Consider the following 72089-nt stretch of genomic DNA (forward strand, 5'->3'; position numbering starts at 1 on the left):
AACAATATCCAGAGCCTTAAAGTACCCAGGGGGAATCTCATCCAGCCCTGGGGCCTTGCCACCAAGGAGCTTTTTAACCACCTCAGTGACCTCAGCACCAGAGATGGGGGAACCAGATCCAGAGCCCCCAGGCTCTTCTTCCTCACTGGAAGATATGTTTGTGGGATTAAAGGGGTCATAGAACGATTACATAGGGTATTTGGTGCTGGTCCTTAAGGTCTCTGAAAAGGTGTGTAACATTGGTTGGGCTGAAAATGGCACATTTGCTGTTTTATGAGCCCTAATCCTAGCCTGGTTAAAAGCCCTAGAATGAAACTACAGGTTTTCTTCCTTTTATGGTATGCTCCTAAATATTTAGATGAGCTGTGCGCTGATTGGTTTACAACGAGCAAAGTGCTGAGCAAAGAGGCACTATAGCAACAGGCACTCACTCACCAAAACATCAAATTGATATGGTAGGGTGACCAGACGTCCTCTTTTTCCTGGACATGTCCTATTTTTCATACCTAAAAAAATGTCTGGGAGGAATTTCAAAATTGTCCAGGACATAGCTGCTGGGCAGCTGAATGGAATGGACCGGGCACTCGAACTGAGCCGCAAGCTCTGGGGCTGGTAAGCATGGGGCTGCCGGTGTCCAGGCTACTGTCACTTCAGTTGCTCCGTCCCCGGCTGGCTCCCTGCCCCCGTCTGTGGGGGTTCCCCGACCAGACCCGGAGCTGACGGGTCAGCTCCAGGTCGGCCCCCCGCCACAAAAAATTGTCCTCCTTTTCAGAAACCCAAATCTGATCACCCTAGATATGCTAACAACAGCTTAGAGACAAAAAATTACTTTTTTCATTTTAAATAGAGAAACTGCCTGCTTTGTAATTCTTGTAGAAGTAAACCCAGCTGTAGGCAAACAGCTAAACTGGTGTCTTACATCTACGTCTATTCATGTTCTTGGGCCAGTGAACCAGTGGGCTGGTCTGTATGTAATTTTCGGGGCGTGACAAAAGTACAGGCCAGGACAAGATAAAGCAACATCCCCGAGTTTATATCAATTCGGGGCTTCGTTTGGATTCGCCTGTTTTATGGTGGAAGTTTAGAATTGTGAGATTTGCAGAGAAAGGAGGTGTCGATAGGGTATGAACTTCTCCGTACATCCATTTCAACCACTGAACTATCGTTATACATCTATGACAATTTAACTCGGTTTTGCGTTCTATGACCCCTTTAAGGAGGTCTTTGGAGTAATCTGCCAACTGACACGCGACATCCTGAGTCAAGTTCAGAAGTACACCAACCCCAAAATAAATAGTGTTGGTACTGCACTGCTTACCTCTCCTGAGATTGTTTGACCAGAATCTCTTCAAAGCTGTACAGAATTCTTTCTATATGACCTCCCCTAACTCTTCCCACGCCAGAGTTTTTGCCTCAGCAACCAGCCGAGCCACCTGCCGCTTTGACTGCGGTACGCATCAGCTGCTTCTGGAGTCCCACAGGTATATAAAGCCCGATAGGACTCGTTCTTTAGCTTCAGCTTCCCTCACCACTGGTGTCAATCAGTGTGTTTTAGGGTTGCCGATGCAATATTCACAGAAAACCTTGCAGCCACAGCTCTGACAAGCCAGCTCAACAATAGAGGCACTGAACATGGTCCACTCAGACTCAATGCCCCCCACCTCCCTTGGAACGTGGGAGCTTAAACTCCCACCTCTCCCTCAGGTGGGAGTTAAAGCTTCATCTCACGGCGGACGTTCCCAGTGTATATGAATATATAATTCCAAATGTTATTTAATATGAGTTATTTGGGATTTTCAAATTTTTTTCTTTTTCCTAAATGCCACAACAATGTTTAGGCTAAAAACTTGTATCTTGTGTCCTAAGTTGATTCTTTAGTTTTACTATATAAACTTCTATCTTCATGATGCCTTCTATTTTGTGAAGAACCCAACCCCCACCCCTCAGAATTAGCGTCCTATAACATAATGCTGTCACTCCTAAACCTCACTGCTGATAATGACACACTCTTATAGGCTTTAACCACCATCTGTATAAGGTCTTTAGCATTTGTAATGGTGCTGCACCTAATCATGTTAATCTCTGTGACACAGAACCCTGCCTTGATTCCTATCAGAAATAAACTTGTTGGTGGATGAATTTGGGGCACTCTGCAGGAGAAAATTGGGAGTTAATTTTATTAAAAGAGAACCAATTTATAAATACACTATTTAGTTCCCCCACTATAAATTTGCACAACAGCCAGTTTAAAGTTTACCAGTAAGAAATAACCTCTACACAAACAATCCTGTCCCTTGCAGCATATCCAGCCTTGTGTTTAACAGGGATAACAATCTGTCAACTAATTACAGAAAATTATCATCAGAACCTCTATGACAAACTACATAAGAATAATAATAGCATTTCATGCTAAAATTTCATTATCGATATTACATAAGATTTCATTCAAAATAATTTACTGTATGTATTACTTACTTTTTAGAATGCTTTTTTGATGGTAGGAATATCCTTTCAGTTCCGATTTTGGAGAATGTTTCTTCTGTTGCAGTAAAATCTAACAAAGTATACAGCAGTGGTTCCCAAAGATTTTCTTCTGGGCCCCCCTTTGCATTACAATAAAATTTCCACGCCCCCCCCAAACCCCCCCCCCCCCCCCCAACCAACCCCATCACCCCCCCCCCCCCCCCCCCCCCCCAAAAAAAAAAAAAAGAAGAAACTGGGCACACACATCGTTCAACCAGATATAATAAACCTATACACATATTTTGTTTTCAAACTCCACTGAAGTTTATTTCACACTTCAGGTTGCAACAAAACAAACTACACCATCTTTACAGTGGAACACTTTTGTGTAACTGTATTTTTTTCATAGTTCTATAATGTAGATTAGAAGAGGATTCTTTGTTGTCTGTGTTATTTTAAACATATTTCTTTTTTTTTTATTTGTAACAATATTTAACTTTGCTATAATCTATACATTAAAAAAGCCTCTGTGCAAAATGGAGTGAAAACATTTAACAGCTCCCTGAGAGTTTTTTCTTTGTACTTTAATCCTCACATCTTTTCAGTGGCTGTAGTGAGCCTGCTTTTTGCTGTAGATCTTCTCAAATCTGGGTTGCAGTGTCACAACTGTCCATTATGCTCAGTCAAGCAAGCGCTGTTTTTTTTTTTTTTTTTTTTTTTCTTCATTCCTGCGCCCCCCCTGCAATGGCATTGCGCCCCCCCTAGGGGCCGCGCCCCACACTTTGGGAACCACTGGTATACAGGAACATCTGCCATGAGTATGGGCTGGAAGTCCCAAGGTCAAAATGGAAGACACCTCCTAAGAAAGTTGAGAATGACCGAGCTAAGATCCTATGGGACTTCAAGATCCAGACTGACAAACAGGTGATGGCTAACCAACCAGACATTGTGTTGATCGACAAACAGCAGAAGAAGGCAGTAGTGATAGATGTGGCAATCCCAAGCGACAGCAACATCAAGAAGAAAGAACACGAGAAGCTTGAGAAATACCAAGGGCTGAAAGAGGAGCTAGAAAAGATGTGGAAAGTAAGAGCAGCAGTAGTGCCAGTAGTAATTGGAGCACTGGGGGCTGTGACCCACAAACTGGGAGAGTGGCTACAGCAGATTCCAGCTAAAACATCAGAGGTCTCTGTCCAGCAGAGCGCAGTCCTAGGAACAGCTAAGATACTGCGCAGAACCCTCAAACTCCCAGGCCTCTGGTAGAGGACCCGAGCTTGAGGGTGACACATACTGCCCAACGAGGGGTGACAGTTTTTTTTTTTTTTTTTTTATATATATTTTATCTTCTGCTATTATCTGTCATTATGTATCCAGTATTATAACCCCAGTTATAATACTGGACACACAATGACAGATAATAGCAGATAAAATATATACAGATAAGAGATTAAAAGGGAGTTTTTCCTCTCCACTGTCGCTACAAGCATGCTTAGTGTGGGGGATTGTATTTGAGTCAATGAGTCAATGCAATCAACTGGTTTTCCTTAGATAGAAAACTTTGTATCAATTTGACTGTATGATCTGGTTGAACTGTAAAGTGCCTTGAGATGACATGTGTTGTGAATTTGGCGCTATATAAATAAACTGAATTGAAAATTGAATTGAGATTATAAAACAAAAACAATTTCACTTAATCTTTTAACCTGAGCATTTAATTCTTAGGCCTTTTATTCTCTCCATCTAAAAAAAAACTAAACTAGGCATGTTGGCTGGAAGTTAGTAAATAACAAATAAAATCAAATTATAAACCTGTATTTATAAAACTGGAGCTCCTCTGAGTACTGTAACTCGCCTATAATAAAATTTAAACTTGATGAATTGGGAACAAATTACAATTATAGTCATACTGACTTAAATAAGTAATTAAGAAAGTAATATTTATTTATATAGGATCTTTAGCAGACATAGAAGTCATAAAGTGCTTCACAAAATTACATTATAAATAAAAGCACATTTACATTTACAGTCACAAAAGCCATGGTCATTACTCAACCCTTAATCTACTATAATTAAATGCTTTCTTAAACAAATAGGTTTTCAATTCACTGTAAAAAAAAACATCAACAGAATCAAGGAAGTGCAAGGAAAGGGGAAGATTGTTCCAGAGCGCCAGCAAGACCGCATGAAAGGAGCTTTCTCTCCTAGTCCTGTAACAAATATGAGGGACCATGAGCAGGTTCCTCCTAGAGGGGGGTATAAAGACACAACATGTCTCTAATGTAGGAGGGAGCCTTATCGTCAAAGGCTGTAAAGGTCAGCACCAGGATTTTAAACTGGAACCGAAAAGAGACTGGGCACCAATGAAGAGCTTTTAGAGTCAGCTTATTATGAGCCCTTCTAATTTGTTTTCATCAAGACATCTGATCTTGCTTTGCTGAACTCCAAAATAAAATAGTCACAAAGGCATGGTCATAAAAGAACCCTATATCTACTGGAATTAAGATGCTTTCCTAAACAACTCAGTGTGAAAAAAGCTAATACGGGATTGATCTTTACTTCCAGGATGTTCCTCTGCCTCGTTTTGGTGAACTCAAACATATACGAAAAACTTAAGAGATGCTAGCCCGATTTAATTTGACTAACTAAGGAGCTAAATATTAACATGTACCCCTTGGCATGTAATCGTAAAACACTAGGGGTAAGCATACCCCTAGTTGGGAATCACTGGACCAAGAGACCCTTTTCAATGCAAATCTACTGTAAACTGCCCATTTGTTATTTTAAAAATTTTATTAGACTTTCTCCTTTGCAAGTAAATTAAATTACAAAGAAGAATAAGAATAAAATAGACTGTTGCGCTTGAAAGGCTAAATTCAGGATATCTATCTTTAATCTAAATGGTTGATCTCTTTTTATTTGATAATTTCTCCCACATCTTTCGATGTGAATATTTTTCTTGTGAATTTATCACAACAAATTATCTTTGCCCTCAGACAGCCGTCATTTACTTTTAATCTTCTTAGAATAATCTGTCCAGGGGTCAGCCTGAGGAGCAGTTTATCCAGGGCCTTCCAATTTTCCAATTTGATTAAAGTTTCATTTATCCCTGCATTTTCCATCACACTTTATCCTAGCTGGGATCACCAGGGGTGCTGGTCTCCAGCTGTCTACGGGCGAGAAGCAGGGTACACCCTAGACATGTCGCCAGTCTATTGCAGGGCATCACAGAGACAAATAGCCATTCATGTACACATCTAACTCACATCTAAGAAGCCAATTAACCTAACACTCATGTTTTTGGACTGTTGGAGGACCGATTACTAAAACAGAAGACACTCCATGTAGAAAGACCCTAGCCTGGACCCTGGGAATCAAACCCAGAACTTCTTGCTGTAAGGCAGCAGTGCTACCCACTGCGACACTGAGCAGCCAAACGTTTCATTTATAATTTCACAAATCAATTTAGAACCTTTTGCTTTATTTAATTTTAATTCAATTCAGTTTTTTTCATATAGTGCCAATTCACAGCACGTCATCTCAAGGCACTTTGCAGTTCAACCAGATCATCCAGTCAAATTGATTCAAAGTATGGAAAACCAGTTGATTGCATCGAGTCATTGACTCAGATGCAATCCCTCACACTAAACATGCTTGTAGTGACAGTGGAGAGGAAAAACTCCCTTTTAACAGGAAGAAACCTCCAGCAGAACCCGGCTCAGTGTAAGCGGCAATCTGCCGAGGCCGACTGGGGTTCAAGGAGACAGAAGCAGAGACACAAAAAGCAGCCGTAAAAGGCACCCGGTCCAGGAAATACACAGCCAGGCAGATGAGCTCCTAGCCATTAGAGATTGAACTAAAAGATTCTCAAATCTCATTGTATCTGTCACAGAATATAATGACAATAAAGGCTTTTTGACTTTTGACTTTTTTTGACTGAGAGGAAGAACAGAGATAGATTGATGCAAAATGTTGAAGTAGGAGTCCCTATGTCCTCCAGAAGTCTACGCCTATAGTAGCATAACTATAGAGATAGCTCAGGATAACCTGATCCACTCTAACTATAAGTTTTAAGCCTAGCCTTAAAAGTAGACAGGGTGTCTGCCTTACAGACTAAAACTTGCTGTTGGTTCCACAGGAGAGGAGCCTGATAACTAAAAGATCTGCCTCCCATTCTACTTTTAGAAATTCTAGGAACCACTAGTAAACCTGCAGATTGAGAGCGAAATGCTCTGTTAGGGACATAAGGAACATTCATATCTCTATTTTAATTTTCACCAGAACTCTGGCTGCAGCAATTTTGGATCAGCTAAAAGCTTTAACTGCATTTTGTGGACTTCCGGATAGTAAACAAATATCAATAGTCCAGCCTTGAAGTAACAAATGAATGGAGTAGTTTCTCAGCATCACCCCTGGCAGATAAAAGGTTATTGTAGAAACCTCTTTGATATGGGATTTAAATGACAGGTCCTGATATGCTGGTGAAGTTTCTCAGTCATCCCATAAAAGTAAAAAAAAAAAAATCTACTGGACTTTGTTTCCAAGGTTTTAAGATGTTTCGCTTCCCCTCCAGCAAGCTTTCTCAATTCCAACTGTCTGGATCCGCATTGAGTTTGAGGCTTATATAATGGACCAAAAACAAGGCCTTGTATTGCTTGGAAACATGCAAATTGAAACTGACGAGCCGACGAACCAAACAACCTGCTCATGATTTTATTGTGAAATAGAAGCTAAATTAAATGCCATAAAATCCAAGGAGACTGTAGGTTTCCCCCGGTATTCATTGTGGTATTAGAGGGGAACTCAATAAAAACAAGTTAATATAAAATATTACTGTTAATTATTGTAGAAAGCTGGTAATTTCTAACAGTGAACATCTATACATGCCAACTGAGAATTTTCAGCTTGACTTTAAATTTTATGTTCATAAATGCTCTCCATCCTGAATTACTAAGCTTGAATTATTCAAAGGAATAAATGTCTCGATGAATAAAATCCCTTGCTAGATGTGCAAAGCTGAATGAGATATGATCTGGTGATTTTTAAAAAGATTTCTCCATATAGTGAAGAAAATTATGAACAACAGTGAGCATTCTCTTCAGAAAACTAATGAAAAAAAATTGTATCTTCAGTAAGAGGCTTCTCCAAATGTGGTGCAAGACAGACCGCTACAGAAGATCCTTCCTGCCTTCAGGTATCAACACCTACAACACCTCATAAACAAAACGACTTTGAAATACTGTCATTAAAGCCGAGGACAGATGGACCCAGTATTCAAGGAGAGACAGTCAATAGGAAAGTTCGAAAAGTTTATTAAATAAAACAAAAACTAAAGTGGAGCTGTGGCTCGCGGACACTGCAGAAGATGATTATATGAGTTGGTCACTTACGTGGTTTAACAGTTCCAGAGGTCTTACTGGAAGCCGATCCTGGTCAGGGATTCAGAACAGACAGGAACAGACAGAACAGGATCGAGATCAGGTTGGAACAGACAGGTGGCAGGATCCAGGCTTCCAGGCATCATAGAGCTCCCAGGAGGGTTCAGAGTCTGACTGGGACTGGAAGCATTACCAGGCGGTCACATAGGAGCAGACAGGAGCAGGTGCAGACAGGCAGGCTCAGTGGCAGAGGGTAGCAGAGACAGGACGTGGAACCAGAACTTGATGCAGGACCTTTAAACTGGTCTCCTCCTTGGAGCCAGGCTTACTGAGATAAAGACTGAACCTCCCCACATATAGAGCCAAAAACCCAGTGGACTCGGTGGGGGAGGAACAGTGGACAATCAGGAGACGAGACAGACAAAAAAAACCTCTTTCCACTGGCTGCCAGGATCCAGGACAAGAACCTTGAAATAAAACAGACTAAACAGAACGACTGAATGAAAACAAATAATGATCTGGCCCTGAATGCTCACACTGAACAGAATATAAAATCAAGGAAACAGGGGAGAGGAATAAATTATAATTGAGGCAGGGAGGGAAAAGGGCAGGTGAAAGAAATTAAGGAGCAAACAGGCCAGATCATGACAAATACTGCAATATTCAATTTTCCCTTTGGGATTAAAAAAGCTACAAATGCACACCCCACCTTGATGTTTTATAAAGTGAACTGTAAATGCTGTCTGCGGAACAGAAACTGACTCAACCAGAAAATACCAACAATAGTTAAACATTTTCAGAATAAGAGTCTTATAGTCAACAACTTTAGTTGAAATATTTCTCTAGAAAATAAAATGGACAAATATCTAGGCTCTTATGGATGTTACACATTATTATGTGACTCGAATCAAAACTTTCATAGAAAGTAACAATTACACTTGTTTGCAGTTTTTGCAAAAAACAACAAGATGGTGTTATTACTGATTGAGGCCACTCCTCTGTTTTAAAAGCTAATTTCTGTGTCATGTAAAACAAATACATGCAGAATAGTGATGGCTAAAATATACAAAAAGAAAAAGAAAAGAAATTATACTCAGTGATTCATAACATGGTGGGGAGCTTGAATTTGCTATGTCCTACATGTTTGAATCTTTAGAAACATTTCAGCCAAATAAAGCAAAGCTACTCTATAAGCAGAGTAAACTGGTGGACCTGCTGTGAACCTATGATTCATGATGCTTTCTAATGGATTGGAGTAAAGTTTTCCTCCTTAACTCATTGCTCTGTTGTTGTTGTTTTTTTCCCCCAGACTTTTTGCCAAGGGTTTAATTAAAACTTTTGGATCACTTGTGAATATGCTGTTTTTTTTTTTTTTTCACTGCACTGCACTTGTAAATGCAGCAGGTTGGAGATAAGCCCAACATGAGGCTGAGGAGCTGTTGGGGGTTTAGGATTTTTGGGGGGTAGTGAAGAGGGGGTGGGCTTAGGCATTTCTCATTTTGTTAAGCTTCCAAAGAGGCCTCTGCCAACCAGATAGCTGCTAGATAAGCTCCCCCGCTCTCAGTGGGGTGGGGGCATTGCTGGTCGACTTGTAGGCGAGACGCTCCATTGATCCCAGAACTTCTCATAATAATCCTGGACTGGACTTTAAGTTTGGGCACTTGTATAAACCACTCTAAACTCTGCCTTACTCCCAGTACATTGTTAAAGTATTAATTCCTCTTAAACATTTTCACATTTTGTTGCACTACAAACACTAACTATTTTATCAGGCTTCTGGTAAAATATAAACACTATAGTTTATGGTTGTAAAGTGAAAAGTATATGATAAATATTTTCCTCAATTTATTTTAAATAAAATCAACAGATGTCATGAACAAGACCCTATCCCTTTTGAGGTATATCAAACCCATGATTTGGGCAACTAAACAGAAAACTAATATTTTTGCCCATTATTCTTCACAACATAACTAAACCTTTAACATTTTGTATTTAACATTAATTTTCAATTGTAGCCTCAGCTTCTATTGTATATTTTCCGTACATGTTCGAAGGTGAGTCTACACCCTATTCTAAAACTCTTAATTAAACCCTGATAACTATTTTTGTACCTCTTCTCCATTATCCTGAATTTATGAGCTGTTATTTTAGTAATATAGTCTAACAAATACCTGAGGTCTTCAGATTTCAACTGGATTTTTACTGAGATTAAATGACTGTAACTAATCCCAGTACTTTTAAGAAGACTATTTGATGCACAGGAGGTGCTATAGGAATGTAAAAGTAAAGGAGAATCAATAAATATGATCAACAACTTTTAGATTATTTTGAATATTAAAACACAGCAGTACCAACACTTTGATAGCCCATCTATAGCTCAAAGTTCTAACTACTGATGAAACTGTTTTCTGTCCTGAACTCCACATTTATTATCTAAACCCATCACAGGACAGCAAAGGGACACACAAGACAAAAGAAAACACGTAAAGGGATCCTCAGAACATCCAATTAACCCCACCGTTATCTTAGGTCAGGTTTCAAAAACCTGAGCAAAAAGTCCTGTTGACTGTGCCATGGAGCAGCCCCAGTTAGAATCTTCTAAAGTTTATTTCTATGCTAGTTTAGATCAGTTGACATGAAGGAAGGCATTCAAATTGCAGATGATGTACATCCATCCATTATCTGACATGCTTTATCCCGAGTGGGGTCGCAAGGCGTGCTGGTGCCTACCTCCAGCCGTCTATGTGCAAGAGGCGGGGTCCACCCTGGACAGGTCGCCAGTCCATCGCAGAGCAACACAGAGACACACAGGACAAACAACCATTCACACACACCTAAGGAGAATTTAGAGAAGCTGTAAATTCATATCCTGTTGATAGACACCAACAGACAGCTGGTAGGCATTCAAGTGTATGATTCTTTCTTTCTTTTTATACCTTTCAGGATTTTTGTTTTTAAATTAATTGCAAAAATGTAATATCAAAGTCATTTAAATCTGACTGTGTAGTTTTATTCTTTAGCAATTGAAATTTATTACAAACCAAATAGTACAGTTTGTCCATATTGGGCCTTTACACCTATAGATGCCTTGCAGCTGACGTCACAGATGTTTGAAAAGTCAACCAGGGTCGACTGACCGAGGACCTCTGCTAAACTCTTTACATTCTGATTACTGCTGCACCTTATGGAAATGCTAATTTACGTGTTCTAAGCTGTTCATTCACTGATAAAAAGCTGTATGCATTGAAATTTTGTTTTTCCTACACTCTGTGTATACAAAATGACAATAAAGTTTGTCTAAGTCTAAGTCGAATAGAGCTGTGGCCATATTGAGTACCTGCTCTGGTCCCCTGCACGCCAAAGATGTATGTTGTGTCGTTGGATGTGTCAATAAAAAGGGTGACCCAAATATTTATTTTTACTGCTTACCAAAACAGAATGAATGTGGTCAGAGGTAGCTGTCAGCGATCACAAGGGTTAACCAGACCCCAACTGCAAGTAGCTGTCTGTGCAGGGAACATTTTGGATCAGGTGAGTTTAAAACAAGTCAGGACCGCTAGCTTAGGCTCGTGTCTACTTAATATAAATTCAGTGATTTGATTAGACTGATTATACACCTTTTGAAAGAACTGCATTTGATGTTAAGTTCTGAAGATTTTGCTTCAGCTATAGTTGTGTTTAGCTGTTTACATAAAGTAATCATAAAGATCAGATTTTTACCTTCGCTTTACACACGAATATACATTCTTGTTTTTCAAATGCCATAATTTCAAGTCCACAACCCAGCCGGCTGTGAAATACAGATAGATATCAGTGCTTTTTACAGCCTTCAGATTTTCTCTGGTGCATAGGTAAGGGTTTAATTTAAGACATATGTATCCATTGTGAAAGGACAAATCTGGAAGCCTGTCAGTTTAAAAAAGGTTTTGAAAAAGTCTAGATGGACTCCATATGGAAAATGGATTTTCTCTGTGTATTGTTTAAGCTCAATGGGATTTAAATGAGGATGATCCATTCTGGTCAGAGGGGAAGCACCACCAAGCTAAACTCATATTTCAGCACTCAATATGGTGGCTGTAAGGTAGAATCGTCCTGACGTCAGGCTTCTGAAACGTAGCTATAGCTAAGACTTGCACATGATCTGGATCATTACCAAATTTTAAGGAATTGCTCTTTGCATTAGACATGGAACCTTTGTTAAAAAAACATTCTAGTAAATCTGTTCATAAGATTTCAATTGATCCCTCTACCATACGAACAAAGTTCCCTTTTCTTGTGTTTTTGTATTCAGTAAAATAGCTTTAGACTTTTTGAGTCTGATGCTGAAGCTGTCAATAGTCATTGCTGCCCACCTCTGGTTTAGAGGGGAACTGCTTGTTCCGCCAAATATCTCACAATGTTAGAGAATCTTTAAAAAAAAAAAATCCTGTATTTAGATTATTATCTTGATCATCACCTCTGATAAAACTTTTACTAAAATTCGTCCATACCTCTTTTAGCTATTATGAAGAAAACAAGACAAAAACAACAAAAAACCTAAAAAACTATGCAGAACAAAACATAACCTCCTTGGTGGAGTTAATCAATTAACAGTTGATTGTGTGGACAGATGGATGGAGGATGGATTGATGGATGGATAGATGGATATTTTTTGTATAATTGCAAATTTCTGGTGTATTACATGTTGCTTCAGCTAATTGATCACTTTGCCTAAATTGAAATGAATTCCCTGAAGATCTTGCATAAATGAGCAGATAAAGACATCTTAGGTACAGCTGCCAATAGACATCCAGAGAAAAAAAAAGAATAATGAATCCAATCCTAGATCCATTCCTTGGTTTCCTTCCCTCACCCTCTGCTGTGGAGATTACACTCCCTTACTCCATCCCAGCTTGGTCTATGAAGACACACACACACAGACAAGCACACACACACACACATACTCCAAAACTCTTTCACAGAGATTTACTCAGAGTCTCAGTGGTCCAGCATGGAGCTGCAGCTGCTCATTCTCTGCAGTTAAATTGATACAACCTGGATGAGAAATCTGAGGCGAGTTGGTTGGAGAACATGTTGACCAATGGAATCTGTCTGCAATGACTTGGTACATCAGCAGTAATTTCACTATGGAGTTGTTCAGAGTTTGGTCCAAATATCAGAGGGTGGTTCTGATCACATCGATGATGTTCATGCAAGGTAGGTCAAGGTTTCCTACAGCAGGTTCAGCACTGCATGTCATGCTGTTCATCATACCAGAGCAGTTTTTAGTTTCTATGTTTAATCATTGTGTAGAAAGAATTTATTTTTACTGTGAGAACAGAGTAGATTTTAGTTTGAGAACTCATGCAGATATTTTGTTAAATATGCGCCTTCTGGGGAATATCTTCATTGATAACATTATGCATATTCTTCCAGCCCATAACCACATTGTTTAATCTTTCATCAGCATAGAAATTGTGAATTAAAAAGATAGAATGTGTTTTGTGAAATATCCTGCTTGTTTGAAGTTTTAACATAATTTTAGTTTTTCTTATGACGCTGTGGTTTGTGGTTTGACCTGATGTGTATGTGTGTGTGTGTGGGGGGGGGGGGTTCAGTCAACCCAAACGGCTTTCTGAAACCCCTTCAATTTATTTGTTCCCTGACCTTTGTCCCTGTGAGGCGTCTGAGGCTCGTTTAAGCTTTGGCACACCGAACGCAGTGATTGGATGCTTCTGGCATTGTTAGGGGTCACCATGGTAACGAGTTAGGCATCCAGCTGCATTGGTGCAAGTTTTTTGTCTCGACTTCGAAAAGAGGGGTCAATAGACGATAAGGAGCATGCTCTGCTGTTTTAAAGGAAAAGGCTTTCATGCAAGGCAAGACTTAGGTTGTTAGATTAGCAACATAGAAAAGTCTTTAGGAAATTTAGCAAATTTAAAAAACAAAGTCTAATTTTTTAAAAGAAGGAATGCTCAAGATGGGCCTCTTACTGTAAGAGCTGTCATTTCCATGCATTTAGTCCACTAGAGCGTTAATCAGCCCTGCTTCAGCCTCTCAGTGTAAAACTGTGACTAATTCTAAGAGAATTTGGCCTGATGGGGCAGGACTAGTGATTCAAATGCTAAACCATAGTTTTTTTTACAAAAAACAAAAAACAAAAACAAAAAACACTGGAATCATAATAACAAACTCTTTAGAAAGCGTACATGACGAATTTTGTTATATACACCCCTAAAACCTCTATTTCCTTAACTTTAAGTTTTAATAAAAATAGAAAAAATCTCGACTCAAAATTAAACACAAACCTTCAGTATAAAGTTCTCTGCAGGAGACAAAAGGATGTATATCTATGTCTCTGTCTGGGTCCAAAGGATTTGGGCATTTTCTTCCATATAAAACAAAGCAGCCACCTGCTGTGGAGCCTCCGGAGGACAAAGCCTGTGAAGCTTTCCGTCTCTTGTGGTGTTTCAATAAAATTCCTCTAAGCTTAACATGTTTTCTTGTGGGGATTCCCTTTCTTCTTCAGCCTTGCAGCATGACTGTCTAGACTGCAGGATCCCTTTAACCTGTACATACATCAGTCCAGTTCAGGTAGATTTACCTAAGTTCAGTCTGATTTATTTAATTTAGGTAAAACAGCCCTTACAAAAATGAGAGTGATCTCAAGACACTGACCATAAAATGAAAAGGTCAGTTTTGGACCAGTTTTTTTCCTTCAGCCCTAGCATGTGAAGTTCAGACCATCTGTTATGAAAACTGGATCGTTATTGATTTGGAACAAAATGGAAACAGATCGGATTTGATTGAACTATACAGTCTAAATGGTTTGCAAGTGATAATGTCTTGTCAGATTGTGCAGGTATTGTGCTCTATAAAAATATGGAGCAGTTTATAAAATTTTTCACTATTTCAACATCTTTTTCTTTTACTTTAATTGCTGTTGCAAATGTCATTCATTCATTATGATTTAAGAGTTTATAAAAGCATAAAGTTGACCTCTGTTTCAGACAGGGGAATGTGACCTGTCTCAGAGATTCTCCTCATGTTTTTGCACAGACTACACTGAAGGACAAAGATGCTAACAACATATGTGAAACGTTTAGAAGCACATTAGATGAATATGCCAGTATCTCTTAAAAGATTAAAATAAACATTAGAGACCCCTTTCGTTCCATTTTAAAACCTATCTCTTCATTTTTTTTTTTTACCAACCCCCACTTCAGAGACATGCGGAGGTCTCTGGTGAGCGTCATTTGTCTTATCCTGACATCCTTCTACCTGCTAACAGTCAGCGGATCTGCTTAGTGTTACTGGTTTAAAACACTGGTACCAGTCAGTGCCAGGTTTCAACTCTGTCGGCCTCAGCAGTGATCCATGGAGTGCTCTTTGATAGGAGGGGTGGGTGGATGGAGGAGGAGCTGTTATCATTGCCCTGGAATGTATGAGGTGTTGATTGGGCTTAGATGACGGGGTGAAGACTGAGGAAAACCTCCCTGTCTTTAAGATCCTTTTAGCAGGATTCATAAGATTACAACTGAAGGCATATGATTAAACCTGCATCATATGCCTGAATATTTACTGGGGGCCTGAGGAAAGAATCAGTTGAGGTTTTTTGGACACGAGGGTCACAGCCAATGACAATGATGACAGAAAAAAATATATATAAAAGTAAAATCTGAAAAGAGAGGTAGAGCAAATAAATTGTGTAGAAGAAAACTGCTGCAGGGGGATGTAGATCAGACATAGAATCTGATTTTATCCTTAGTTAAAGATGAGAAGCATACTGAAAAGCATACATTCTTTGTAATACTTCAATAAAACAGAATGCAAATATTCAGTTTTCTAATGAAAAAAATTTGTGCAAATGCAAATCTTTGTGTGAAGCTCCTTAAAAATCTAATCTATATTTTTTCCTACCAAATCTGAAAAGTTACACAAATTACATATTTATCTTTCAAAAATGTGCTTCACTATCAGTCATCCCCTCTGGAAGGTTACCTTGATTTAAAGATCAATGATATTCAAGTTGGGAAACATGCTTGTAAAAAAATTATATTTCACAACAAACAATGAAAATATAGCACTTTTTCCAAAATGTGCAATCTTAAATCTTGTAAATAATTTTCTGTCCAACCATAAAGCTTCTGTTAACACAAACATATATTTAAAACGTTGAATAGTAAAATATGTTGAGCCTTTAATTCTTATTATTTTGCTATTTCAAAAGATGTTAAAAGACAAGAAATGATAGAACTTCAGTTTTTGTATTGTGAAAGGTTTCGTTCTTTATCCAAACATGCTTTTTTTAATCTTAAGTTGTTTATTGTCTTGCACCAGATTTAAAGAAGCATGTGATAGAAAAATTATGTTGTTGTTTAACAGTCTTCTGAGGAGGATGCTAACTGTTGCCTTCTTCCTTTTTTTAAGCAGAGCTGGCCTTTTTATTAATCAGCTTGTAGAACCCTTTTAAGTCATTTGCTCTGATGCCGTTACCCCAACAAATGATGGCAGAAGACATCAGATTCTCCACCAATATCTTATAGCATCTTGCTGCAAACACTGACAGATTTAAGCTTCCTGAGGAATTAGAGTCTGCACTGTCCCTTCTTGCAGACTGGTTCAGTTTTTTGTAGTTTTTTGCAAGGCAATGTTGTAACGAAACAATAATAGGCCCATAAGGAGCTCACAGTCATGTTGAAATCTGGCATGTGTTGGGGTATAAATATGGTCCGGTCAGTTAATCTAGTATCAGGCGGGTTTAGGAGGAATTTGTCACACCGTTACATCAGCAAAGAGACGTCCTAGTCCATAATTGCTAGGGGGCCAACCAGGTGTCAGGGACCTGGCCCCTAAGCAACTGCAGTCTCTGCTTACCAATAGTTACGCCATCGTTGAAAGGATTAATCTTGTTCCAGATTCTTCTGAAATTTTTAATCAACTCCTTTGTTTTGTTCACATTGAGGATCATATATATATATATATAATTTTTCTTTTTAACTCAGCTTCTTGTTGATCCCTGATGCACCCATCACCTACAGAATCATCCAAGTATGTGTGCACATGCCAGGATTTTTTTATTTTGGACAATTGCAGCTTGCCTTTCTTCCAGTTTTTTTTTTTCCAAACAAAGGAAAAGAGAGGCTGTACAAGCAAACTGTTACATAAAACTCATGTAGAAGTACCTTTATTTATTCCAACTACACCTTTTATGCAGTCTGTGAGTTGTTATTGAGGCTGTTAATCACAAGTGATTGAAAAACATTATCTAAGTCCTTGCTGATTCCTTGTTCCTCCTTGATCCCGCGTCGAGTTCCTCCAATAGATGCCACAAAAGAAACAAGGAACCTCCCAGGCTTTATGATGTATGAAACGTAGGGAGGTGATGGAAGGAGAAGTAAGACAGTGATGTGGGAAAAAAAAGGTTTTGTGTTAGGTGGAAGTTATGGATGTCGTTGAAAGGAGGTGGGGTGTTAAAATGCTTACAGTAGAATAAAGGAGTTGCAAGTGTTAGATGGAGGACCAAAATGTATTGTTATTGCTGTTGATGATGGTGTTTGCAGAGAAGAGAGGGAAGCTAGGTGTCTGCCATGTAATTGGGAAGCAGCAGAACATTTTTACTGGTGGTAAAACTCATTCACCTTGTTAGTAGGTAGGAGCAAAGGGTGTCAGGAATGGCCTGCCTCACACATAGGTGCTGTAGCACCAATGGTGTGTTCACACCCAACTTGTTTTTAGCGTCAGGAGAGTGTGGTTTACATGCATTAAGGAGAACACACAGAAAGGAATGTCTATATTCAAGAGGCCCTGTTGGGCTTTTTCAGCAGCAGTCTGTTTAGTGTTCAAGTTTTGAGCATGTCTAAATATGCCAGAGTTGTGAAATGTGTATTTTTGCATTAGAGCACAGTGAATCAAGCAATCAGATAAAACTGAGCTTTGTTAAAGACAAACAATGCATCAATGTTTCATCCAATATATTTATAATTGTGCTTGAACGTTTACATGCCTTTCCTTGAAAGAAAATCATACATTTACGCTAATAATTAAAATGACACAAAATTGAAAAAGGTAGTAATAAATAGAGATGTACTAATTGATAATTTTGTAAAATATAATATTGATTTAGATTTTTTTTATTTTGAAAAATCTAATAAAAAAAATTAAATACTTGTAATGTTGATAATCTTGGGTTCATAACTAAACTTATTTATTAAGGTAACGAGTCAGGAGGAAACAGGTACACCGTGATATGTTCATTCTTCATCTACTGATGACTTGCAACACAGAGACACATATCGGCGGGGTACATCATATCTGCAGCCATCTGTGTCAGGAGGTAAAACTACAACTCCTTAACTTAGCATCACATCCCCCTTTTTCTAGAGATGAAAACATTATACATACCTTGCCATTAAACAGTGAACCACCAGCCCTGTTAAAAAAGTTTATTCAGGTATGGTTGGAAAGCAATGTCTGAAATCATTTTTTAAAAAGTTCATAGAATTTTTATGAACTATTTCTTTTGTCTGATTTGTGATGTTTAGATGACCATTTGTATTTTTCCTTGCATTAAGCAAAGGGTGCCAACAACCTGGTCTGTGTGTGTACAACTCTGTTAGAAATAGACCAAAGAAATAATCCCACAAAGCACTCTTAATCCATTATAGTGAGACTATTAAGCCGCATCTTCATTGGTCTAAATTCCAATGGCAGGGGGTGCACTTTAGACTACTCCAGCCAATACCTCCTCTGCACTTAGTAGTATATGGTTTAGATGCAACTGCTGAGCTACGGATGTCTGAAGCTCTCTTCATTATATTTTTGCTGAATCTGAAGGCCATAGATGTGTATAGCTCCTTTTCTGTTCCTACTTATCTCAAAATTGATATAATCTGCTAGCTGCGCACCTCGGCACCCATTAACCTCACCTCTTGCTCCTGGCTGAGTCATGTTGTTCCCCATTCAATTTAATTTGTATTATAATACAGCTAATACTAATATTTTAAAGAAATTAATAACATGTCATGAATTGACTTTTCAACATGGTACCTCTAATAGTACTGCGCTAAAAGTACTGAACTTTAGAAAGTGATGCAATATTTCATAAATCTTAGTGGAAGAGTTCACCGCAGCTTTGTGCTGGATTCTATACACTGTTGGTCTTTAATGTGACTTGAACATCGGATTTCAATCCTCTGGAGGGCTAACCAACTCTTCAGTATAACAGTTTAAACTCTAATCTTTTTCTATACTAGTGTCATTAGTTAAAGTGGGTAAAATTTCTATTGTTGACACAGACACAATAATAGGTTTACACTTAACACCATCTGCTCCACAGTCCACAGAAAAGAGGGTGCAAGTAACTCTTCATATTAAGATTTCTTAGGTTTCTTAGCCTCTCCAAGTGTTACAGAGATAAGTATACAATTGAATTAGCTGCATTAGAATATTTAGATTTGTTGTATAATCTAAAAGACCTATGGTAGACTTAGCAAAATTATCTCTACAGTAATTAATTAGCATTGAATAAAAGAGGCCTGTTTCAAATTTGTCAGCAAAGCTGAACTTCAATTAAGAGTTGATTATAGGACATGGAAGTATTCAAGTGGCAGAGTTTAAGAGAACAGTTTTGTTATTATTGATAATATTACTGTATTGTAAATTATTCAATACAGCATTTAAATGGTTTATTTTCGTCCATTCAGCTATGTTATTTGATTTAATCTGAAGTGTTGTACTTTTCAGGGGTGGCAGCCTAGTGGTTAGGGCATAGGGTTTTGAATCCTGAGGTTGTGAGCTTGATCCCCCATTCCCACAGACTACCACTCTGGCTCCCTGAGCAAGACCCTTGACCCCACACTACTCCCCAGGCGCCACACAGTGGCAGCCCACTGCTCCCCAAGGGGATGGGTTAAATGCAGAGAATTCATTTCATTGCTCTGTACTTGTGACAGTGGAATGACAATAAAATTCTATTCTAATATTTCTAAGCAAACATACAAACTAATTTGAGAATGTAAAAGGGTCAGCTGTTAAATGGCTTAAAGATGTTTAGCTGTCAGCTGGTTAATTGAAAAAATAATAGTTGCTACCTAAAAGCAATGCAAAGTTTTCCAAAAATCCAGAATGGTAAATAAAGAGTAATATTTTCTCTGCTTAAATAGGATTCAATATTTAGATAGTTTCATTCAAAAAGATATTGTTATAAAAGGGAAACACCAATGAGGCATCTGAACAAAAATGTAAAATTGAATAATTCATAACCCCCATAATGTAACATAAAACAGAACAAGAGGTTCCAATTGGTAAGAGAGATGAACCAGCAACTTGGTTGGTATTTAGAAATAGTAACCTTCTATTTGACAAAAGGGGGGAGCTGGGATGTTTAAAGTTACCTGATAAAAACTAGTGACTTTCCTAATGTCATTAATCGCATGGGATACATTTTTGCAAATTTTCTCATTTAATCAGTTCAAAGGGGATTTGCTAAGGATTGAGTTATTTTATGATGCTATGGTACAATTCAATTCAGTTTATTTATATAGTCCCAATGCACAACACATGTCATCTAGAGGCACTTTATGCCACTGGAAGTAATTTTGACATGATGAGCATATAGGCGTGTTTAAGATGCAATAAAAATAAATAGTAAAATAGATTGAGATTCACAACTTTATTGTCATATACACTTTAGTGAACGCAACCAGGGTCTGTAAATCTATATATGCGCTATTAATTAAATTTCAACATAACACTATAACAACATAAATTTGTTCTGTTATAAACCTGGATAACTGTGTTTATGTCACACATGACTTTATTAGCTCCAAAATCCTTCTATGCAAACTACAAGGAAAAAATTTTATTATTATACTACGTTATTGAACAGTTCTCCACAGCGATTACACAAAGAACACAAGATCGAAATAACACTCTAAAATACTATGGTTACATTAAACTGCAAGAATAGATATGAAAGTGTGTGGCAACCCATGCTCTTACTTTGAGCTACAGACAGGGTGCTCTGGTTAAAGGTCTTTCAAGAGTGGACGAATCCGAAATGCCATATTTCCTATCTCATAATTATGAGATCGTATCTTGTAATTATGAGATGATATCTGATAATTACGATATACTGATCTTGTAATTTTGAGAAAAGCTGTGATTTTTTTTTTCCTTTGGTGAATGCAATATGCTTCTGTATCGGTGAGTAATTGTGACTGGAAAAATAATCGTTTCACTGTCCTAATTAAATCTTATCTATTAAAAGTATGGTGCATATATGATGAAGTACAAATGTTATTGATGTGTTAAAGCACTTTGAAAATTAATATCCTTTGACAGACTTTTCTTGGGCTAGAATGATACTGACTTGTAAGGCAGAGAGGTTAAATCAATTCCTGATCATAGGCATGAACTACAAATATTTATGTAATGATTCTCAATAAGTTTAAGAAATCAAATTATGTAATTATTAGTTGTTTTTTTTGTAGAATAAATAACTCCATTCATCCTAGCTTTGTTGGACATATGGAATATGTTTTAATCATTTATTTGTCAAAATATTTGTCAAAATAAATTATTCATCAACTTTGGTTGGTCAAGCATTACAGTTTACAAAAGCCAGACTTTCGTTTCATGAGACCCTTGTTACATCTATGCCTACTGAGCATCGTCGTTTACATATTTTTCTGTATTAATGCAAAAGTGTTTGGATGTTATAAGTTTGCTTTACTAAGGTGTTTCAAAAGCCCATGTTAATGTAAATATAGGTCAACTTCATTGGCGGCTCTGGTGTTATCTATTGCTGATACTCCATAGTTTCTTGGCAGAGTATGGATCTTTACTGTTTGTGGGACTAAGAATCACAGCGGTACCATACTCATTGAAGTAACCATTGGTATTTTAGGCAGTCAGGGCAGATGCCAAGATCTCTTGTTTGGTAGAACCGACAAGTTTATGTATGTGACATATATCCAGCCATAAAGAAATCTTTGGATATGACAAAACACAGTGGAGTAACGCCAGCTGGTGGACAGGTTACCATCATACTTGAAATACAATCTAAACCGGCCAAACGTCTTTTAGCAAAAGCATTTAAATTTGTACTAAGGTGCTGTTATGTAGAACATACCAGCAAACCTTTCAGTTGCACAGTTGAAAATGTTATACAAAGTTGATTATTTAATTTTTTTTTTTGCAATGTGTCTTTACATTTTTATTGTACAAGAAAAAAATATTAAAAATACTATATAGCAGTCGTATATTTGCAATTTTTCTTATTTTTTTCCTTTCCCCCCATTCTAGGAATACTTTTTACAGCAGTGGCAGACAGGTGTTTATCCCCTCCTTGCACCAGTGGTGAAAGATGTATCGACCACATGGGTCAACATGTGTGTCTTTGCCCCAAAGAATCGGATAAATTGTACATGGGTGCAAACTGTGATGAACTGTATGATCCCTGCATTTTTGCACCTTGCACCAACTGTACCAGCGAACTAGGAACGGATCAGTACACCTGTCACTGTCCAGATGGCTTCACGGGGAACAGCTGTGAACAGAATATGGATGAATGTCAGAGCAACCCCTGCACTGGTGTTAAGTCCAACTGCGTTGACAAAGTCAATGGTTATTCATGTCATTGTCCTCTTGGATTTGGAGGTGAGGACTGCCAGGATTATGTGTTCACTTGCACAATGGAAACATGTCAGAACGGTGGCACTTGCCTGGACATCCCAGACTATGGTCCCAAGTGTCTATGTGCTGCTGGATTCAATGGTGTGGACTGTAAGGAAAATATTGATGAGTGTGAATTGGACCCCTGCCAAAACGGAGCCATCTGTAAAGACAGAGTAAACGGCTATCAGTGCTTCTGTGTGCCCGGATTTCAGGGTTACCACTGTGACCTGGACATTAATGAATGTGCCTCACGACCCTGTCAGAATAATGGCACATGTCTGGATATGGTGGATCGATACCTTTGCAACTGCCCCCCAGGTTTTGAAGGTAATAACCTATTTTTACAAGTTGTGTTATTAAATTGGTAGAGCAGACTGAAACATTAAACTTCTATGCACAGCTATATATACATACATACATACATTCATGCATATATATATACATACATACATATATATACATATACACACATACATGTATATATGTATGTATGTATATATGTATATATACAGTATATATACATATAACTATGTGTGTGTATATATATACTGTATATATATATATATATATAATATATAATATACATATATATGTTATATCTGTTTATGTAATGTCAAACTCCTGTTTACTTAAAAGGTCATTATAGGTAAAAGGCTTTTACAGACACGTTTTCCAGACAGTTTAAAGCTTCAGTTGAATTGTTTTTCAAGTGCAGTTGGAGACACTGTGGAAATTGAGTCTGTTTGGTGTGTACTTGCTATAAAAAAGAAAACAATTGAAAACAATATTTTCTACTGTAACAGTAAAAGTGCCCCAGCATTATCAGAGCTTTTGTAATTTCTCTCTTCAGATTGGTAACTTACTTTTAAAGAAAGGCATGACAGAAATAAGCAAATATTAAATCTGTAATGGAATGTAAAGACAGATAAGGTATTTACTGGGATTATTATGTATGAAGTTAATTTATTATCTTGGGATTTCTCTGGCGCCCTGTAGGCATTAACTGTGAGATGGAGATCGATGAGTGCGAATCACTTCCTTGTCGTAATGGTGCCACCTGTCAAGACCATGTTGCCATGTACTCGTGTGAGTGTGTGGCAGGTTTCCAGGGCCAAGACTGTGAGGTCAACATTGACGAATGTTCCAGTATGCCTTGTCTGAATGGGGGCCAGTGCAATGATAGGGTCAACAGGTAAGATTGCAAAAAGCTTTTAAAATTTGGTTTATGTATTGAGATATTCTCCAACCTTGACTAGGGCTTTTTTCCTTTTTCTTTTCATCAGAAATCAATTATAACAAATATTTTTATAGAAATAGGTCAACACAGACATAACTATACTTTGCTTTGTGTAAAAAAAAATGAGTATAAATCACAGGATACCAAATTTTTCTTTTTACTGACAGATCAGGAGTGCATGTTTAAATTTTATAAGTGGCCCAAAAAACACAGCAATGATGTTTGTTTCTGCAAACTAAAGACTACTATCTGTATCACTCTACTGCCAAATCTATAAGCCTTCTAAATTCATAAGCTCAAGGATGATGGAAGTTAGCCATTGCTGTGACCTCACTGGTGAATGGCCTCACATTGCTCTTTTGGTGGGCCTGGCCAGATCCTGTGAGGAGCAGCGCCACCGGGCCCTCGCTGACATTCAAGTATCTGTTCTCAAGTGAGGGGAAGAAGGAGTGGGAGATAGATAGACAAATCAGTATGGCTGCCACTATAATTCAGAAGCTTCAATCTGTTGAAAAATAGTAAATGATTGTAAATTTACTGTTCTAACTTTTTTTTCCTTTTTTTATCATTCTTATGTTCCCTATATATATATATATATATATATATATATATATATATATATATATATATATATATATTGTCATGATGGGTTCACTGAAGGCGACCCAGTTATGCAGAACACCACTGACGGACACAAGGATGAAAAGTTCAACAGTTTATTAAAGCACAAACACACAGAATGTACTGATTCTGGTTCGGGGCCTGGATACTGGTTCACCGGAGTCTGCGTGAGAGACAGCACAGTTAGGGGTTTGTTGGCAGGGTTTAATTTCCAGAAGTTCACTGATTGTACCTTGAGGGTTCTTGAGGTTAACTTTGGGAGAGTCACTGTTAGTTCTGGAGAAGGGTTCATCAGCAGAGTCTGTTAGCTGCTTCAGCGTCTCACGTCTTGTTAGAACAGACCTTGGCTTGGAAGTCCCAGCTCAGTCCTGAGCTGCTTGAGGTTTCTCAGAGGGATCTTCAGGGTTTGGCTCAGAGGGTCGGCTCGGCAGGTTAGCTCTTCCAGAGCTTTCTCAGAGGAGGCACAGGTTTCCTGGAAGACAGAGATAATAGTTAGAATCCAGACTGGATTCAAAGTCATGGAGATACTCAGAGGATCTAGGCTTTAGCGCTGATCAACTGGAACAACACTGCGGCGTTGAGGCAAGGTCTGAAGACAGCTTAAGTAGTGGATCCTCTGATGATCTTGATGAGCTGCAGCTGTGCAGGAGGCTCCCTCAGAGGATCCACGGACTCTGCTGGAGAAAGATGGGATTTCTCCAGCTCCCAACAGTACCCCCCCCTCAACGACCGCCCCTTGGCGGTCCGGAAGAGGTAGATGGGCGGGAACGCTCGTACTCCTCGATGAGTGCAGGATCGAGGATGTACGAGCCTGGGACCCACTGGCGATCCTCCGGTCCGTAGCCCTCCCAGTCGACGAGGTACTGCCATCTGCGACCTAGTCGACGGGAGTCCACGATGCGGCGCACTGTGAAGGCCGGATGGCCATCGACCTCCAGGGCGGGTGGTGGGGAGTCGGACGGTGGGCACAAAGGGCTCGAAGAAACAGGCTTGATCTGGGACACGTGGAATGTAGGGTGGATGGTAGTAGAATGTAGGGTAGTTGGAGACGAACAGCTGAGGGGTTGATGACTCGAGTGATCCTATAGGGTCCGATGAATCTTGGGGAGAGTGGAGAGCCATACCTCCTGGCCCTCAGAGTACTCGGGGGCGGGACGTCTCCTGGCGTCAGTGAAGCGTTTAACAGACACTGATGACTGGTTGAGTGTGGCGATGGTCTCCCTCCAAATCCTCTGGCAACGGCGGATGTGTTGATTGACGGACAGCACCGATATCTCTCTCTCATCTGCGGGGAAAAGAGGTGGTTGATACCCGAGACTGACCTGGAATGGGGATTGTCCAGTGGATGCAGATCTGAGGGAGTTATGGGCATATTCAATCCATGGGAGAAATTGGCTCCAATCCACGGGGTTGTTCGATGTGAGGCAGCGAAGGGTGGATTCCAACTGTTGGTTAATGCGCTCGGTCTGACCATTCGATTGGGGGTGGTAACCTGAGGTGAGAGAGGGTTTGCAGCCGAGCGCAGAGCAGAATGCCTTCCATACCTGGGAGATGAATTGAGGACCTCTGTCCGAGAGGATCTCTTGGGGGATCCCATGAAGTCGGAAAACATGTTTAATGAGGAGCTGAGCTGCCTGGAAGGCCGTGGGAAGCTTTCTGAGGGGAACAAGGTGGCAGGACTTCGAGAAGCGGTCAACAATGGTGAGTATAGTGGACATACCTCGAGAGACAGGGAGACCGGTGACAAAATCAATGGCGATATGGGACCAGGGACGCGAGGGAACAGGAAGTGGTTGAAGCAGGCCAGAAGGAGGTTGGTGTGAGGCTTTGTTACGGGCACATGTGGGGTAAGCCAACACATACTCCTTTACGTCCTTGTGGAGAGAGGGCCACCAGAAGCGTCTGGAGATGAGAGCTACTGTTCTACTGACTCCAGGATGAGCAGAGAATTTGGCGGCATGCATCCACTGGATAAGACGGGACCTGACAGAAGATGGAACATATGTACGGTTAGAAGGACCGTTACCTGGATCGGGTTCAGTGGCCAGGGCTGAGTTGATGAGGTCAGTTATCTCCCAGTTGACCACTCCCACAGTACATGAAGCTGGAAGGACAGGTTCAGGTGTCTCGGGATGATCGACGGAGTAGAGACGAGAGAGAGAATCGGGCTTCACGTTCTTGGATCCGGGTCTGTAGGAGATAATTAGGTTGAACCGAGAAAAGAAGATTGACCACCTGGATTGGCGAGGATTAGCCTGTTTGGTGGACTGGATGTAAGCCAGGTGCTCAGCTCCCTCCAGCCAGTGCCTCCATTCTTCCAACGCCAGTTTGATAGCCAGGAGCTCTCGGTCACCCACATCATAATTTTGTTCAGCGGAAGAAAGTCTACGGGAGAAGAAAGCACAAGGGTGTATCGACGGAGTAGAGACGAGAGAGAGAATCGGGCTTCACGTTCTTGGATCCGGCTCTGTAGGAGATAATTAGGTTGAACCGAGAAAAGAAGATTGACCACCTGGATTGGCGAGGATTAGCCTGTTTGGTGGACTGGATGTAAGCCAGGTGCTCAGCTCCCTCCAGCCAGTGCCTCCATTCTTCCAACGCCAGTTTGATAGCCAGGAGCTCTCGGTCACCCACATCATAATTTTGTTCAGCGGAAGAAAGTCTACGGGAGAAGAAAGCACAAGGGTGTATCTTTTGGTCTGAATCGAGCCTCTGGGACAGGACAGCTCCAACACCAGAATCTGAAGCGTCCACCTCTAGGATAAACTGTTTGGCAGGATCAGGTTGCATGAAGACAGGAGCTATGAGAGCTACTGTTCTACTGACTCCAGGATGAGCAGAGAATTTGGCGGCATGCATCCACTTGATAAGACGGGACCTGACAGAAGATGGAACATATGTACGGTTAGAAGGACCGTTACCTGGATCGGGTTCAGTGGCCAGGGCTGAGTTGATGAGGTCAGTTATCTCCCAGTTGACCACTCCCACAGTACATGAAGCTGGAAGGACAGGTTCAGGTGTCTCGGGATGATCGACGGAGTAGAGACGAGAGAGAGAATCGGGCTTCACGTTCTTGGATCCGGGTCTGTAGGAGATAATTAGGTTGAACCGAGAAAAGAAGATTGACCACCTGGATTGGCGAGGATTAGCCTGTTTGGTGGACTGGATGTAAGCCAGGTGCTCAGCTCCCTCCAGCCAGTGCCTCCATTCTTCCAACGCCAGTTTGATAGCCAGGAGCTCTCGGTCACCCACATCATAATTTTGTTCAGCGGAAGAAAGTCTACGGGAGAAGAAAGCACAAGGGTGTATCTTTTGGTCTGAATCGAGCCTCTGGGACAGGACAGCTCCAACACCAGAATCTGAAGCGTCCACCTCTAGGATAAACTGTTTGGCAGGATCAGGTTGCATGAGGACAGGAGCTCTGGAAAACAAGGATTTTAGTTTCTCAATTGCTGCTTGAGCCTCGGGAGTCCACTGAAAAGTGCATTTAACAGAAGTCAGGGAGGTTAATGGAAGGGCGGTCTGGCTGTAGTTTCTAATAAACCGACGATAGAAGTTAGAGAACCCTAGAAACCTCTGTAATTGTTTGCGGTTCTCTGGAACTGGCCAGTCTAAGACTGCTTTGATCTGGGACACGATCAGGAGCAGGAGGCTCCCTCAGAGGATCCACGGCGGACTCTGCTGGAGAAAGATGGGATTTCTCCAGCTCCCAACATATATATATATATATATATATATATATATATATATATATATATATATATATATATATATATATATATATATATATATATATATAAATATATATAAATGTAATATTGTGTTTGTGGGTTAAAATTAAATTCTGTGACCAGCTTTTTAGGTTATTAAAGTCGTAATAATGTAAACATTGAGAAACAACAATGTTATACTTTGTGTGTCACATAAAACCCAATGACTTATGTATGTGACAAAATGTTTGAAAAGTTCAAGAGGCAGGCTACAGTAAAACTTATTTTCTTACAACTGTTGTTTTTTTATGGGAGGTTTTAATGCTTCACATCTCTGGAGTTACTTTTGAATTTAACTTCCTCTCAAACACACATATTTTTCAGTGGGATGATAGATCTGAAGAAAAAAGTCTTAAGATATATAAAATGAATCCTTTTATTAAATCCCACTGTGATAAGGGCTAACTTCTGCCTCTGTTTCTTTTCCAGTTATGAGTGTGACTGTGATGGGACAGGCTTTAGTGGGGACCACTGTGAAAATGATATTCTTGAATGTGCATCTAACCCCTGCATGCATGGAGCCACATGCTTAGAGGGAACCAACCAGTACGGGTGCCTCTGCTTGGAAGGTATAGAGTTCAGCTCAAATTATCAACCTAGCAAATTCTCAGGGAATTATTTAGATTTGAAATATATATTTAATTCTCAGAAAATTATTCAGTATGTATGTATAAATACTGTCTAAAGTTTAACAAATCTACATGGTAAATTTACAGTAATCAATGGTTTGTTTTTAACATGCAGAAAATTGGCAAAAGCATTAACTCTACCATCCAAATCATGTTCTCATCTTTTACGTGGCCAGAAATCTATAAAGGGGCTAGGCATACAGTCTGCTAAGGAGTTAATATACTGTATACAAATATGAATATATTTCTATACCTTTAGGTTACGAAGGGGAGAACTGCGAGGTGGATATAGATGAGTGTGAACAGCATCCGTGTGCCAATGGAGCAGAGTGTTTTCAGCGCTCAGATATCCAGAACTATGAAAGACTTCCTGAACTGAGAATGGTAAATTTTAGCTATAACACAGCAGGTGGCTATTTGTGTCGCTGCCTGCCAGGATTTTCAGGTAAGCTTTATCTACAAAAACTTTTTTTTATTTTATTTTATTTTTTAATATATATCCAAAGTCTGATTCTGATGAAAGTATCCCCCTCACAGGTTACAACTGCTCAGTCAATATCGATGAATGTGAGTCGGCTCCATGTCTTCATGGAGGAAGCTGTCAGGACCTGGTCAACTCCTTTCAATGTGTGTGTCCTTGGGGTTTCACAGGTAAAATAAGCCCTTATGTATTATCATTCCAAAAAAACATTCCACTGGACTTTGTTTCCAAGTTTGAAGACTTTTCGCTTCCCATCCCGGAAGCTTTTTCAATTCAAAATGTCAGAAATAGCATTGAGTTTGAGGCTTTATACAGTAGCCCAACAAAGCCTTTAGAAAACATGCAAATTGAAACAGACGAACTTGTCCACCCCTTTGAAATGGAGGATATGGAGGCTAGCTTCTTTTGTTGGCCTGCGATACCCCATTCCTGTCTATGTCTCTGAAAGGTGTGTGTTATGTATTTCATAATCTTACCTTCTAGCAAAAGAAACTCAAGTTTATTTTCTCTTTGCAGAGATTTAAAAAGAACTGATCCTAAGCTTACCTACAGTACACGCCCATCTTAACAAAAAGGCCACATTGGTTCAAATATATGAACAGAATGCTTTCTTTCAGCTCTAGGGTTAATACTAAACTTATTTTTATCCAATCTAAAGTATATACAATCAACACATAAAATATTCCACATTTTTTATATAAATTAAGTAATGATAAAGTCAAATCTCTAATCATTAATTTTCTCTCTGATTTTATCACTGGCTTGTGGAAGCTACAGTAGTGATCGTAATAAAAAAAATACAGTTAACCCATGAAGCTGGAAGGAGGTTAAATGAATTACGTACATGATTTTTTACATAATAAAATTTAAAATAGTTCAAGTGGAATGAATATATTTGCAAGACTCTGAACAGTAGAAGTGTATGATCATCATCTTCGTAGTTCAAAGAAGCCCAGAAAAGGCAATTAGAGTTTAATCTTCTTCCTGCTGATTATTCCTCATGACTAGCCAAGCTATTAATTCTTTATTAGAACAGATTTCCCCCTTTATACTCAAAACACGAAAAATAACATACTAACCCTGATAAGACAAAAAATAGCATGGCTCCAGACCTAGGAAGCCAGCTTTACTCAACAGAATAAAGGTTTACTCTGCCCATGCTGTTATAACTGAGATTCCAGCACAGTGGTGGATAGCAGGTAGAGAGAGGGCATGTGGTGTGGACAAGCATTGTTGTAAACAACAAAGCTCATAAATGTAGCCAAATGTTGGATATTAAGCAGCGTTCCTTTAAGAAACTTGTCAGGAGAGGGCAATCAAATCAAAGCTGCTTAGGATCCAAATTAAGCTCTGACTAAATCAGAACAATATTAACAGCAAATCTGTCGTTTAGTTTTTGCTAATTTCTGCTTAGCTGTTGCTGTTCTATAAAACACTGAAGGACTATTCCATTTAAGTAGTTCCGTCTGTTCAGGTATCAGATTTTTTTCTATGTTCAAGTAAAACCAACGTAATTGGATATGATGATTGAGAACATCCAACTTATCCTTTGGATGGTGGCAGTCAGTCGTACGCAGTTTTAATTTACTAATTGCTTTGTAGTGCAAGTACCTTATCAATTACCCCTCTGGTACTCATTTAAACAATTAAAACTTTTTTTATTTTTATTTTGCTTTAAAAACAATATTTCAATGTAAAAGAAGCTACATATTAGAGAGTATAGTTGATCAAAGATCTGATGTGTAATTAACATGGCTGCCAGGCCCGGTGTATTTAGCATTTATAATTATCACTGAAAAGGTAAGAAAAATGAGTAAGCAAACATTTTGAAATATTTTATAAATATTTTTTATTAATGTCATAAAAATGTAAACTACATAAGAGCTACATCTAAATACACAAAGGAGCGGATATGAGATCGATCCTCCGATTGATCTGTTAGAGTGTATAACCATTATTGCTCTCATCAAACTCAATGGGAACAACCCTCATATCAATTTTGTGTACATTTTCTAAAAAGTTGCTACTCAGATACACATTTTGTTGATTATTTCCAATCTAATCTGCACAAAATGTTTCAAGTTTTATCTTTAATGTATAGTTTAAAATTGGTTTTCATACTTCTAATAGTTATATTATTATATATATGATTATACATATTACAATTGTAACACCTGCATTTCCACACTCTTAGACCATATCAACAAGTTGCTTTTTACTCTCCACAATGATCTGACCACTTAAATTCAATGCAATGTGTAATCCAGAAGCAGGAATTGTAAAACAGAGATTAAATAAAAAGTAAATGTATTCCATGAAAACAACATGCTTTTATCAGGTAACAAAGTGTCCCTGGTTTCACAGCTGTTTCACAGATAGAGATTTTTTTCCAATATGAAAGTAATTTTACTGACAAATTTTAATGAATTTTAGGTTCAAGCTCAGTTTCTGTGGCCATTTTTCCTCATGGAAAATTTTACTGTTGTGTAATTTACAGACCAAAAAAAGAAGTTTCTTCTGTGTGGCTGAAAACCTGACATTTGATTTGCCATCTTATTGCCAGAGATTTTAGCTTTTACACATGTCCGAGCTTCCTTAGAACTAATTTGCTACCGCTGAGCTTTAGTCATACCCTGCACTGTTTTGATTTCCTTTGAACTTGCAGCACCTCCTGCTGGTCTTAAGAAACATTTTCTGCAGTCTGTTGCCATCTAAACAAGTGTAAGGAGTAGGTGTGGGAGGGACTGCAGCATTGCATTCCTCTTGTCAAATGACAGGAGCCAGATGGAGTCTTACCTCTGAGCCAGGGCTGAGCTGCAGACAGGAAAGCAGCAGAGGAGGGAGGTAAGGGAGGGATGAACCTTTTCAGGGAAGGTGACAGAGGGAGGAGAAAAGCTTGGAAGGGCTGCATTGTAATCATTTCTGCTTGACAGCCTTGTGCAAAGCAAAGATATTGAGGAGTAGAGGCAGTGGACTTTTCTGCATCTCTTCTACCATCGCTAGTGTGGGGAGTGGATTGGGAGTTGGAAGAAAATGGAAGGGAGGTGTTTGATGCTGATTCCTTTCCTGTGCTGTTTTTTGACAGAGGGCATGATAGGTATGGTGAACAACATTTTGTTCAATGTAACAATAGAATAGGGAACATTTGTAGTTTTTTTTTTACTGAGAGGTTGAAGTCTTGGCATTATAAAGGCAAGCTGTAGAGCCCTCTGTTTCCGGAGTATTTATAAGGACTGTTAATGCAAGTTGACTGATGCTGCCAGAGCTTAACGTTGAATGCGATTCAGATTCTCCTCCCCAGTCTGAAATCTGTAATTAGTGCACAGAATCTGTCAATTACTTCATCTGACAGGTATCTAATGTAACATGTTTATGTCCAGCTGGCAAATTCATACAGATTTAGCTGCATTGCTAATCCTACTGAGCTCAAACTGTCATATAATTTCCTTCTCTTCCAATATTTGTAATACAGATGCCTCACACAAACCAGAACTGCCTTTTTATCTCTATTTGTGTCAGTCAGTAAGTTATTATTAACTTTCCAACACACCTTTTTTTAAATTGTTAGGATTATATTAGAATTTACTGTCCTAGATAAAATCACTGTGTGAAATCCTTCTCAATAAGTGTTTCATGAGCAACATTTTTATTAGTGTTTTTGTTTTTTCGTTAAGGTGTTTTCTGCGAGGTTGACATCAATGAATGTGACAGCAATCCCTGTCTGAACGGAGCCACATGTGAAAATGGTGCCAACTCCTACAAGTGTCACTGTCCCTCACCAGAGCAAGATCAGGAACCCTGGGGTGGACGTGACTGTGATGTGAAGCTGCTTGGCTGCCGGCAGAACCAATGTCAAAATGGGGCAACCTGCATGCCAATACTGAAAAGTGATGGGGGGCACAGTTACATCTGTATGTGTCCCCCTGGCTGGGGTGGAGAACGCTGCAATACTTCAACGACTTTCTCCTTCAACAGAGAGGGTTATGTTTATATGCAGCTGCCAGTTTTCAAGAATAGGAATACACAAGAGGCTGTAGATAAAATCCAAGGACTCCACATGCAGCTTCGTTTCAGGAGTACTCTCCCAAACATGGTGGTATACTACCGGGGAACAGCTGAGCACTTTCTCTCCCTAGAACTTGTTAACGGCTTCCTCCAAGCTGTAGTAAACTCAGGGAGGTTACTGAAGTTGGTTTACTCCACCCCATTCAATGATGGGAAATGGTACCAAGTGACTGTGACCATGGATGAGGGGTTGGTTTTGACCGTTCAAGGGCCTGGTTGTAAGGAAGGATGCCAGATCAGGAATGAAAGTCACAACCATCTGATTTTCCTCCAGCCCAACTTTTTCCGACAGCTTTATATTGGAGGAGTACCTCCAGAATATTCCACTCACTTTTCAAGTGGAAAAGGATTTATTGGCTGTATAGAAGACCTTAAAGTTGACCTGAAACTGTTGCTACCTCAAGACCTCATAAGGGAAGAAAACAAAGGCTTGGAACTTGGATGTTCAAAAAAGGATTGGTGTTCTAACAGAGTCTGCTCGGAGCATGGACAGTGTGTGGACATGTGGGTTCATGCAGACTGTGTCTGTCATCGGCCATATTATGGCATTCACTGTGAAAAAGGTAAAGTTTATAACAAGTCTTTATTTTTCTTCATTTTCAGGAAACGTAAAGTGCCATGACTGGCAACATTTCACCACCTGTGTCAACCCAGATTAATTTGTTATTTCAAAGTCATGTGCTGTTCCTGCCAAGATTTACAAACACTCATTATTTCCACACAAATAACTCATTTGAAATTAGTCTTTTGTTGTTTGCCAGTGAAGTAGGGCCACTGGAGCAAAAATAGTACTATAAACAACTGCAGTAATTAATAAAAACATGTATTACAACACATGGCAGAACTACACTGCAAAAATTATCTAGAAGTAACTTAAAATTTCTTAAATTAAGTGTATTCACCCTTATTTTGAGTAGGTAAATGAGATAGTTTGCCAATGGAATGAGTAATTTTATTCTTAAAATAAGATAATTAGATAATATGCACTTGAAATAAGACAATGCAATTGTGTTTTCTTATTTTAAGTGTAAATTGTCTTGTTCCATTGGCAAAATGTCTCTTTTACCTCCTCAATTCAAGAACAAATGCACTTATTTGAAGAAAAAATGACTTATCTAGATTTTTATCTTTTTGCAGTGTAGCTTTTGAATGATTAGATCCAGCAGCTTTAAGCCTAAATAGTCTCCCCAAAACCATGATCTCATCCTTAGTCAAAACCTGTAAACTATGCTATTAGACATTTGTCTTTTTCCCAATAATTGTCTGATATTTTATTTCTTACTAGGTTCAGATAGTTCAAATAAGCCCTAATCTGTCCACAGCCCTCAGCTTTTGTGGAGAGGGCGGCTAGTTTTACGTTCCTGCTCTAGCAAATTGTTTGCTAGATGGAGGTGTAACTCCATGGTGATTGTGAAAAAGGCCCTACTACACCTACTTACAATCCTCAGAAGACTCAATCTAAGACAGGATCTGCTGACTCTCTTTAAACTGAGCTCAACTCAGAGTCTGCAAACTTCCTGTATACACTCATCGGCCACTTTATTAGGTACCCCATGCTAGTAACGGGTTGGACCCCCTTTTGCCTTCAGAACTGACTCAATTTTTCGTGGCATAGATTCAACAAGGTGCTGGAAGCATTCCTCAGGGAGTTTGGTCCATATTGACATGATGGCATCACACAGTTGCCGCAGATTTGTCGGCTGCTCATCCATGATGCAAATCTCCCGTTCCACCACATCCCAAAGATGCTCTATTGGATTGAGATCTGGGGACTGTGGAGGCCATTTGAGTACAGTGAACTCATTGTCATGTTCAAGAAACCAGTCTGAGATGATTCCAGCTTTATGACATGGCGCATTATCCTGCTGAAAGTAGCCATCAGAAGTTGGGTACATTGTGGTCATAAAGGGATGGACATGGTCAGCAACAATACTCAGATAGGCTGTGGCGTTGCACATTTGAGTCACATATTTGAGTCACTGTTGCCCTTCTATCAGCTCGAACCAGTCTGGCCATTCTCCTCTGACCTCTGGCATCAACAAGGCATTTCCGCCCACAGAACTGCCGCTCACTGGATCTTTTTCGGACCATTCTCTGTAAACCCTAGAGATGGTTGTGCGTGAAAATCCCAGTAGATCAGCAGTTTCAGAAATACTCAGACCAGCCCTTCTGGCACCAACAATCATGCCACGTTCAAAGTCACTCAAATCACCTTTCTTCCCCATACTGATGCTCGGTTTGAACTGCAGGAGATTGTCTTGACCATGTCTACATGCCTAAATGCACTGAGTTGCCGCCATGCGATTGGCTGCTTAGAAGTTAAGTGTTAACGAGCAGTTGGACAGGTGTACCTAATAAAGTGGCCGGTGAGTGTATGTCTTCATGTTTCAAAAGATAATTAAAAAATTTGCAATATGGAAGGTCATCCACTCCAGCCAGAAGGTCATCAGTCACTCACATCTCTTCCATAGGAACCTCTTATGAACTCTTGACAGTTCCAAAAATTTTTAAATTGTAACTTCCTACATGATATGTTTTTTGGACCTCTGTGTTATTTTAAATATGTGTGGATTGTTGAAATGTAAAGCACTGTTAAACCTGTCAAGCCAATTCCTGTTTCTCAAATATATTACAGAGATATGATCATTTCTTCACAAAACAATATCTGGAAAACTGAAAACCCCAAAAGTAGGGTGACTTTTGTCTGAAACTGTAGAGTAAACAACACAGTAGCTCAGTGAGTTTGAATGATATATAGCTGTATGGCCAGTTTGAGTGTGTGAGTAATATAGTTACACCTTTTTTTTTCAACCTACATTTCAGAATACTCCTCATGGACGTTTGGCCATGAAAACACCAGCAGCCACTCCGCAGTCAACATTTCAACCAGCCATGGAGAAAATTTCACCATTTCCTTTTTACTGCGATCCCTCAAACCCAACGGTTTAATCCTGCAGTTCCGCCGAGAGGGAGAGTCCTATTTGACAATCTATCTCAAGGAAGGCACTGTTGCCATCTACAGTCCTCACACAACTCTTTTGTCAGAATCTAAGCAAGTCACTGATGGGAAGAATCATTTAGTGATGATACAGATTAACAATTCTCATGTGGTTTTCCCTAAAGCCGGGAATCATCGGGCCATAGGCAACATTAATATAGAAGCAGGAGATGTGGCCTTTGTTGGAGGGCTCCCTGCAGGCAAGAATACTAATGCATGGGGTGGAAACTTCAAGGGGTGCTTACAGGACATTCGACTGGATGACAAACAAATAAGTTTTGGTGATCATCCCAAGGATTTGGAAATTTACCAGTCAACCACAGAGAACGTGCATAAAGGATGTAACAGTGACAACACATGCAAGGTAAAGGAGATGTATAAAATTATTTATGTATATATATAGGTAATCCAAATTTTAATGACGTATTGTGAAACAGAAGTATTCACTATCCACAAAGTAAATTAACAAAAATAAAGTTTCAAAAGCTTTGGCTTATTTGTTTCTGTAGAAACCTATTTGCAATTATTTTGAGTAATGTATCAGTTTCAGGAAATTATATTGTTTTATCATTACAGGTGGTCTGATATGAAACTCTGAGCTGATAACAATATCTAATACTTATATTTCATCAATATAACTAATATATACAGGTAAAATAATGCACATTTAGATTTGTGAGATGATCAAAATTCATTCAGACTAAAAGTATGAAAACGGAATATTTGAATGTCTCACTAAATTTTTAAAAATTTAATATCCAGATGAGATTGCACAGCCAATTTAAAACACAAGTAACCAGTAGAGTCCCTTTAGCAACTGTAACAATTTGTAATTAATGGGAAGCTGTGGATCTCTTCAGCTATTTAAATGTCAATTTGTATCTCTGGCTGCTTTTCATATTTTTTTTACCTAACCCTAAATTAAACTTTGCGATGACTATCGCTGCAACTGCTCTATTGTGCTTCTTGGTGTTGGTCTTCAAACATGCTGTTTGTTCAATAATGTTCTCTAGCAAACCTCTTAGTCCTTCAGGGAAATCCTGTATCCATAATGAGATTAAATTACACACAGTTGGACTAGTTAGTAATAAGGTGACATTTGAAGCCTGTCAAACTCAAAAAGTGCATTTTGCAGAATTTAATTGCAAAAGATTTTTTTTTTATTAAATCCCCAGGAACTATTAATGGATCATTTTGTAGGATGTTTAAAGTTTAGCCGTTTGATTGTCTTTGAAAGAACCTCGATCTGCATGTTACTAATCCCCTGTGCAGCTTTCACTTAGGTGGGTTCATCAGGTAAGAGATTTTACACTTGATCATTTAATCCCTCAATCTGTGTTCTGTTCATAGGTTAACCCCTGTTTAAATAAGGGGAAATGCCAGGTCACTTGGAATGATTTCAAGTGCTTGTGCCCTGTGAACTTTTCTGGCCAGCTCTGTGAAACACGCCTGTGGTGCATTGACAAGCCCTGCTATGAAGGAGCAAGCTGTGTGGATCTGATGGATGGTTATGAATGTAAGAAGTAATGTTTGTTTGTCTTAAAAAGCTGATATTGCTCATTGTATTATAATTTACAAAGATCTTTGTTTTTTTATTCATTTTACAAAATCAGTTTTGTAATTACTGTAACTTGTTTTATCCCAATAGGTTTGACAGAAGCTGTTTTTCAAAACAACTCTATTCAGTATATTGCCAATGGCTCCCTTCTGAACCCTGTGACGAACATCACCATGGCCATACGGACACGGAACGAGAATGGGATCTTGTTGCGTTCTGAAGGCAGAGCACAAGTATTGTGTTTGGGCCTATTAAACTCCAGCCTACTGGTCAAACTGGACAGTGGGCCAGGTGAAGAACTACTGGCCTTTACCAGCGACAGGACCATCTCAGATGGTGCATGGCACCAGATCCACCTCAGTATGGTCAACCCTCTGTCTTCAGTGTCTCGTTGGCACCTCACTATTGATGGGCAGAGGACTGGTGTCAGCTTTGGAGTAAGCGGCAACTTGAACTTTCTGAATAACAGCAAGGTTTGGCTGGCCGAACGCTACATTGGATGTTTACAGGAAGTGAGAATAGGTGGCGTTTATCTGCCTCTAATAAAGGTACCAGACACACCACAGCGAAGCCGGTTCTCCAAGATAAGTGGCCTTGAACCAATCATTGGGTGCCAAGGTTCACCAGTTTGTGATGCCCAGCCCTGCCTTAACCAGGGTGTGTGTCATGACCAGTTTAATGAGTTTAACTGCAGCTGCGGCCCTGGATGGGAAGGGAGCTTGTGTGAGAAGGAGATAAACGAGTGCTCTTCAGCTCCCTGTGTCTACGGTTTATGCAAAGACCTCATGGCAGACTATCAGTGTGAATGTGAACCTGGATATAAAGGGAAAAATTGTCAGGATGAAGTGGATAATTGCCAGGAGTTCAGCTGCGTAAATGGAGGATTATGTGAACAAGTTGCTGGAACTTATACCTGCTCATGTCCTCCTGGGTACAAGGGCAAGCGTTGTCAGTAAGTATTCCCTATTAAGTAACTTTAATATAGTGACTCCTGCATGTGTTTTACTAACGACATACAGGGTTTGACAGTTTGAAAACATGATTTGGTGTTAACCAAATTCCCTCTCAAGGATATAAATCTAAAGCTATTAAAGGTCAACGCTCAGAATTTTCCACCTAAAGAGCATAAATCTACATTTTTGCATTTATTCAAGGTTTTGTTTAAGCTTACAGCTCATATCTTGATATCCAGGTATAAAAATAGCAAAATATATAAAAGTGTGTAAAATCTAATTTCCTGTGGAACAAACAAGGTATGTTAGAATTGAATGAAAGAAAAAGTATATAGATGGAGATACATGTTGTTAGCTTTTCTAGGTTTATTACAGACCGATGACATTGAGGGCTTGACATAAACAGCCATCAACTTGCTTTGGTGGGTATTAAAGCCGCTCCTAATAGCCTCCATTTATCTTATTCATTGTAGTCTTCTGAAACATCATCTGAAATAATAGGCTAATCTTAATACAACTTTGACATTTCATCTCCCATGAGCACCACCTGCGCACAGTGTTTGCCCATTGGTCTGTTCGCAACTGATGTCACTTCAAAAAGGTGGCCCCTGTGAGTAAATAATTTCTTAAGCTGTCACCGCACATTCAAACCCACTGTCTGCAGAGCGGGCAATTAAAAACTGATGATAGACCGAAGAAAGGCAGGATAGAAAAAATTTTGCCAGGTTAGCGACTTTTCAGACCCTCCTCTGACTTTTTTTAAAAGTTACTAGTGACAAATCTGGTGACTTTACAATGTGTTTTTGTAGACAGTTGACAACACATGTAAGCCCTGATTGCTCAGACTATAGCAATTTTCTTTACTGAGGAGTGACTGAGTGAGCCCCTCTCTCCCCTGAAGCACTGACAGGGAGTCCAACGCAGCTCTGCAGCCAACGCCTGCAGGCAGAGAGAGAGGAAGTTCTCCTTTGTTTCTGTTATTGAAAATGAGGTACACATGTTCAAAGCGTCCACAACACACCACTTAAAATAAAAAAAACAGATGTAAATAAAATATCAGTATTTTTTTAAATCTTGCTTTAAAGCTACACTATAATTTTCAACTGCTCAATCCCAACACTTTTCCACCTCCAACTATACTGTAGTACGAAATGGCTTACATAAAATCTGCATCACCTATCATGTCAAGTAAAGATGAAGTTTGTTTTCAAAGATCATACTATAAATAATATTCTATTAATCTGTTTTGGTATACATTTTATAAAGGTCTAACTTGCCACAGTCAAGTTTGAGGGTAATGGCGATCTCTAGAGTCACCTAGTTTGTCAGCTCTGCATATTCAATTCAATTCAGTTTATTTATATAGCACCAATTCACAACACATGTCATCTCAAGGCACTTTACAGTTCACCAGATAATCCAGTCAAATTGATTCAAAGTTTTCTATCTAAGGAAAACCAGTTGATTGCATCGACTCATTGACTCGAATGCAATACCTCACACTAAACATGCTTGTAGCGACAGTGGAGAGGAAAAACTCCCTTTTAACAGGAAAAAACCTAAAGCAGAACCAGGCTCAGTGTGAGCGGCCATCTGCCGAGGCCGACTGGGGTTCAAGGAGACAGAAGCAGAGATACAAAAAGCAGCTGTAAAAGGCGGCCCCGTCCAGGAAACACACAACCAGGCAGACGAGCTCCGAGCCAGCTCCCATATCAGAGGATGAAAGAGAGCACATCCAGCCAGTCACAGTCAGAGAAACAGGACTACATTGGAAAACAGGCAGATCTCCAACATCTATAAACAAGGATGTTGATGGCAGCAGCACAGCTGATACTTCTCTCCAGGATGACGTCACAGCCAAACAGGAACAGACGAGGCAAAGCTACTATGAGAAAAAGCAGAGAACATAACAGATTCTGCAGAGTGGGGAAATAGAGATAGAATGAAGCAGAATGATAAAATGGGGGTCCTCCAGAAGTCTAAACCTATAGCAGCATAACTATAGAGATAACTCAGGATAACCTGAGCCACTCTAACTATAAGCTTTATCAAAAAGGAAAGTTTTAAGCCTAGTCTTAAAAGTAGACAGAGGTTGATAACTAAAAGATCTACCTCCCATTCTACTTTTAGAAATTCCAGGACCAATGAGTAAACCTGCAGATTGAGAGCCAAGTGCTCTGTTAGGAATATAGGGAAGAATCAGATATCTGATATAAGATGGAGCTTGGCCATTTAAGGCTTTATATGTGAGAAGAAGGATTTTAAATTCTGTTCTCGATTCAACAGGAAGGCAATGAAGATAAGCTAGGATAGGAGAGATATGATCTCTCTCTTTTTCATTTTCATCATTTGCAGCATTTTGGATCAGCTGAAATCTTTTAAGTACAGTTTGTGGATTTCCTGATAGTAAGGAATTACAGTAGTCCAGCCTTGAAGTAACAAATTCATGGAGTAATTTCTCAGCAGCACCCTTTGACAGGACATTTCTAGTTTTTGCAATATTGACCAGATGAAAGAAGGAAATTCTAGAAACCTCTTTGATATGGGATTTAAAGCTACAGTGTGTAATAATTACAGGGATATGAAGTCAGAAATGGAATATATTATACATAACTATGTTATTTATCATCACCTATGAGCTCAGCCTTTTAACCATAATATTTGCGTTGCCTTAGAATTCGTTATTTATAATTACATAGGAGCGGGTCTCGCAGCCATGGAGGCAGACATCTTTGCGCTACGGCAAGCGCAGAGGCAACAAACTAGCAATTGCGAGATCGCCCATTACGCTTGAAAGTAACTATGGCAAGTTGAGAGAGATGAACTGAGACGGTACTGAACAGTAGATGGCAGTATTATGCCTGAGAAGCGTTTAGTCTGCCTGAAACCAAAGAAGAAGAAGAAGCAGGTATACGGCGCTTCAGTAACAACAAAGGTGAACAAGGCGGCAGGCGTGAGTGACTTTGCAAACTGTTTGGCACTGTGTGGCCAAACATCAGACGAATGGAGGATCATGCCTACTCTGTATCACAACGAAAAGCGGCAGACACCGAACCCCCGTCATCTAAGAAGCGGAAACACGACGAGAATAAACACAAGTGTGACAAGAAACGGCAAAAAACACGGATCAACATTGGCACGGCATTTCCACGATGGAAGTCACTGATGGAGAAAAAAGGTTTTCAAAGTGACGCTCAAATCGCCAGTTTTCTGTTGGACAGGTAATTAATCCTACACACACAATTGTCTTTTTATACACGTAATACCCCACCCCCACATCCCGTTTCAACCAAACTATTGTCAAGATGTCTGGTAGCATTACCTAGATAAGGCCACAGCTTCATAAAATTACCACAGCTGAAAGTGGCGTGTGTGAGTGTGAGAGAGACAGATATATGAAGCTGCATATCAGCGAGCTACGGATATATACCTCGGTTACTTCTCTCCGGCTCCTTTGGAGATCTTCAAGCCTTTCCCCCTCTGCTCTAGTCACCCCGCTGGCACCTCTCCCTCGCCTGGCCCTGGCTGCACGCCCAACCTGGCCCTCTTCCTCGCCCTCTTCCTCGCCTTGTAATCCCCGTGCCACAAACAAGACTTGGACTCTGTAAACAGGGAATATATATTCTTCCAGCGAACACAATCTCGCTGTTAAACTAATGACTACAATTACTTCGTCTGTTTATATCACCATGCAAAGCAGCTCACCAAAACGTCACAACGATGTAGAAAAAATAACGGGTATATTTATTATCTTAAGTCTACATGAAATCTATACCCTACACAGACTAATGAAATACTATCTGTAAAATTATCTATGTAAACAAACCTCATCACTTGAGAAGGTAGGTGATGCGGACGTCGTGGCAGACATTTTGTCCCGTAACACTCACCGTACTGTTGGGGGGAGAAGCGGTGGGGGGGAGATGTTCATGTTGCTGCAGTCTGACCGCTAGATGTCGCTGAAAATTACACACTGTAGCTTTAACTGACAGGTCCTGATCAAAAATAACACCAAGATTTTTTTACTTTATAATCTGAAATCAGTTTAATCCCATGCAAATGAATGAATGCAAATGACTGACTAATCAGCTTCTTTTTCAAAGAATCTGGTCCAAAGACTAAACCACACTCTCCTGGGCTTTATTCAGTCCCCCACAGCCTTTTCAATGTTTCTTGTCTGATTTATTACCTGAACAACATTTAAGCCACTGAGTCATGATAAACTGTATTCCTTCAAGCCCTAACATGATTCAAACGTGTGCTAGACTTTCTTATGCATATATTTGTGAAGCCAGCATCTGCAGTATATGCTCATAATATTTGTGTTTTAAAATGTGGTTGATGCTGTGTGCCATATACAGTATGTTCTAATTAGAATTAATCTTGTAAGGCTCATGAGACTATACAAAGGAGTATTTTGCTTACTTTCAGTAAAAACAGTCCTGGGTTTAATTTACTAGTCAGGACATCAATGTGGAGTTTGCTGCATAGTTCCTCTGGGTTCCTATTACAAGTAAAAACATATATGTAAGTGCAATAATGAGCCACTCTTAGTCCACCTTAAATATGAATTGGTGTGACCATGGACAGTCTGTGATGGACTAATGACCTGTTTATTTTGTGCAAAAGAATGTATTTTTTAATTATTTTCTGATATTATCTAAATCATTTGTCAGTAATGAAAAAAGGCCAAGTATCATGGCAAATACATTTTGTGTTTTTAATAGATGGCGTTTCCCGCCAGTAGCTTGTGATGCATTCATGGATTGCCTTAATGGTGGGGTTTGCATAGGAGGCAACTGCACCTGCAAACCTGGATACACTGGTGAAAGGTAGGACCTTGATACCATACTGTAAATGGTACTGTAAACTTTATGCACTTAGCAAGGTGTATCTGTTTAAAATTGTGTGTGGGTATTTGTTTACAAAAGCCTGTTGGTCAGTGTTTTACTAAAACCTTCTGATGTGTTTCAGGTGTGAGATGGAAATAGATGAGTGTGAATCCAGTCCCTGTCAAAATGGAGCCACCTGTCTAGACCAGCTCAACCACTTTCAGTGTGTGTGTGTCACAGGCTTCAGTGGTAAATTGTGTGATAACAAAGTAAGTTGAACACATTTTTCAAATTGTGGCATAAGTTCAGAACATAGCATCCAGTATTCAGGGCCAGACAGATAACTCAAAGCGTTTATTAAAAAATACAGATTGGGCTGTGGATCTGGGGTATCTGTGGTTAGGGCAGGGCACCGCCCATCACTGGACTCTGGTTTAGCAGTTCAGTCCATATCCATAGAACGGGGTAGGATCTAGCCAGTACTGCCAAGGAGATGCGGCAGGCGCCAGCCAGAGTGTCCCAGATGCTTCAGCCCCGGAGAACATGCAGGATTCTGAGCCAGATCAGAGAAAACAAAACTCAAAACAGAACAATAGGTGAATTTTGTACTGGCAGCCTGTTGATACACACCAAGGGCCATTATATTTACCAGAAAAATAATTTAATATATCTCAAATTAAGCTAATACTAGGTTCAGAAGTTATGCAGTTTTGCTTTAAATCTTTTTTTGAGCAGGAACACCTTGCTTAACTCCTTAGGTATTGTTGTTTGTATAGAGCACAGTCCATGACAATTGGAATTTTTAAGGAAATAGTACAAAATGTCTTAAGATAAATTTGTATTATCAGAAAACAGCTTATTTTAGCATTATATGTGTAATGATGGAGTTGGAAAAGGGAAGAAACAAATGGTCAGAATAATGTTGTATGCCTTGTGTTGGGAAACCACAAAACAATAAATTTAAATAAAGCATTTGGGAGATCATAGAAATTTGCAAACAATCTAATACTAGCCAAAAAAATAAAAATAAAAATTACTAATCCCTGCAGTAAAAGATACAGTTTGGATAGAATCTTCCTATGTCAACACCATATTTTTGTCATTAAAAAGACCAGAAATATCACCTAGTGAAGGAACAAAATAATGATAAAAAAAAATAAATAAATGAATATCTATCTTGTGCAACAGTAAACTGTTTTCAATAGAGTTGTACTTGCTGTACCAGGTAAGACATTGATTTCTCATGTAAACAAAAGAACAACAGGCACCACATAGTTGATAATATCTACTCTAACTGCATAAAGATGTTTTCTTGTCATGCCTAACTTAGCCCTCCTCCAGACATATGTATTCATATATATACGTATATACTCAGTCATAGGTAAGACACAGAACACAGAGCCTAAGTTGAAATTCAGTTTAAAAGTAAATAATATCCCATGCTCTTTTTTCAGAAAGGGGAGCATAAGGAGCGAGTTCCCTGGCTGGCAGTGACCATCCCCCTGACAACCCTGTGTGTGCTGCTAGCCATTGTGACAGTTTTTTTCATGATCATGACAGCACGAAAGAAGAGGCAGTCAGAGGGCACATACAGTCCCAGCTCTCAGGAGGTAGCCGGCGCAAGGTTGGAAATGGGAAGCGTGCTCAAAGTACCACCCGAGGAGAGGCTGATCTAAATTCTGAAGTTGCCTTCTCAGAATCTTGCATCCAAAGGATGCATATAATGCCAGAGCAAATATATATATGGCAAAATCATACTGATTGCTCTACAAACTCAGAAGAAACAGTAGGGAAGTCAGCTGCCTGGAACAGCTGCTGATGCTGGATACAAATGAATTCATTTTTGCTTCTTTCTTGTGATGATATAAAAAGGAAATGACGGTTTGTGAAACAAAAAGAATCTCAATGATTGTTGCATAATTCTGTGAGGAAATTTGCACAAGTCTTTTACACTGTGACAAGTACTGTCAACCCTTTGGCAGCGGGAATGATTTTTAAACCATTGAATTCAGTATTTTTGTACCTGATCAACTTGTCCTACTTTTCTTTGACAAATAATGTGTTCATATGAGTAAGAAAAACATACCACAAACCATTTGAATGTATTTAGAGTTTATTTAGTAGAACTGTCTCTAAATGTTAATCTATTTGGGCTTTCAAAGACATTCTTACTGCTGTATATAGGATGTCCTGATCAGGATTTCTTTTTTTCTGTTACTTATTACAGAATAGGCATTTCATAATATTTACTCCTCAATTGTTTTTTAATAGAAGTAGAAAAAAAATGACCACAGTGAATACCTAAATATATTTCCTTAAAATTACATTAAAATCTCAGATTAAGAAGTTGTAGAAAACTGCTCTGTTATTCTAAGAAACATCTCCCAGAAAATGTTCCAATAATCTGACTGGACACATAGTTGTAGTTTCCTTTGAACACGTGTTGCTCTTTTTGCCTTTGTTTTGAGTGAACCATTTTTTTTCTGTAGCACTAGGCAGCATGTTTACTCACTTTTTTAATATGACTCTAAATTCTCCTTATAAATAATTAAATTATGGTTCCAGTAAGAGCACAGAAAACAGAAATCGCTGTTCTCTTGCTTTAGAGACTTAATGTTTAAATAATTTAGGTAAAACAAAAATGTCTTTCTCCAACACTAAACAGGCAGTTTGCAATGATAAATATTTAGCATGAACAATGTGGTCAGCATCAAACTGAGTGTTTAGTGGGCACAAACACAGAACTCCATCAGGCTCCTAAAGACAAATCAGATTGGGGCATCTTCAGCTGTATCCCTTTCTTTGTGTACACTGTATGAATGAACAGGGTGACCCTGCCATCTAGATTTCTACCTGTATTTGACTTTGTGATTGTCCTCATATGTGTGTCTTGTACTGCATGTGTATGTACTGTATGCTACAAAGGTTGAAGTCACTGTATCCTCCATATTCCCAATGGTATATTTAGACAATTTTATTTAAAAAAATGTGACTGTTGCGGCTAATGTGTCAGAAAAAGGTCAAAATGTGGATGTTTTAAATTTTGTAAAGAACATCTGCTTGATGTCTGATGTATGTAAGAACATCTGCTTGATGTATAGGTGAATCATGAATATTCACTTTTTGTGTTTGACAATTTAACGGGCATACTTTATTTATGAAGGCGTTTTAACTCTAAAACTACTAACATGGGGTGTCCAGAGGAAAAATAGTCATGCATCTGTGGTTCAGCAGAGATAAACACTAATTTCAAAAGGCTTGATTTGTTAGATATATCCAATTTCTAGAATAACCAATGAGGTGCAGTGATGTAGCATTTAACTAAACCGCACAAATACAGATTTTAATACAAAAATGTATGGTTGATAGCTCGTGGAGCTTGAAGAGCTTTATTTAAAGCATCTCAGTAAAAAAAAACATCTCCTTTTTTGAAGAACTGGAAAGCCCACTTTGCCTGACAAGAATGTGCATAGAAAACTGTTAGAAGAACCTGTGATCTAGCAAAACACCTATCCATCCATCCATCCATCCATCCATGCATCCATCCATCTTCTCACACTTAACTTGTGTGCGGCTGGCACCTATCTCCCTCAGTCTATGCACAAAAGTAAGGACTTGGACCGGTTGCTAGTCCTTCATGGAGTAACACATAGACACACAACCATGCATACACACACTCACACCTAAGGAAAATGTAGAGATGCCAGTTAACCTAACACTCATATTTTTGGACTGTGGGAGGAAGCCGGAGTATCCGGAGAAAACCCACGCATGAAAGAACATTCAAACTCCATTTGGAAAGACCCTGGTCGGACAATAAAACAAACAGTTGTTTTAGATGCTGAGAGCCTGTTAAAGGGTGAGCTCTTGTGTCAAACTCGAAGCAAACTTACTGCTCCAAGTACTTACCTACTGCGCTCATTTATACTTTGCTGAAAAACTAGCAACCAATTTCTTTATTATGATTTCTCTTAATTATTTCACACTAAATGTATTAGCACAAAAATGTGTGAATTAGCACAACAAATAAGTTAAATGTTATGTCAGTTAGTTGGTAGTGCAGGGTTATGTTTTGATAAAATCAGAATTAGTCCGCAAATTTGACACCACTACTGTATACTTGCCTGTACCCAGAGAAGCACTACTTGCCTTTTATTCTAGTTTCATCTGTGCTGTCGGTTTCCCAAATTCACGGTCTGTAAATTTTACAGAAAACATTCCACATCGCCCCGAAAATCGCACAGTGTACGCCCGGCTTTAGTTTTAAGTATTTCATGTAAATCATGTCTTAAGGGTAACAAGATAAAACCGCATATACGAGTAGTTTAAAGTGAATGCTTTTAAATCCTTCCTTTTCCCCCTTAAATTATGCAGTTGTGGTCTCTATGAAGTGGAACTGCAATACTCTGGTCTGAATTCTTTGTCTTTGTAACTTCACAGGTTCCTACTTTACCACTGTTCGGAGAGTACCTCATTCTGGTGCAGCTTCTTAAAATAGTCAGTCCCCCCTAAGTATTGATCTCCACCATGTTGGTGATTGTTTTACCCCATTGGTGATTGTTTTAGTTTGATAGTAGACTATCAAATGGAAGACTTTCTCACAGCCTTGAACCTTTCTGGTCAGATGACAAAAACCGAAGACTCTTTCCTATTTTTTTTCAAAAAAAATTGTCATTACACTGTCTCAAGTACAGAGCAACAATCTCTATGCATTTAAACCATCCCCGGCCTGCCGTTGTGCGGCGCCCAGGGAGCAGTGTAGACTTGCTCAGGGACCCAGAGTGGCAGTCCTTGGGAGTGGAAACCTCAAGATTCCAAGCTGGGGATTTCCACACAACTCCTGACAGACTGAATTCAACTTTTATAGACTCCTATAGGATATAAGTACATTGAAAAAATATTTAGGAGCTAAAATTCCACAGACAGCCTCAGCAGATGGTCACTCACTCTGAGCCCTGTTCTGCTGCAGGTTTTTCCTGCAGCAGATTTCTTCCTGTTTAAAGTGAGTATTATTTTTCATTGGTGCTCCAAGCTTGTCTGCTGTTATGGATAGCTGTTGAGTCAACGAGTCAATGCAATCAGCTGGTTTTCCTCAGAAAACTTTAACTAATCTGACTGTACGATTTGGTTGAATTGTCTCTGTTAAGTGCCTCGAGATGACGTGTTGTGATTTGGAGCTTTATAAATAAACTGAATTGAATTAATGTGGATTTTTGCACATGTCAACTTAAAGTACAGGCTAGTTAGGAAAAAAAAGCGAAATCTGAGACCTAAAGGACGAAAAGATTATGTATTTTCTTCATTCTTTGGCTCCTCTTCAAGGATGTACATGGCAAAAAGTCTGACATGTACAAAAACATCATCTGATATATTCTTTGTGAATATTGTAAATTAATGTCTAGTCAGTTCAAGCTATGTTTTGCTATCTTCTTCCTGTCAAAACCCATTCTATCTTTAACATTCAAACACAAATACAATCTGAAAGAAAGCCCTGGATAAAGAATAAAGAGAATAAAGAGCAACAAATGTATGTTATCTTAAGTGTTATGACACTGGTACGTTATTTATTGCTGACATAACTTTGCTTTATTATTTTGTAGAATTGCATGACCGTAGGCAAGATAATTTTATCTAATCCAGTTGATATTGGCATTGAGTATTCTATATCAAAGGGTTAAAAGAACCATTTGAAAATGGTAATTCCAAAGTTATGTGAATGGTGCAACACTAATATGTGCCTTGATGTTCTCCTGAATCCAAGGAAAAATGTTATATTGGTCCTCTTCAGATGTGATTGAGACATATCCAGACTGCTAAGGAGAAATATTTGGGAGACCACTAACTGTGGAAGGTTTAGTGCTTCCCCAATCTTACATCTTTAGCTGATTAAATACATAAAAGTCATGTATAGTGTACTAAATCATTTTGATTAAAACTGCAGTATGCTCAGGATTAGTAAACAGAAACTCAATGAAACTTTTCCAATTTGTTTCACTGTTAAACCAAAACAATTATTTCCCTCATTGACTTAAACCCATTTTGAGTTTAGAAGCTTCTAAGTGTCAAAAATTATTTTTTCTCAATTTCTTTGGTTGGAGTCTCTTAATTTGATGTCCTTCTGAAAAACAGCTCTTACTGTACATCAACTAAAGCTTTCTATGTAAAGAAGGGGTGTGTTTGAGACCATAGATGTCTATTTTTAACGTCTGTTGTTTGTATTTCTGTAAACATATGGATCTTAGTGTATTTTTTTGTTTGTTTTTTATTGTTCAAGTGAAAAAATAAAATAGAGTAAATTCAACAATCAGGTGTGCAAAAGTTTTCTGAAGGTTAATTATGTGTTTCAAACACAATAAATATTATTGATTAAGGAAAAATGTCAAACATGTTTGAGCCATTCAAAGAGCATAGTTCTTACAGACTTTGTGCACTCTGTTGGCTAGAGAAAGCGCTCCCAGCTGAGGCTACGCTATGTAGCGACCAATATCCCTCCAGAGAAGTCTGTGTTCACTGGACAGAGTCAGACTGCCTTTTTCCTGCGATTCAGAAGAAGCTGAACACAGCGTTTTATCCATCCTGCGATTCAAACCGAGTGAACGCCGTGTGTCCTGAATCCTGCTGCAGCAGAGACAGAGAAGAGCTAATCCAGCTCTGCAAACCGCCGAACAACAGGGGCCCGATCATTGTTTGCTGAAAGAAGCAACTAGAACGGATTGTGACCGCCTGAGAGACGGAGCAGCGCCGCAGAAGTGCTACAGGCTGCGGCTAACCGCCGTAGCTAAAGGGCTAGACATCCTGCATGCTACCATGAGTTATAAAATTAACCTCCTTGCAAATTGCCTCTTATTGTTGCATTGGATTAATCCAAATCTCTTTGAGTTGCTGTTGGACGAACGGACTGAACTGAAGATGGGCCTGCTGAGAACCGGACCCCGAGCCGTAGGCCACCCATTCCATGGATGCTTAATAACTAATAAGTGCTCTGCTTGGGTGAACTATAGGTAGATAGAGTAGTCGTGTTGGTGTTTTATGTGAAATAAGCTTTCTGATTCAACTGAATCAGAAAGCTTATTTCAGCTTATTTTTTATTTCAGCTTATTTTTAGATTTTATCTGCTGCTATTATAAAGGACACTTTTAAATGCATTAAGCCTTAAACTTCGAAATCTTAGTCCAAAATAAGATTGATCATATTAAAAAATAGATCATTAGCACTCCTCTAACTGTGATTGGTTTATCTTTGGAAGGTGAGGCAGCATCTTAGGTAGCCGTAGAATCTGAAACGTCACCAATCTGATGAAAAAGGAAATGACACTATACTGGTCATTAAAGATTCAATATTTATCTTGCACATTTAGAAAATATATATCAATATATTTCGAAATATTGTAATTGTATAATTAAATTTAAATTAGGTTTTTTTATGTCTGAAATGAAGAACTTAATCAAGGACATTGGGCCCTAGCGCCCTCTTTTGGCCAGCCGCCACTGCTCTGCTCTCCCGATGTGATTCCATAGTTCCAGAGGGTGACATGGATGGCAGCCTGGTCCTTGTTCTGTTTTTTTCTCTGCTGGTTTTCTCACACTGATTTCCCGCTTTCCCTTTCTGAGCTCCAGAAAGCTGTCTTACCTAATCATCTGTTGTCCTGGTGATTCAACCCCCAGTGGAAGACAGCAGAAGCCCATTTTGGGTGTTTGACAGGCTGAAGTACCACTGAAAGCGTCCGTCATTCAGACCTATACTCTGAAAGAGGTGGTGGTATACCCATACACATTCGCAAACTGGGAACCTCCAGCACAGATAGCTTTTTCAGCTTTCCAATATTAAAAAAACCCCACTGCCAGTCATTTTGTAAATCCATGTTCGCATTGATGAGGTGAAACCCGCAACGAGGCCAGGCCAGGCAAACATCAAGATGAGCAAAAGCAGACAGAAAGTTTTGCATGTTACACATTTGGTTCGAGCAAAACTTGAAAGGTTTGAAAGCCTTTCTTTAAAGTCAGTTTAAGTTAAGTTTGTGCACTTCTGTTTCACCCAACTGGATATTTTCTTTTCTGTCGCTTTGCTTCCAACGCTTTGCTGATACTCAGCTTTTCCAAACACTGCTTAAGCTGTTGAAGCTTTTCTGTGCATTACTGTTGCGTTGTGTACAGTGTGCCCAAATAATGTATTCAAATTTTAAAGAATTACAGTGTGTATGGTAATTGAAACACTAATAATTCCTTGTGAAACAAAATTTACATACAAAAGTTCTAATTTTACTCACAAAATATACAGACAAAATGTGATTTTTGTCCCATTTCTCATTCATTATGGTCCAGGCACTGCTGACAACAGCACTCTCTCAAACAATAATCTTAGAATTTCAGTGGCTTGCTAGGGGTATTTCGACAATAACATTAAGTAATGAGCCTGGCTAATCCTGCAGGGACTGGTAAACCTGCTAATAGATAGGCCAGGGGTGTCATTCTGGTAAGAAAACAAGGACTTCAGCCTGTTCTGTTAGATGGTTTAACACTACTTCAGGTTGTCCTGGTTTGCTATCAAGACCTTTCAATTCAAGGTATAGTAAACTATAGTTAACTATAAGCTTAGATGAGATCTGTAAATTCTGTGACTAAAATACAGACATACGAATAACATCTGACCTTTTTTTTTAAAATGTAAATATATCTGTGGCACAATGTATACTGTACCCTATATGCTTCACAGACCTTGCTGCTAACATAGATGCACAGAAATACTAGAGGGCTGATGCATAGAGATAATACTAACACCATTACATCCCAATAAGGGCTTTTATTGTGCAATGAGATTTGTAGGATAGTGTATGTACATCTCAATTTGAATGACAGGAGAGGATGGGGTTTGGCATTTTAGCTCTGTACAGTCCACAATTATCTGAGTGTCAGAAAAGTCCTTGAAGTCATCAGGAAGGTAAGCCTTTACATCCTCAGCCTCCATCCAGATGGATGCTGAGCCCAAGAGGGTGTACAGGAAGTTGCTCCAGGAACAGATAATGTGACTTACAGTGGAGGTGGAAATGAGGAATCTGTTTGCCAAGTCCAGCTCTGCTCTGTGTAACCAGCAGACAGGTACATCAGGAATAGGAAGAATTCATCAATGGGTTGCAATGACTCTCTGTGAAGAAAAAAAATTAACGGAACAATATTTACACTAAAAACAAAATGGGATGTAATGGGTGTGAGTAGTAATTGACAATGTGTCTGCACTAAAATACAATGTCATGTGTATGCTTTTGTCCCCTGACTGATTTTTTACTTATTGGCACACTTAAAATTTTCAGATCACCAAACAGATGTAAACATTAAACAAGAATGGCCCAAGCAGACATAAAATGCAGTTTCTCAGTAATTATTTTATTTGTTAAGAGAATAATGCCATAAAACCCACATGTGCCTCTGTGAAAAAGTAATTTATTTAATTAATGTTTACATCTTGTCATGATGGGTATTAGTGCTAGCCCAAGATGCAGAAACACACACGGAGAAACTGGGAAAAAGTCCAAAAGAGTTTATTGTGGCACAAACATGAGTAATGGGAAGGGAACAGTTCAGGCAGGAGGCTGATTCACTGGGGTCTGTGCAGGGAACGGGGAATGACTGGATAACTGAGATCATGAGGGGCTAAGCCTCTAGCTGTATGCTTAGCTAGGCTAGCTAGGATCTGAGCTTCCACGCAGAGAACAACTGGGAAAACACGGAGGGTCTTTCAGGCTGAGCTTCCAGCTCAACGTAGGGAACTACAGGGGAAATCCACATGGGAACCTCTAGGGAAACTCCTCAGAGAAGTCGTCTGGTTTCATCCACGTAGGGATCTGTGGGTTGGCTCACCAGCGCAGTTTAGCAGTTTGGGCTTCCCAAGAGCTTCTGGCTTGAGACTGGTTTCCTGTGACGCAGCTCTCCCAGAGCTGCGGGTCAGAGACAGGGTTCCAGTGAGGGTGCTCTCCCTAAGCTTCAACAGGAGAAAGGAGGTTAAGCTCCACCAGGAGCCAGGAGGTTAAGCTCATCCAGAGCTTTCACGAGAAGACTGGAGGTTAAGCTCATCCAGAGCTTTCACGAAGAAACAGGAGGTTAAGCTCATCCAGAGCTTTCACGAAGAAACAGGAGGTTAAGCTCATCCAGAGCTTTCACGAGGGGACAGGATTCCAACTAAGATCAACACTGCGGCGTGGGATCAAGGTCAGGCAGGAGCTTATAAAGGAGAGGTCTTCTAATGAGAGGATTAGGAACAGGTGTGCAGGAAAGTTCCAGCTCCAGAAGACCCACAGCGCATCCTGCTGGAGACAGAGGGTAATCTCCAAATCCCCACAGTAACTCCAAACCTAAGAGAAAAACAAAGAGAGGATCCTCGGCGCCCTCTGGTGGGCAAGCCTGAGGATCCCAACACATCTTTGGTTATCTGAAAATGTTAAGTGTACCAAATGTGCAAAAAAAAAAAAAAAAAAAAATCATTAGGTGGCAAAAAGATACACAAGGCACTGTGAATACATAATGCAACTGGTCTCCCATTATAACATGGCTACAAATTGAAGAGCATTTAATTATTAAACGAATGTCAGCAATAATAAGATAAACAACACAATTGCATACCATGTGTGGTGGACGGACAGATGTTAGTTCTTCATTCATCCTCTCAGCGGATTTGGCTCTGGATGCACAAACCATTTTATGCACAGATGGTTCAATCATTTCCCAAAAAAGCATGAACTTGCGATAATTTGGAAATAAACAAAAGGAAAGCATAAAATTTACAAAAGGTTCCTATTTGATGACAAACTCATATTATACTAATGGACGGCTATTTGTTTACCTTGTGTACAGTCGGATGTTGGCGTCAGATTGGATGAATCTTTCAAACACAAATGTATGGCTTATCTTCAATTCATTATTTTTTTTCAAGGCTTAGGTTTTCTCTTCAATTTCTTGATCCTTTCGAGGGCCATATCCAGGATTGCTGCTTCTGGTGCTTTAGGGTAGTCGTGATCATCAAGTGTGTGTGTGCAGTCCATTGCTTGCTCTTCATCTGACGGCTCTGGTGTTGTCTCTGGCGTGTTTACCTGCACTTTCTCCCAAACACTCAACCTCGGGGGTGGAGTCATAAAATTTTTCCACTTAAACAGTACTGGGACAGCTCCTTTCTGTAATCGCCTTTTCCCTAACTCTGTTTTTGGTAGAATTGTTTGCTCCTTTAAGAACTGTAGAACACCTTTGTATGGGGCGTGGGGACAAACTGTTCGCAGTGAATATTGACTAGCCATCTCTTTCTGAGCTCTAAATCGCTGGGAAACAAGTGAAAGCTCAACACGCCATTATATGTGGATGATGCTGAACACAGCAGCACACAACAGTGTTCGTGGTATTGCTTCTGTTGCCTGCTGAAATGAAAGCAGTCCTTTTTAAGACTCGTGTCAAACCTCTTTGCTCAGGTTTCCCGGCGTCTTATCACAAAAGTTGCATAAACCGGAAATCAGGTACCCACTTCATCAAACATGGAAGTGTCATCATGATGTTATGTGCAAAGAGTGATGTGCCTTTGACTGTTAGAATTTTTCATTAATTTAAATTTGTGGTCTAGCAGTGCTTCTATCATGTTTTATCTTTTTTTTTTATCCTTCTATACCACTGTAAAGCACTTTGAATTGTTGATGTATTGGATTATGCTAAAAACTCGCATTTCCTTGCCTTACTCTAAGAACAAGATAAACATTGAAATAAAAAAAGAAAAGATCCTGCAATCTGATAAAAGAGAACTCGAAGGTTTTAGTCATAAAAAAATGGTTACAGCTGGAGGTAAATGAAAAGGCTGGTGAGGCTGAAAACATCTTCTCTGCTTGCAGTACATGAATGACAGAATTATGTAGATTATGTAGAATTATGTGGATGAGTTTGGGTCAGAGGTGACCAGACATGTATAAGCAAGACAGCCATTATATCTGACTTATAGATAGGTTAGAAATGTTTATTTATTTATTTATATTTGCCTTCAGCAAACTGAAATGATTTTAAGACTCCTAACTGAACTAAAACAGGAATTGTACTACATGACATTTTAAATGAAAGGTAAGTGTTTAAAGGAATGTTATCTTTGAATAATTAGAAGATGCCATCTGGGTTCCATGTCAGCATTCCAGGATCCACTCCCACAAAATTTGGGAGAAGGGAGGACAAGGATGATGCTTGACCTTTTACATTTACTATCATTAGCTAATCTAAAATCCAGCAGACACACTGCATAGGAATCTAACATGCACAGAGTGGATTGGAGTTGGTTGGTCATGTTAAAATAAAGAACATAGGGACCCCTATTTTACCATTCTGTTTCACTCTATCTCTATTCTTTCACTCTGCAAAATCTGTTATTTCAATCTCTTCCATTATGCTCTCTCCGCTTTTTCTCATAGTAGTTTTGCCTCGTCTGTTCCTGTTTGGCTGTGACACCATCCTGGAGAGAAATATCAGCTTTGCTGCTGCCATCAACACCTTTGTTTCTAGATGTTGGAGATTGGCCTGTTTTTCAGTGTAGTCCAGTTTCTCTGACTTTGCCTAGCTGGACGTGCTCTCTTTGTCCTCTGACATGGGAGCTGGCTCGGAGCTCGTCTGCCTGGCTGTGTGTTTCCTGGATGGGGCCGCCTTTTACAGTTGCTTTTTGTATCTGCTTCTTTTTCTATGCCTGCTTCTGTCTCCTGGAACCTCATCTGCCGAGGCCAACTGAGCCTGGTTCTGCTGGAGATTTCTTTCTCTTAAAAATGAGATTTTCTTGTCCACTGTCTCTACAAGCATGCTTAGTGTGAGGGATTGCATACGAGTCAATGAGTCGATGCAATCAACTGATTTTCCTTAGAGAGAAAACTTTGAATCGATCTGACTGTCTGATGCCATGAACTGTAAAGTGAGAGGACATGTGTTGTGAATTGGCGCTGTATAAATAAACTGATATGAATTGACAACTGAACCAACTTAGTTACGTCCAGGCTATGTTATAAAATGGAGTTATCAAAAATGGTGAATGCTGCACTAAGGTCCAAAAACACCAGAACAGTGGTTCTTCCAGAGTCTTCATTTATATGGATGTCATTGACACCTTGACAAGGAGAGTGTCTGTTCTGTGGTGAGCAAAGAAGTCTGTCTGGACAATGTCAAAGCGGCTGGTAATTATTAGTAAGGTGTTCAACTGCTAAAACACTTGTTTTTAAATAATTTTACTAGTGGTGGGCATAGATTATACTTGAAATTTAGATTAATATAACTTTATTCTTGGAATAAATCTATATTAATCTAAAATGGCTCATTTAAATTATGTCAAAGACATTTATGATATGTCATTCTTTGAACAGCTTTATATCATAAACTCTAGTTAAAAAGCAGGCTAAATAAATACAACAAAAGCTCATCCTCATTCAACCAAGAAATCATCATGAAGCAAACATAATGTTGTGGCAATCATTTGTGGTGTAGTGATAAAATTAAATTTGAAATGAGATAACATAGCCTACCTTAAACCTACCATCTTCCACATTGGCTAAGAGATGCTTTGCATTTAAAAGCCTAGCTCTGCCGCTGCTAAGCTCTCGGCTGAACCCTCAGTCTCTGGACCCAACCGGTTCCCCCTCTCACCGATCAGTCTGAACCTCATCATGTACAACTCTGAATCAAAACCCTGTCTAGACGTCATAGTTACCTGGCTAACCAAACTATCCTTCTCTGCAGAGAAACTCTGAGAATCCAGTCCCGGACCTGCACCAGAACCAGTGCAAACAATTACTCTGTGTGTGTGCTTATCCAAATAAACTGTTTGAATTTTTACTCCTGTTTCCGTGGTGTGTTCTGCATGCGTGTTTAATCACAGAGTCCCATCATGACAATCTAACGTTTAAGGGTAAAGCACTTTTTCAGTACTTCCACATTAAAAGTTGAAAAGGAATTCAGTAAAAGTTTTTCACCTGATGCTTTTAAACAAGTATCAGTTCTTCAGAAAATCAGAGCTGGTACTACAAGTATATGCAGTTTTATAATTGTTACACTTGTATTTTGGATATTAGAATATGCAGTTTTTACCAAGCTTCATGTTTATTAGTATTCATTCAGCAATTACATTTATCTCACGCTTTCAGCAACACTTATCAAATAGAACAGTGCCTCCTGAAACATGCTGTAGTCATTGTTAACAACTTCTCCAAAAAGAAGGTATACTGTATGTCTTGAAACCTCTCTCCAAATAGCTGGTATTCCTCTGCATGGTGCTTCAGCAGCATTATGATACTGCTCTGCTGGAATTCTTGCTGGGTAATCTCGCAAATACAAGTTGATTTTGGATCCCTCTGTCTAAAATATGTAAAGATTTATTTTTATAGGTGGATTAGGGCCTTTTTGAGGGGGTAGTTTACCCGATTACTTTCAACTAGCAGGTTCTATTTAAACACAAAAAAACATTTTAGGAAAAATTAACAAGGCAGCTTGTTTTGTATAGTATTTATAATGTCAACAATTTTAAGTGCTTCACATCAAGCAAAGTATTAGTGTGATGTAGAAGAAACTAAAGTATTTAAACGTCAAAAAATAAAAACATGATTCAAATTTAAAAAAAAAAAAAAGCTAAAATCTTACTAACACTAGCCTTGGAGGCTGTGCAGATTTGGACTCCTAATTAAAAGCTATTTACATGCAGCTGAAAACAGGTGGGTATTTAACCTGGGTGCAAATAAACAGTGTTTCAGCTGATCTGAGTCTTTCCAGACACGTGGAGCACATAAGCTGAATGAAGCTTCTCCAGGTCTGGTTCTGACTGGAAACTGATAAAAGACCTGATCCAGATGACCTTAGCAATCTGGTGGGTTCATACTGGGACAGGAGGTTACGGGTGTATCTTGGTCCAAAACCATTCAGAGCCCTAGAGACCACCATCAAGAAATAAAGTCTATCCTCACCTATCCTTAAATCTAGCCAGTTGACAAACCTCAGGACTAGATTGATGTAGCATTGAGTGTACTTGCCTGTAAAGGTTCTCATAAATTATGAGGTTATTCTTCACTGGCATTGTGCATTCATCAACAGTTTTGCTGATGAAACCATCAACACTCACAGCAACAGTCACTCCAAACATTCCCAGCTTCTCATTTTGTTTGAGGTGGAGTTTGTGGCTTTTGTATTCAATTTGGTAAGTGTTATGTTACCTGATGCAGACTGGTGGTAAGTAGGACAGAAGCAGACAACACATTAAATAGGTTGACTAAGAGCTATACTGAAGCGCGTCAGGATCTCCATACAGGTGAACATTCTAATTACCACCAGGGGGCAGTAGGGATGGGAATCGAAAACTGGTTCCTGTTCAGAACTGGTTCTCTGTGTTCCAATTCCATGGCACCATTTGGCAGCTCACTTAACAGTTATTTTAACAGTTCCAGGCTGCACCAGAGCCTAGTGCTGGGCAGCACGACTTACTTCACATTTTCTACGTAAGTTACGTTACATTTTTTAAAGTAAGTTACGCACATGGCATTCAGTAAGCATGTACAACTTGACCAGGCATAAGTCTAGAAAATAAAAAAAAATAAAAATGGAGTCCCATCGGGTAAACCAATCGAAAGTACGTCTATTATGCAGAAAAACCTGCACACACAACATGGAATTCATTTAAACAAATGCCGTATTTTTGATGCTTTTGGAAAGAAGCTAAAGTTACGACCAGCATGGAAAGCAACTCTGTTGGTAAGTTGCTAGTTTTATATCACTGGCTGTGCTTAATGTGGTTCCCAGTAAATCATATGCCATATCTGGAAATAAACCCATTTCCTACCTCTCTATGGGGTTATTAAACATGCCACGAAGTTGCTCCACAGTTCAGGGAGCGAGAGAAAGGTGACATTGTTTATTTAAATCATGGGCAAATGAATTTATTTCCTGAAATTGTACTGTAATGCTTTTTCATTAAACGGATGCCTTCTCCATTAGATTTAGATGACTGTGACAAAGCCTGGCTGACTCAGAGTCTGCCAGCTCCCGTTACTGCCTTCTGTTTTCACTGAGGCAGGCAGAAATAGAATGTCCCAGGCAAAGGTAGACGAATGTCAACGTGCACTTACCAAGTTCATTGTTTAACACAATCGATAAGAGAATCGAATCGTTTCAAAGAATCGATACGGGAATCATAATCGTGAAAATCTTATCAATTCCCAACCCTGGGGGCAGTAACGACTATCCTATCAGTTACCTCCTGACACAACAGTAAGAAACTAGGTTTAGATTACGTGGTTCCTCAAACAAGTGTAATTCAATGATTAAAACTGCAATATGTTAAAATTAGCTACAATATTCAAATTGTCTCGGTAATATGTAACTAACCTGGTGACATAGTTCATTATATGGATGGTGCACCTTTCTAAGAATCTTTCCCGCTCAAGCCTCACCTGCCCTGACTCCCACTGATGACAGGAATTCTGTCATGACTTTTCTTCCATAAATTGGACCCTGTCTGTCAAGGCAAAAAGGAATTCACTCAACAATTTAAAACTCATCTGCCAAGCATTGATACTATGACTTAATAGTAATAAAATATTTTACAACAGAAACACATAACTTGGCCATTCTTTGGTGGCAAAGTGGTTAGCGCACACGACCTATATATGGGGGCCTTAGTCCTTGACGCGGGCGACGTAGTCCTTTCCCGCATGTCTCTAAATGTCCATAAAACGAGCCAATTCCGTTAAAAACTCAAAAAACAAACAAACACATAATTTATGTGAAAATTGAAATATAATGTAAATTACACACATAAGATATAACCATGAAAATTAGTAGGCAAAGTATATTGGGTTACCACATTAAAACAAGAGAAAGAAAGGGAAACGTGGCCCTGCCTTCAGATGAACGTTTAATCAAAGATGCCTTATCATTTGAACCTTAAAGTATGCCTCTTGGGTATAGATAGAAAAATCACCACAAAATTATTTAAAGGGCACCTTTTTATTATGCATTGACTAATTTCTAAGAAGTCTGAATGGTAGAAACAAAAGTAAGCATCAAACATCTAAAAAGAAACAATAATATGTCCTCTTTCTATAAGGAAATCCATCCACAGTTTTTTTTTCCTTGACTGACACAGGACATAGAGAACTTTTACCTATATATAATTTATTAAAAAGGCTATAATGCTTTAAAGACTAAAACAACGAGAAGTATTTACATGACAGTCAACATTTAAGATGTTTACCAGTTAAAATGGAATACTGGGAAAAAGTGGGCATTTAGTGACCCAAGTATTTGTTGGGATCTGGAGCTGTACCACCTTTCTCCAGCAGAGTGCGCCGTGGATCCTCCTGAGCTGAGCCTCCAACACACCTGAGGCGCATCTCTTCATCAGAGGATCCTCTCCTATATAAGCTGCCTTCAGACCTTGCCTCAATGCCGCAGTGTTGATCCAGTTTGGTTAGCACCTGAGCCTAGCAATCACCTGAGAATCTTTGTTGTCTCTGATGAGATTAGATTCTAACACCTCCTTGTCTCTGCTTTCAGGAATCCTGCTTCCGTTGTAAGCTCTGGATGAGCTTAACCTGCCGAGCCTGCCCTCTGAGCCAAACCTGAAGACTCTTCTCTGGATTCCCATGCAGCTCTTGGCTAAGAGCTGGAAACCCCAAACCAAGGTCTGCCCTCAAGTCAGAAGTAAGACGCTGAAGCGGTTATTGGACTCTGCTGAACTAAACAGTCTCTGGACCCAACAGTTCCTCTCTCAAAGTAAAACCCGGACTCATCAAGGTATTCTTCAGAAACTCTCAAACTCCTCAGTTCCTGAGCTAACTGAACTGTAATCCTTACAGACTCCAGTGAACCTGCCCCCAGGCCTGAACCAGTTCCAGTGTTTAATTCCATGTGCTTGTGCTCAAATAAACATTGTTAAACTTTTCATCTGTCTCCGTTGTGTTCTGCATATTGGGCTTTTCTGAACCCATCATGACAGTATTAATGATTCAATATTCCAATGCTTTGAGCAAGATTGTGAGTGCATACATACAACACTATGGTAGGGACTTCTGAAAGTAAACAAACTTTAACTGTTGTTGTCTAACATTTTTAATGATTATTTATTCAATATTTAAAGGTTTTAAAAATATAAACACTTTAAGTTGCCTTGTCTATTGATAGGTTCACCTTTTCCAGGTCGGTGTTTGACACGTCTTTTTCTCCTGAATTGGTGATTTAATTCAATTCAGTTTATTTATATAGCGCCAATTCACAGCACAACGTTAGAGATTGAACTAAGATTCTGCAGTTGGAAAATAGAGAGAATGATGAAATGGGGGTCCCTATGTCCTCCAGAAGTCTTAGCCTATAGCAGCATAACTATAGAGATACCTCAGGATAACCTGAGCCACTCTAACTATAAGCTTTATCAAAAAGGAAAGTTTTAAAGTAGACAGGGTGTCTGCATCCCAAACTAAAACTGGTAGTTGGTTCCACAGGAGAGGAGCCTGATAAATAAAAGATCTGCTTGCCATTCCATTTTTAGAAATTCTGAACCACTAGAAAACCTGCAGATTGAGAGTGAAGTGCCCTGTTAGGAACATAAGGAACAATCAGATCTCTGATATAAGATGGAGCTTGGACATTTAAGGCTTTATATGTGAGAAGGAGAATTTTAAATTGTATTCTGGAAGCCAATGAAAAGAAGCCAGGATAGGAGAGATATGATCTCTCTCTTTTTAATTTTCATCAGAACTCTGGCTGCAGCATTTTGGATCAGCTGAAGGCTTTTAACTACAGTTTGTGGACTTCCTGATAGGAAAGAATTACAATAGTCCAGCCTTGAAGTAACAAATGCATGGACTAGTTTCTCAGCATCACCCCTGGACAGGATATTTCTAATTTTTGCAATATTCTGCAGATGAAAGAAGGAAATTCTAGAAATCTCTTTAATATGGGATTTAAATGACAGGTCCTGATCAAAAACAACACCAAGATTTTTTACTTTATTCTCTGAAATCTGTTTCTTCTGGGCTTTTTTCCCAGTCCCCCATAGCCTTTTAAGACGGTGGCAATGCGCCAGCATGGAGCTGCTGCCAATTTTGCTTAATAAGGAACCAATTTGATTTGTTACTAGGAATTGGTATGGACTAAATCTGAGACTATTTTCTGCAGGAAATTTTAAAATTGACTCATCTCTAAGAGTAATTTAACTTTTTTTCTCAGCCTGTTTATGTTCAAGAAGTTTGGAGAAATCATTTTGCTAGATTATATTTTTTTTTGTTTAATTGCAAATATTTAAGTTCATTATAAATACAACAATTACTCTAATCTGTTAAGTAAAACTCTTTGAATAAAACTGTGCTTAATCAATTCTCCTTGTGCATGAAATTAAGATTTCTGCTAGATTTTCGTATACAGCTAACCTAATGTGAGCTCTTTATATATATTTTTTTATTATTTCTTTTCTCCTCCAGCTCTGCAGGAATAGGGACCATAATTTGCAGTCTCTAAACTCCCAGAGATTTTCTTCATGTCCTGCCAGTCTTGTCATTACTGTCTAAATATCTTTTACTTAATATAAATATTTTCTTTAAATTAGACAGTCAACTCATCAATTCCCTGTACTCAGACTGGTTTTCTATGTTTATTTATTCTGATAATTAATTTTGACTAAAACATTGTTGTCAGTGCTGCAGATTTTTTTTAGGTTTAACTGTTTATTATAATACTAAGGAAAATAATTACCTAGTGGTTATTGTAAAAGATACAATATGATAGTTACAAAACAAAACTGTCCAGCTACAGGTAGATAAAAAAAATTCTATTTCAAAAATCTGTTTAAACCTGTGCTGCTAATCTATTGATTTGTGATCTAAATTAGTTAGTAACCAATGCAAGTAAATTGTCAAATCTAAAGCTGCACATCTGTTATTTATCATTTGGAACAAAAGAGTGAGCAATCGTATATTGCTGGTTTTTCCCGTTTATTAGGAATGTCATTGTGTTATAATTAAATAAATGTCCTGGTAACTTCCAGCAGGGGAAACAGAGTGCTGACAAATGACCAGGTGTTTTAACAAACAAATCTAATAATTTTTTTTAACAAATCCTTTGGCTTTAAATTGTGGCCCTTCCAGTGGAGAAGGAGGTCTTGTTGCTGTCAATAATATACCCTCCCACACTTCTTTCTTTTTTATATAGTTGATATAGGTCATAACGCAATCACGCTAAAACTTTCCCTCTTGTCCACATACTACTATGAAATACAATTAATTAAAACTGTGTTTTCCAAATAAAATGAAATATTGTCTCTGGATTTAGAAAGGGATGAATGATACACCCTCACACTCTCTGCACCTCCTTCAGCAAAACCCCCTTGCTTTCTGGTAAGTGACAAGGCTGACAGACAAACTCTGTTGTTGAATTAGCATTATAATGGTGGGAAGCACAGCCTCCTGGTGGTGTTAGCCATCCTGACACCAGCTACAGGTCTAATGAGGGGGACTCCTGCTTCTGCATTCCTTCTCCATTGTCAGGAAGGGGATGACAAATCAGCAGTGCATCACAAGCACACCACAAATGATATGTTGACAAATGCAGATATTTCACTTTTAATTGACACTAAGAGACAGAGGTGATCCACATGCCACAGCTTCTTATGAGATAAGAATGAGACAAGCTTCGAAAGTGATATGTAAGGGGGAGAGAAAGCAGTGGGGGTTGGAGAATGTTGTCAGGGTAGGAAGAGTGTTGGAAAAAACACTCTTGAAGTAGGCCTTGGTAGATATTAGATTTTTGTGTAGGTGTCATTTTTTTAATCTGAGGATGTTGTTTGAAGTGGAGAAGAATGGGGAGATAAGAAGTGTGTATTTCTGAGAGTTGTCAGTGCCAATAACAGCTGTATCATAGTTTTAAAATCCAAGCGACTCCACTAAACCTTGACAACATTGCAGTTTCCTTTATCCAGTTTGGTTTTCTTTAAAAAAATAATCAAAGGCTACAATAGAGCTTGAAATATTTGCTTTGTTTGCTTAATACTATTTTTACATTTTTGAGCTTAACCTGTTGGATGATAAATATACAATATTTTATTTAAAAAAAATGTTATAGGGATTCTGCCACAAGTCATATTCCCTATATTAATCTGATTGTTTCCAAGACAAATATTTTTCTGTAAAATTACATTAAATAAGTTAGTACTGCATTGAGTGCTACAAGAATAACTTCTATATTTAAATGTTAATGTGGATGTTTTCATGGTTGAGTGAAAGTTTCTGAGGACCCAAATGCAGAGACCAGGAGGCAGATTTAATGAGCAACTGAAGCAGAAATCCAAAAAATCCAAAAATACTGAGAACCAAAAATAAAGATTACATCAGGGAAAACTCTCATGGGAAGCCTGAGACGGGGGAATAACAAAACAACAAACCAGCCCTGGGTGACTGCAGAGGTGGTGTACACAGTTTGGGAAAGTTCTCTTTCTACGTGAACTAGTTCAAAGTTCAGTTCACACATTTTAAAATGAACTAGTTCAGTTCATAGTTCATAATTCAAAAGTTCACAGTTCGAAAAAATTAACTAGTTCATAGTTCTTTTTTTTTTTCATATATTGCTCAATTACACCATAGCCTACTGTAGAACCACAGACAGCAATTATTTTATCAGTTGTAACACTGAAACTGTGCGTCAGATTTCATCTTCATATCCAGTTTTGAATCCTTATCCAACCAGGATTTACATTAGCATTGAGGGGACAGATTTCCCCATTGTTGCTTTAATGCTTTGTTGCTGTCCATTCACTTCACACTAGTAGCAGCTGCAGCTTTCACCCCTACAGTATATTCTCAAAAAACATCAGGAAAAATTTGCTGCTTGAATGGTCTTTTTTATGAGCAATTATTAAAAGAAAAATAGGAAGGTAGTCTTTAAGGTGCAAATGTTTTTTTTTTATTTTAATAATTTTTTCCATTTGAAATTCCATTTCAATACATACTAAAAAGGAATACTGGAATCCTGGAAAATTATACCAGGCAGGTTTAACAAACAAGTTACATGGATAGTAAAACCCTCAAGAACAGGGGTCTTCTATGTTTTCCAAACCAAGGACCCCCAAACTGATGGCGAGATGGAGCGGGGACCCCTTAACTATATATATTGTATGAAATTGTGTCCTATAGTCACTCTATTACAGATGGAGTAATGTAAAGAAATTAATTTCTCCCTGGGATTATTAAAGTTTTTCTGATTCTGATTCCTGGTTGATGGGACAGGTGTTGTGAATGAAACGGTGCCCAGCTTGAAAGAGCTCCTGTGTGTCGCTGAATGTTTGCATTGATGACTGAAAGACATCTTCTGCCTCCATTTATCTGTTTACTACAGTGTGTTGATTTCATGTTATTATTATTTAAATACATTTCAATTAGTGGGGAAAAAAATTGCAGGGGGGGAATATAAAAATATCAACTAACCATGCAGACCCTCATGCAGTACCTCCGTGGACCCCCTAGAGGTCGCGGATCCCCTGTTGAAGACCTCCGCTCAAGAACATTTTACTAACACAAACTGAGGGACCAGGCTGAGGTAGGAATTTAAGGTTACTGAAGTGCGGATTTTTTTACTGAAAGCCGGCGGGCAAAGTTGTTGCCATCATCCTCACCGACCACTTGGTCATAAAACTGTTTTAAGTGATCATACTGCTGCTTTGTCGCCTCCACGGTCGCCTCCATGCTGCTGTGGCTTCCACGCTGCATTTTGTTTTGATGACGCATGCGGCTGTAGGCTACAACACTGGTAGCTGGTGTTGCCAGATTGGGTGTTTTTCCCGCTACATATTAAGGCCTGTTTACGGTGTGATTTAGCCGGGCTTTCGCCTGGAGGGCTCTATAGAAATCTGGCAACCTATTGAACGGAGCTGAACTGAGAGAGCGTGCCGTTCACAGACACCAGAATGAACGAGTTCACAATAACGTTTATCAGGCAGTAATACAGTACGTTCAGTTCATGTTCGCCCAAAATATGAACGAGTTCATGAACTTTCGTTCAATGAACGCGTTCAGGCACAACACTGGGTGTACATATGGGGAGACTGAACCAAGACAGGCTAATCAGCAGATTGGAAGCAGGTGTGAGTGGAACCAAATGGAAGGAAGCCAACGAGAAAGGAAACAAGCACAAGGGGGAAACGGAGCGTAACTCAAAAACTAAACACTGACAGAAAACAACTACAAATAGGCTACACAGAAACCCAGAGGTGATAGATGTACTGATGAACAGATATATTCTATATATAAGTAGCTTCAGGAATGGTGTTAATGCAGTTAAAATGTTTTTAATGCATTTCTGTAGTGAGCCATTACATTGTTTATATTTTTTCATATAATTTTATTATATTAAGTGCTTTTATTCCATTGATTTTGCAACTGGTTGAGAGCTTGTTCACTCTATGCTTAAGCCATTATTGGAACTACTGTTGTTGAAAGGGGATCATAAGTGGAAATAAGCAATAAGAGTCTGCAGAAGCCCATCGGTTCAGCTATGGCCTTTATATAATGTATTATTCCGTGCTTCAAAGCTATCTATACAAACACTGACTGGTTGTCATGGTTACAGGTTGTGGGGGGTGAGGCCTTCCAGAGGATGGGGGACCTTTAAAGCCTTTCAAAGAACAGAAACAAAAAAGATTTACGAAAAGCAGTTTTTTTTTTTTTTTTTACTTTAATTTAAAGCTCTAAAAAAATAGACAAAGCTCCACCGTCTAAGGCTCATACCTGTACCAGCGTGTTATGACTTACAGGGTTAAAAGCCCCAACAAACCTTTTAAGAGCATTCCCTGTTATTTACATTATTTTCATCATCTTTAAGTTTGATTAATAAAACCTTGTGACTTGTTTACAGCAGCTGAGATGAGAGGGTGCAGGTAATGTAGTTACATGTAGACGATATATACAGTATATAGAGCTAGTAGATAATTTTCATCACTAATAATGGCATAATGATTTCACTTTTAAGTATTCGGCATGTTGATGAGTGGTTTAATTTATTTCTGATTGGAGGTACTGTCTTCTGCACGATGTGGTGAAGCGTTAAGGTCCAAAAAAAGTCTTAATTGATATAACGTTCTGGCTTTAGTGCCAGGATGTTTTAAAAATGTTTAATAGTCTAAAAAAACTACATGCATAGGTCTTCTAGCTCAAAAAAATTATTAAACGTGTTGATGATGCGATATTGATTTAATGTAATTTTACATTAAAATCATGCAGCAGGACATACTGGACATACAGAGTAGTTCTGATTTATTGGGAATCAAACAGGCTTATTTAAAAAAAAAATCCCACATTTAGTAGCACCACGGCAGTAGTCTGATTAATAGCTTGTAAAGATAGTATAACCATTATTAGTTATATGTTAAATATAAAAGTTAGGTCCCCCCTGAAGGCGGTTATGCCTCGGAACTTCCTTTCCGGTCCTTTTCCTGGGAGCAAGTGACTTACTACTCTTAACTAAAACTAGGAAAAAATATATAAAAAGGACTATAAAACAGGAGTAAAAAAGTTAACAGAGTTTATTCCAGGTCTGGTCGTTACAAGACAGAGAAATTGCTTGGAGTTAGTACAGCTGTGGGCTCAAAAATGTCAGTAAGCGTCGGCGTCCGGCAAAATTGAGCCCCGAACAAGGTAATGTCCTGCTACCTATACCTCATGAGTCTATGTGTTGCATCAGGTGGATGCGTATCTGTCTGATAAGCATCAGAAACTGACACAACATCCATGCCCTGACCTACATGCATCTTGCCTCTATGCCTCAGAATTACAGATAGCTCTCCTCAATCAGTCCGGCTCCAAGATGTGTCCATATCCTGTGTATCTTCTAAAGACAAGAAGACTGTCCTAATTAGGTGACCTCCATGTGAAGGAAGGCCTTCTACTCCATCTAATCTGGCTAACAGATTAACAATACAATGAATAATAACGAATAAAGCTAACAACCCCCCCTGATAAGTTACCGTTTTTACAGGTAACTTAAAACACAGAAAGCGACACATCCTTGAAGTACCAGGTGACTCAGAGAGCATCTATAATTTAGCAAACCCCCTCCCCAGGAAAAAATCACCCCACCCTGAAGTGTGCTTGCAGAAAGAGCCCTAGTGTATCACAATTCTAAAATACATGAAACCCCAAAAAGTGTATGTGTGTAATTCGGATTCTAAACAAAAAAAATGTAAAAAAGCCTAAAGCACAGCTTTTAAGAAAATCTACTCTAACATCACGGAATCAGTATATTGTAGACCCTGAGCATAGATTATTCGAAGTCCTTCATGTTCCCCCTAATTGCCTGTCCTCCCACACTCGTCAGGCATCGCCATGGCACACCTGAAAGAAGTGATTAGCCCTACTCTATAAAGGACCCCGGCACCCTCATTGATTAATCCCAGAAACAATCAATTTATCTCTATGAAAAGTTTATAAAAACTCAATAATAAAAATGAAAAAAAACGGTGCCGATGATCTGCCTGTAACAGCCAATGGTTCCTAATTATTACTATTCTTAGTTTCAAAACAATGAATAAATTTATCATAATGAAAAGTAATCACATAACTACGCACTGTACATCTTGATTATCTGAGTACCCTGTCTCCTTCATACATCACCCTCCTCCGTCCATATCAGTCTGATCACTGGCTCCTCCTGCTCATATTCCCTTAGCACAGGTGTTGACACATGAGTCAGTGGCATCTGGGAGGTGGCCGTTCCACCCATTTTACTTCCATCAAAAGAGCTAATACCTCTATCTATGCACCTAAGGATGAGAGCACTCAACTGACCCACCTCCTGTTCTGTTTGCCCCGCAAGGAGAATATCATCCACCTACTGCAGCACACAGCTCCTGTCCGAAAGATGATTATGATTAAAGAGGGACAGGCTTTCGGTCAAACCCTGTGGTAACCTGGTATACCTGTATTCACTCAAAAGTGAATGCGAACAGCTCCCGGCAACTTTCCTGGATGGGTATGCAAAAGAAAGCGTAAGTGAGTGTTGGGTTTAAATCCAGAGAAATGTGAGTTTAAAAGATTAAGAGGATGAAATGATCAAACACAGACAGGGATGTTGTCAACTTCTGCACAGGGGAAGCTGCTGGCTCAGAAACAGCACCTTTTCTCACAGATCCCTTCACAGCAAAGCCTTTTATTAACAGTTTACAACATAAACATAAAACCCAGTAATGATTATCTGGCAGGATGCAGATCATAGGACAGTGTGAAATGACCATCTCGCTGGATGGAAGTCACACAACCGTGTGACTCTGCCTCATGACCTACTGGATGCAGGTCATAAAAGTTTATGACTCTCCTGATTGAATCACAGGATAGAACCAGAACCAGAATGTTTCATATGCCCACACATAAATTTTATAATTGTAACTCCAACAGCGAGATCAAGCACAGTAAAAAATCTGTAATTATTTTCCTGTTTCGAAAGCATTGTGTATGGATTTGGCGTGTTGTAGTGTGTGGACTTAAGCCCTTCATTTATTTTTCTGAGGTCATGTACTAACTGGTAACATTTTTTTCCGGGTTTACCAACAGGAAAGATGGGAGTGTAACGTGTTGTAAGGGGAACTCCATAATGTTAGTACTCCAGATGACAAAAGACTGGCTATCGTACCCTGTATCCATTCTGTTTTCTCAGGCAAGAGCAGATGTTGTGGTTGATGTATTACTCTATCAGATTTCATCTCTAAAAAGGGGAACATCAGTGCACAGGCTTAAATCATAAGGCCCCTTTGACCACACCACCACCCGAACTATTTCCAGAAACCTTAGGGCCACTTCTGAATCAGTATTCTCTCTCCTATGTGTCCTGCTCCGTTTTACCATCTCCAAGTTTATTCTTAGAAGGCCCTCATAAAGGAGCTTGTAGGTGTCGCAGCTGGGGCTGTAGGTCATCAGCGTAGAATCCTGCTCCATTTGCCAATCAGTGGCAATTCCAGCCTTTTTTATCATCAGACCCAGGTTTTTCGCCTGCTCCCCGTTAATAACCTTCAAGGTTAAATGGGGGTGCATTTCTTCCTGAAGCCGATACAGCATCTGCAGCTCCTAGTACAGTGGGATTTGCGGCTGGTGGGGCGGTTTGTGGGATTGGCATTTCTGTCCATCTATCGGCTCGCTCCTCTGTAACTACGATCGGTGGGTGAGATCATTGTTTGGACACCACCCTAGCTCTATGTCCAATTTCTCTGCAGACCCAGAAAGTCATATTCTTCTCGTGATAATAGTATCCTCTGCAATGGTTCCCAGGGAACGGTGCAGCCGGTGTGTATTGGTACATGTGGTAATCCCCCTCCGCTCCCATGCTGGCAAGAGTCATAAAGGGTTAGTCACATTTGTCTGAGTGGCACTTATTTGAGAGTTATTAGATTTATTTTCTTTCTCTTTAACTCAGCCATTAGTTGTTGTTGCAGTTGATTTAATTTAGTCTGAGCTGAGAACAGGTCATAACCATGCTTTTCCAACAAGGTAAGGCAGAGCCTATTTATATTGTCCATTCACCAACAGACTACTTTATGTTGCAAAGATTACTATGTGAAAGAAATAACTACTTATAGACTAACTGTATTTTGTCTTGTCTCACCTTTTCATGGCATTCAACATTTCAGCTTAGAAAATAAGAAAAAGTATGACTTCAGTATTGGAGTAACATTTATTTCACCCAAAGAAAAGCACTACATATGAAGCTACAATTGTCCCATTTAGCAGTTTCCACAAACCCAAAGTGAGTCCTTCCTGCATTTGCCACAGGTATTCTTTGTGCACTGCACACAGCGTTCAGTGCTGTGGTTCCTGTTGCAGAGATTTTGCAAATGGCCTGCTTATGATAACAATGAAAAAATCTAAAAAAATAGAGTTTAGCATATTTTTACCCAAAGTAAGAGATGTAGTATGATCCAGATGAGGTTATCTATGTATCCTAAAAGTTTGGTGGCACTATGATGATCTAAAGTGTAATTATTGGCTGATAATAACAAAGTAAAAAGCTCCAAAAATACAGTTTGGCCTATCTTCCCAAAGTAAGAGTTGTAATATGATCCAGATGAGGATTTCTATGTACCCTACAAGTTTTGGGGCATTACAAAGATTTATAGTGTAGTCATTGCTAATTTTATGCTTATTCTAATAACAAAATAGAGGTGCCATTTGTCATTTAGGCTTGGGAAATTCCTCAAAAAAGTATTATTTTTGAATGCAATAAATGTGTTATGAAAGACATGAGATATGATACACATGAAATTAATTTAATAATAATCCACCTCCCCTTGGTGATGCTTTTAAATATTTCTCTCTGATTTTTTTTTTGCGGTGTTGCAACTTGCAGATGGTCCCTAATCATTTGCGGAGGAGCGAGCTCTGCATAGGGTTCAGTGTTATTCTCCCAGCACAATAGGAGACTCATTTTGAGGAAATTACAGTTGTAG

The 72089-nt window shown here is 39.1% G+C and overlaps 1 protein-coding gene across 1 annotated transcript; it reads left to right on the plus strand.

Moving 5' to 3' along the window:
* The first annotated feature begins 12776 nt into the window (after positions 1-12776).
* LOC119773845 (protein crumbs homolog 1-like) lies at positions 12777-49941 on the plus strand. Its single transcript, XM_038271027.1, has 13 exons — positions 12777-13034; positions 22125-22823; positions 23493-23688; positions 28554-28693; positions 29013-29198; positions 29291-29404; positions 32909-33862; positions 36123-36661; positions 37648-37813; positions 37946-38807; positions 43536-43640; positions 43783-43909; positions 45095-49941. Exons 1-13 carry the CDS (start codon positions 12935-12937, stop codon positions 45314-45316), a joined length of 4410 nt encoding a protein of 1469 aa, XP_038126955.1. The 5' UTR covers positions 12777-12934; the 3' UTR covers positions 45317-49941.
* The last annotated feature ends 22148 nt before the right edge of the window (positions 49942-72089 follow it).

Source organism: Cyprinodon tularosa, unplaced genomic scaffold, assembly GCF_016077235.1.
Source record: "Cyprinodon tularosa strain WSP-4 unplaced genomic scaffold, ASM1607723v1 ctg789, whole genome shotgun sequence".
Taxonomy (NCBI): domain Eukaryota; kingdom Metazoa; phylum Chordata; class Actinopteri; order Cyprinodontiformes; family Cyprinodontidae; genus Cyprinodon; species Cyprinodon tularosa.

What these genes read in the sequence shown, in the direction of transcription:
- LOC119773845 (XM_038271027.1), top strand. Translation starts at nt 12,935, where the DNA reads ATGACTTGGTACATCAGCAGTAATTTCACTATGGAGTTGTTCAGAGTT. An exon ending in ATCGATGATGTTCATGCAAG is followed by an intron (nt 13,035 to 22,124) that starts GTAGGTCAAGGT and finishes CCCCCATTCTAG; the next exon opens with GAATACTTTTTACAGCAGTG. An exon ending in CTGCCTGCCAGGATTTTCAG is followed by an intron (nt 29,199 to 29,290) that starts GTAAGCTTTATC and finishes TCCCCCTCACAG; the next exon opens with GTTACAACTGCTCAGTCAAT.